Below are 72,089 nucleotides of genomic sequence, written 5' to 3' on the forward strand. Positions count from 1 at the left end.
TGAAAAAGTGTATTTTGCGTAATCTGTGACCTTTAACCTATAGCAGATTGTTTTCAATCTGGTAAAACCTAGAGGAGCAAAACAAACAGCCTTTTCTGCCCTAAAAAGCTTATAATGCATCAACCCTGCTTTAAACATCCGTTTTGGTTGACTGCTGAGGTCAGCCCTACAGATGCCTCTGTCTGTGTCTGAGTAAGTAACTGTCTGAGTGAGTGATGCTAATTTATACGCCATATAATACAGAGTTGCGTTTGCTTGGACTGAATGCTGGCAGTGATAGCTGCCTCCACTGTGTTAAATAGAGCCATACATACAGAGTTGCGCAGGGTTTACTTGTGCTGGTAGCCCTGTAATGACTGCCTCCACTGCTGTAAATACTCATACATAGCTTTAGCATGACCTCTACTTAACCAGAACTGGGCCACATTTTTGTATGACAAAGAGTAAAAACAACCCAATAAGCTTTTCTTGTTGGGAGAGATGTTAACTCTTCTGCTGACCTGCTTTGGCGTGACTATGTGATAGTTGGGTAGGGGTAGCTTCTTGTGTGAATGCATGTGCACGCTGGCTGCTCGTGGAGCAATTAGCTCTGAATCAATCACAGCAGCACTTTAGTCAAAACTGGACATTTATTTATTAAAACAAGACAGCAACACTTGAAGCTTTCTGTAACAGAAAGGGTGTTTTTGCTCTTCTGCCAAACTGCTTCAGCATGAGTGTGTGATAGTTAAAGGGGAAAGGGTTACTTGTTGTGCTCGTATACAACGGCTGCTAGCCGAATGTTAGCATGGCCTTAGCCAGACCAGCACATTTCTTCATCATAGTTAGCGCTGAGAGCAACACGGAAAGCTTTCTGTGACAGAAAATGATGTTGTCGCTCTTGCTGCCCTGTTTTGGCATTAGTGTGTGATAGTTACGGGCAAAGGGTTAGTTGTTGTATCCAACTAATGAGTTGTTGTGTCCCAGCTAATGACTTTAGCAGGCCTGCTAGTGGAGTCATTAGCTGGGACTGAGCCGCAGCGGAGCTTTTGTCTGAACCAGATGAGTCTTATCCAAACAAGCGCAGAGAGCAGCACTGAAAGGTTTCTGTGACAGAAAAAATGTTCTTGCTCCACTCCCGGTCTGTTACGGCATGGCTCTCCAATCATGGCGGTGGACTTATCCCGTATTGTCCACCAATACTGTTAACTGTTAGCTTAGATGTCGCAGGAGGACCGCTGCAGCTTACTCCTAGCTCGACTGCTCTTCTTGTTAGCACCAGAGCAGAGAGCCACACCGACAGCTCGTCTTATGCAGAAGAGAGGTTTTTGCCCATTTCTTGTTGTGTTGTGTCCCCTTCACACACTAATAGCAAAGAATACAGAGAGCGTATTTTCCCCTCCGCTTTCTAACTGCTCAGGGTTCATCACACACACAGAAGGAGACAGAGAGAGGGAAACATGTAGCTTTTTACATGTCAGTAACCACTTACTATAACTTTGGCTAAAAATAATAAACTACTAACAATCATAACAGAATCACTCTGCCAGAACACACATTTCAGTCAGTTAGTTGCAGTCAGCCTTATACAAGGTTTTAACCTAGTCTTGTTCTGAGGACCACCTGGGGTTTAAGAATGTGTGTTATGCAATAATGTCACTTCAATTAAAAAAAGAAATAGGACTATAAAGACAAAAGAAAAACTGGATTAATTCTGGAGTCATTAATTTGCATTTACACATGTAACCTTTTTGGACAATGTGGCATAATTTTCAAGGGTGTAGTGCATGTGTAAAAGGGGCTACTGATGCAGATACGTGCAGCACTAAATGCTCAGCAAACATTGTAACAGCTGCACTTTGATGGACAGCTCCTTCTCACAGAGATAAGGCAGGTGACCTTGAGGTCTACTGGAGTGTGTTGGTGTGTATGGCTTTATTGCCGGGTGCTGCAGGTTACTGTCAGGGTTTTAAGTGCCCATTGTCCTGCAGCCTGCCTCAGGCTGAAGAAGTACAGGAGCATGCAGGGGGCTGAGAGGTGGCTGGCTGTATAACTCTGGGCTTTCCTCACCACCTGTCTAGACATCAGCAAGATAACATCCTCACTTTTAATCCATAATGGAGAGCCTGGAGGAGCAATTTTTAGCAGCCGAGCCTGACTGTTTATCTGTACACATGTCCGCCTCCCCCTTACGACAAAATGTGCACTTTCAACTCTACAAGATACGACACATTGCGAGACAAACGGTACACAATGTGTGACTTCTTTACTTGGCAGTGGCTTTAAGGCTTTAGAGAAGAAAACCTCCATCTGTCCAGGGCGATATGTCTCATAGTTGCTGCATTATTTTCAATCACAAGCAGCGATTTAATGCAGAATCACTTCCCTGGGGTATGAGAGGCGTGCTCATACATAGATAAGTCTTTCTTTCAGTCATTCCAATTCGCTGGAGGATGTTGAATTGTTAGTGTGAGTCAAAGTGTTGCCACCGGTTAATTCCACACACTGTCAGCCTTAGACTCTCACAGGTCGACTCAAACAGCAGCTATATTTATTCATTTCATTTCAAGAGCTGTCGCGGCAATTACTGCCGGCACTTTAAAATGCCGCTGGATTTAGGCGGGAATAATGATTGGCATGAGAAATTTGTTAGCCCTGCGCTCTACCTGACGGGTTAGTAATTAAAGAGGGCAGGAGATTATTGTGTGCGACTCCAGAAGAAGACATCAGGAGACAAGTCTTTCATATAACACAGCAGGAGAGAGAGTCGACCAACCACTTGGTTAAACTTCATCCTGATAATACCAAATGTTCCTGAGGGTTTTATTTTATCTTATTAAAAATAAGTAAAGCCTTTTTTAGTCCATACAGGAAGTCCAGATGTCATCATCCTCCAGTGTTCAGATCTGCCATGAGATTTTTCACTGCAGCTTTTATTCACATTCCCCCAATAACCCTGTTCTCCTGCACATCTAGACTCACTTTATTATTGATTTAAAGGTGTGAGCAGATACACTTCAGGAATTTCTTATAGCAGCCATTTCAGAGTGCAATGTGTAATTTCCAAACAAAGATTAAATATCATTCAGACTGCTACAAATACAATATGGACAAAAGTATTTGGCCACACCTGTTAGTTATTTAATTCAGGTGACTTAATCAGACCCCTTGCCACCTGTAAACATAATCAAGCACCATGCAGTCTCTGTCTACAAACATTTATGATACTGTGGAATGGAATGGGTCAGGACCTCAAGAAAACAAGAAGGCACTGCTGTCCTGCTTTGCTTTCGATCACACGTCCAGCTCAGCCCAATGATTCGAGGAATTTTTCTGGAATACACATAAAAGTCTCAAATCATCCCAACATGCGATGCAATGAATAAATCATTTTTTAAAAGCTGCTGACACACCAGGCATTTTTTGTTTGAACACTTTCTGAAAAAGTCTGCAGAATCCTGGAGGAACTGCTTCTTTACTATATTCTGTCGTTAGAATTTACTCTCTTTCTTCTGGCTCCTGCCATGAATGAGACATCTGCTGTCCAAAGTGATAAATAATTCATTTGAGCAATATCAATAATATTTATCCAAGATCTCACTTTCAGTACAAGTGGAACTAATCAGCAGATCCATGCTTGCCCACACAGTTTGGATCGAGCGCCTCGAGTCGAGCTGCTCAGACTGTGTGAAGTCTCTGATGGAGAGTTTCACCACCTGTTTGGCCCCCGTCTCTTCTCTGCTCAGTGAGGCACAAGATGAAGCATTTTACATCTTAGTGATCCTCCTACCCCTGCTCATCACTCTTCATAATACTTTCAACCCCCCCTCAGTAATCTGCTAGGCAAAATGAGCCAGGCATGATCTTTCTGCCACCTCCCCAAACAGCAGACATGCTTCATCTTGATCTGAGGGTGACAGTGACGAGACGAGAGACGGCCCTCCCCCATCTTTACCGTGAGACTGTGATCAAACAGGCTGACACACTGCTCTGTTTAAACTTCAGATTTATCGCAGATGCAGCAGATGGCCATGATGTCCACCACTGATCTAAAGATTCCTTCTGCTTCAAGTACTTATCTTTTTAAATCCTGCTATTTTTAAAAGCTTTGTTTCATTAAAACTGCTTTCTCCCAACTATACATTGTTTGTTTATAAGGGTTATTCTACCTAATAAAAGCATTACTTCACATTATTTTTGGTAGAACTACCTATTCAATATTTCTTGTACTTGTAATCGGATTGTTATATGACTAGACATGCCTTTTTTATGCATTTTGAGAGAAATATATTTAGAAATGAAATTTTAAAAGTTTTGAAATATCTGAATAAACTGAAATATCATTTTTATATAATTATTCAGACAGGGAATTTAGGTGCCTCCCATTTCTCTGTCTTTGCTGAGATGTTCCTACACCTTCATCGGAGTCCATCTGTGGTATATGATTGGACATGTTTTAGAAAGCACCTCTCTATAGAAGGCCTCACAGCTGGCAGTGCATATCGAAGAAAAAATCAAGCCATGAGGTCAAAGGAACTGTCTGCAGAGCTCAGACAGAGTTGTTGCAAGCACAGATCTGGGGATGGCTGCAAAAATGTTTACTGCAATGAAGGTTCTCAACTGGAACTTCAAGAAACAAGATTCTCTGGTCTTATTAAACCAAGACTTAACAGTTAGGCCTCAAGTCTAAATGTTATGACTGTAGGAAACCAGGCACCGCGCATCACCTGCCCAACACCATCCTATCAGTAAAACATGGTGGTGGCAGCATCATGCTGTGGGGGTGTTTTTCAGCAGCAGGGACTGGGAGACAAGGTTGCTGAATGGAGCAAAGTACAGAGATATTCCTTAATGAAAACCCATTCTGCAGCCCTCTGGACTTTAGTATGGGCTCATGGTTCACCTTCCAACTTGACAACGCCTCTAAGCATGTAGCCAACTCTGTGAATGTGTGTGAGAAGCCCAGCCAGACTGACTTGACTTCTATCGGACATCTCTGTAGAGCCCTGACAATGTTAATGTGGTATGTGAGTTTTTATTTTGAGGAAATTTTCATAAATTTCCAGAGTTCTGTTTTGTCATTATGGAGTACTGAGTGGATTAATTAGAGAAATTTAATTTAAATGACTGTAGCATCAGGCTGCAACATGACAAAATTGATAAAAAGGTGAAGTGGATCAGAATGCACTCAGGGCCGCATCTGGCCAAGGTGAGGCCCTTTTCAGACTCTGGTATGAGCCCCTGACTCTCATCACCCCAATATACTCAGCATAACAAGAAGTCCCTGTTGGTGTTACGGTCAGGCATCTGAATACTTCTGTCTGTATAGTGTATGTTTCTGTGAGGTATGCAATTGGCAGACGGTGAAAGTTTAGTGGTCGTCAGGTGTGGGGTGTGGGGTCGTCTATGGTAGTGTGTTACGTAGAAATTGTAGATGTATTGAATGAACATGTGACCCAATGACCTTGGCTTTTGACCTCCAAAATCTAATCATTTAATCCTTGTGTCAGAATGTCAGAAAAGTTGAAAGAAAATCCCTCAAAGGGTTTTTGAGATACATCTTGTCAACTTCCTGTTTTACCCACAGATTTACTTGTTGTCGTCCTCAATTTTTTTCTTTTAAGTAGACATAAATACATCAACTCTCATTGTGAGAAAGCTCAATCAGAGGCTGAAAAACTGACTAATTATATTCTGATGCTGCATCTCTTCATGAGGAGACTTCCAGGACTTTTTCTCCCTGAGTGTAATCTAACCTCATTCTCATGTCTCAGAATTTCTAGGAGTGGTTGTAGTGGCTCCATGTTTTTATGACATGTAATTTGGTAGATTCCATTTAGACCTGTGAAGAGCCCTGAGGATTTGCATTTTAATTATAAATTTTGATTCACTGGGGTTGATTACTTTCATTCTCTGGCAGCAGGTTAATTGTATGAGCTCAGCTCTGTAACACTGTGGACTTACTTGTGTCATTACTGGTGTGCATAATATAATAAGGATCTGTTTCCTTGGCCAGTCTAATAATGTGGCACTTGTCGCTATCTATATATGCTTAAATAATTCAATACCATAGCGGAGTTTGTGGATTTTTTAAAAGGAGATGGACTGGTTGAAGAAATGGTCAGCTATGTAGCATTAGCTCGATTGTTCTTTCTCAATGATTTCCATCTATTGACTCCCATGCTTGGCCAGTCAGCTCAGCTGTAACACCGCTCTGCACGGACCCGGTCCGTTGGGAGCCCTGCTTAGCTCTGTGTGCACAGGGAAGGGGAATTAGTGTGGGCTTTCAAAGGAGGGAAGCTGGAGGGATCTGTTATGCATCGAAAATCATTGCTGCTAGCGTTTCCCAGTGGATGGGAGAGGGGCTGATTTGTAAGCACAGTAGGTGGGGAAGGGCATGGATGGTGCATGTCATGAATGTTTGTCTTGTGGTTTTCTCCCATTAAAAATGTCCTCTTTGTGTTAATCACATCACTATCTGTGCGTTATCTTTGGTCACAAGGGAGACAGGGCTAGTTTTGATATCAATTAAACTGTAATTTCCTATATAGAGGGCATACTGCATCTTGAAATGTGGCTAACCTTCAAGTGGTATGCTGCAGCTGAAAGTACGTTTTGATCCAGAAGGGAGAAATCAAATCCCTTCCAAACAAGACATTGATTTACAGCGAGAGCTTTAGAGTTGTTTTCTGAAAATAGATTTTTTTTTCCAGCACTTTACTCTTGCAGCTGCTGAGGTGAGGATTCAGACATCTATATGTATGAATCTGAAAATGATGCAGGGAAACACAGCATCTGTGAAATTTGATTTCAATTACTCTGACTGGTCAAAGCATTTCCATATCCATAATTGCTTTTTTCCCATAATGTATATAATGTATTCTGCAATGATAGTATCCAGGGAGAGGGGATGTTTCGCCTGTATTGTGAGTGAAGAAAACTCAATTTGATAAACTGTTAGCAAACGCCATTGTTTGGCAATGTTATCAAGTGCAAAATAGGCGCCAAGTCTGAGGAGGGACTTACAAATGAGATTTGAAAGTATTTCTTTTTGGAGGTTTATTATTCTCCAGTCAGATGAGGAAAATGGTTTGCTTCTGGCTATAGTCGGGAAATTCCATCTACTTTTTCCTAACATTTAAGCGCGGCCCCCAGCTTTAGGATTTAAGAGCTACCGATAAGGAACCTGACATATTCAGTGCAAGGAAGAGAAAAGAAAATCCCATTAGCATCTTGCTGTCCTCCTACAATATCACTTTTCATTGCTTCTTATAAATCATTTTTTGTTTTCCCCTTTGTTATTGGTCCATTGATATTCACCAATTTATATTCTGTTAACCCGTCCCCTCCCTGCTGTGCAGTTCAGCATCAAACATCTAAAATCTAACCTTTCCATCTCCGGCCATCAGACGAACTCTAAATGTCAGTGGAGGATCGTTCTCAGAGATCCCGTGCAATCAGGGAGACTTTTGATGTCCCAAACACGTCTCATCTTCATTTGCTGTTCATTTGAGAAAGAGGATCCGTCCCATTGTGTGAGGCGGTCCGTAGAGGGGAGGAAAATGCAAGGGCCAGATGAGACCCCATCTGGATGGACCCTGCTTCCTGCCAACTCTCACCCCAGTGGCCCGGGACGCTCCCCACTCATCAGCAGTCATCAAAGAGTGTCTGCCCACCAGCCAGAGCACCCTGAGTGGGCCTGCCAGCCCAACAAGCCCCTTGCCTCATTACTGACAAAAAGAGGTGGAAGCAGGGAGCTCCTCAATCATTCAGCCACCCGCGGGTCTCTGGGTAGTCCACTCTCTAACAAATGCACTGTATTCATACAAAGTAGGTGATTTTGTAGTTCTCAGATTTGGTTAGTGATAAAAAAAATAAGTAGAGACACTTCTCTGCAGTGGCAGTCAGCATCCTCCCTAATCCCATTGTTCAGTAATAAGTTTAAAAAATGAACAACACTTCTTCCCTACTGAGACAATTACAAAGGGTAGAAAACCATTGTGTACTTTCAAAGACCAATATATTGGGGTTAAGACTCTGTTTTGGAAACAAGAATCTGAAGTTTTACCTTAAAATGATCCATCTATTATCTTTACTGTTTGCCCCATACAGAGTAATGGCAGCTGAATGCTATGATTGAGTGAGAGGTGGGTTTAACCCTGGGCTGGTTGCAGACCAATCACAGGGCTGACATATATGCTAACACTCACAGGCAATTATTGGTCCCCACTTAACCTAACAAGCATGTCTTTAGACTGTGGGAGGAAGCTGAAAGCCCAAAGGGAACCCACTTACACAGTGGGAGGATATGCCTAAACATCCTAAACCACTACTCCTCCATAAACTGTCACAAAATATTACACATATTTTTTCAAGTTACAAACATATGAAAGGTATGGTGATAGTGCGTCAGCCCAGTGGGGGTGATTTATTATGAGTCATGCTAGGTTAGGTAGAAGGGGGAGGTAGAGCAGCCTCGTCTGAGTGCTAGCCTCAGTCAGGGCAGCTTACCTTGGCTCTGCTTCTCCCACCTCCTTGCTAAGTCTCGGTCTGTTGAAGATGGTAATGCTGTTCAGCCATGTTGGAGTAGGTAAGATAGAGCAAGTGTGTGTTAGCATGGTGGGCAGTGAAAGCTAGCATGGAGCTGGCTATGGGACACTGGAGATCACTGTTCAGACCTCTTGAGGTGTTGTGGGACTAGTTTGAGGAAACACCAATGAAGGGGGTTCCCACTTGACAACCTTGGTGAGGTGTTGGCTTCTTGCTGCCCATCATTTGGCACAGATGACTTGTAGAGGCAAATTGTAAGGATGTTATTTAGGTACTTCTTCGCTGACGAGCACAAGTATCTTATGTTTGCTCTAAATCCTAGGCAACAGTTTTTTTACAGTGGTAGTATTTTTACTACTTGTAAAATTCATACGTTGCTTGAGCAGCCATGTTGCCAATAATTCACAAGGTTTTCTGCCATAAGACCCAATTTAGAACGTGCATCTGGAAAATATTTGTGTAAAGAGTTGCCACTGCCCTGTACCCCTCCATTCCAACAATAACCAGGACTCTCTATCCCTTAAGAAAACAAACTACATGTAGGGATAGTAGTGGAAGGGATAGGGGCTGTACTGGGACTGAGCTGTGATACCTATAGTCTTTGTTAAAAATGCTTTTCTTTTGGTTGAGATGGAGCAAAAATGTCTCCTGTTCATGAAAACGCCTCAGGAGGGTTAACAGAAAAGACTGTTCTGTTCGTCTCCTGATTAAGGACAAAACTTTTCATGCAAAAAATAATCAGACACATTTTATTTATTACAATAGAGAGCCCGCCAACACTCCAGAGGAGGAGAAGAAAGCCAAACGGGGCATATTCATCACAGTCTTCTGAATAGAGAGGCATGTTAGGCATGACAGCGCTGCTCAGCGTGAGCTGCTGTATTAGTTTGTGACAGAGGTTTTCTTTGTGGGCACGCTTCATAACTCATTCATTTTCTACAAAGTTACACGACAGTAATCTGAGACAACAGAAATACCCTGACATCACTATTATCTCCCTGATGTATGACTCTTTTACAGAGAAAACCTGACTCCTGCCTTTGTTCTCTTCCTTTCTTTACCTTTTCTCTTACTGCCAAAGTAGACAAGGAAGGATACTGAATCATGCCAAAGCGGGACACCTGAGATCCAGAGTGAGGCTTTGTCTCTCAGATGAAAAATAAAAACGAGCTTCAGGTCAGAATGCACAGCTGGAAGTGGCTGGCTTTGTCCCTCTCTTAAATTACAGAGCAGAAACATACATTTATTTTAAACCTGCTTAACCTTTACAGCAGAAATCAATGTAAAACAGCTGTGACTAAAAAGACATAGTCCTCCTGAAATATTAAAATAAACCTCCTTTTTTAGCAGTGACATCAGTAAAAAGATATTAACCTCCCCAGCATCTGCTTTAGTGTCATTTCTCTCTTCAGACTAATTCTACTGTCATCAAGTCACAGCTCTGTTTTTAGCCATAATTGGGCTCATCTCCTTTACTCCAAGCTCTTACCAAAATAGTTTGTGTTTTATTCATTCAGTCAGGCAAAATGAAGACTCTAAATGGAGTCATTAGAGTCCATTAAATCTCAAGTGTGATGCTTTGCCTTTCACCCATTATCTCTCTATCATTATCATTTTTTTCCATTCTCATCGCTGATCTGATCTTGAGTGAAGAGTATGTCTGGGTTTGGTTTTCTATGATAGATGTCTGGTACAGTCCTTATATTAGAACAGGGGTAGGATGAAGCTGAAGTATCAGTGTCATGTAATTGTTATTCAGCCTAAAGGTAGAAATATGGTAGCCTTGAATCCTCCACTGCATTCCAGCCTTCATCGTTTCTGCTGATTGACAGAGTTCAAGTGAAGTTCAAGTCATATGAAAAGCACACCATCCTAGAATTTTTAGGGAGCTTGCCTCAAGTATTATCCATCAATACAGACTTTCTTCCATTATCAGTCTAGGTTTCAGGTCATAGATCATTGTGATCTCATCTGAGGTCACCCTGGTTGTGTTTCTGTTCTACAGGATAATGTAAAGTACAGTCATCATGTTTCATGACACTCTTCTCAAGAGGCATGATACCAGCATGTGTTTCAGCAACAAAACGTGTGTTTGCATATAAGCTACAGCACAAAGACGCTGGCACAATGGTAAGTAAAAGAGTAACTCAGGTGAAGTAAAACATGGATGGATGTTTGACCCATTTATTAATTTTATAAATCAATCATGGTCAGTATAATTTGGCTTTATTGACTAAAGAAATAAAAAAACCTCTTTAATGTCTTAAAATGAAAGCAGATTTCTAAAAAGTAACATAAATTAAATAAAAAATATTTAACGTAAAATCATTTACTGCATATTCACCCCCTTCGAGTCAGTATTAGTAGATGCAACTATGGCTGCAATCACAGCACTGAGTCTGTGCAGAAAGAGCTCAATCAGGCTTGCGCATCTGGACACTTTTACTCCATTCTTCTTTGTAAAACTGCTCAAGCTCTGTCAGGTTGCACAGGCACGAACAGCCCTCTTCAAGTCCAGCCACAGATTCTCTATTAGATTAAGGTCTGGGCTTTGACTCGGCCACTCCAGAACATTCACCTTGTTGTCTTGAAATCTTTTCTGTGTAGCTGTCACGTTATGCTTCAGGTCATTGTCTTGCTGGAAAACAAATCTTCTCCCAAGCCATAGTTCTCTTGCAGACTGTTAAGATTTTACCCCAGGTTTTCCTTTATTTCACCGCTTTCACTTTACCCTCAACCTTTACAAGCTATCCAGGGCCAGCTGCCAAGAAGCATCGATATGATGCTGCCACCACCATGGCATATCATATCTTTAAATCACCACTTAAAAAAAAATATTTTTCAAATAATTCAACACTGAATGGTCATAGTCAGCATCTTTTGACACTTTTTATTGCTTTGAAATTTGTTGAAATCCACTAACAGATATAAAAGTTGACCAATAGCACTGGTTTAAAAAAAAATGCCATTCTTGATAAGTTTAGCTAACAGGAGTTTGTTTTGCCCAGTGCCACCACTCTGGACAGAACACATACATCATTAAATCATCAAATGTTAATATGACACACAGAGTGAATAAGATGAAAAATATTAATTTATATTTTATTTTTTACCCAACTTGGTGCCTTGTAGCTTTGTATAAAGCACTGCTCCTACTTCTAGACAGACCTAAAGTAAGGTGGACTCGGTATTCCTAGTTTAACAACTAGCAATGGTTGGCGTTATTATTTTTCTCCAGAAACCACTGTGTGGCATGTCGGACTTTGTCTGCTTTTATACAATGCCAGTGGGTAAAAAGAGCATTACTTACAGGGAAACAGTTGGAGTTTGGTGAAATTTAGGAACATAAAACTGGAAGTTTGGAGCAAAGATCATTGTTTGGTTTAATTAAACTGAGTAAGTGGTTAAGTTGAAAAATTTTAGGTGAACAAACTTAAAGAAAATCCAAGTCACTTTTGTTTCAGTTTCTCCCTTGAACAGCAGCTTTTGTTGTCAAAGTTTTTTGTTTACCTGTTCAATAATGACCTTCTGCCCACTCAAACTTTCTCTTTTCTTCTTCAATGTTTGATGTTTTTTTTCTCTGACATTTTCAAGTTAAAGGACATTCTGCCTCTAAGAAAATTGCCTGTGATTATGGCATTCTTGTGTATTTCTCATATATATATATATATATATATATATATATATATATATATATATATATATATAACTCACAGCCTTTTATGAGACCAGGTTTACAGAGGGTGGTAGTCTTAAGAGGGAGGGGGTTGGGGTTGTTTGCACTGGCAACAAAACACTGGATGTTTTCTGAAATTTGATTCTGCTTGAATATAACTATGGCTCCTCTTCTTGACAGCTTGTGGAAGGCAATGGCCACTTTAATTTTTATCCCCCAAGGCTGGTTCCCTTTTTTTTGTTTGTTTTTTTGTTTGTTTGTTTTTTTTTGTTTTTTTAAGGATAAATGTAACGGTACTTCTCTGTCTGAAACATTTAACCCAGCACTTTTTGAAGGGTCTTAGACATTACATGTTAGAAAGGAGAACCGAGGAGAGGCCAGGTATCCTCACCTCATAATTTAGCTCTGAGTCTGTGCCTTGGAGCCAGTTCATGAGGAGTTGCTCAAAGAGACACAGGGATGCTCAAACCTCCACCATTTCAGCGTTTTCCTCCGAGGTTCTGGCTCAGTGCACGTTATTACTCTACAGAGGAGGAGGTGTTCATCAGCCACAGACTCCATCTTAGATTGTTGTCAGCTCTATGGAGGGATATGGCCCATATCATTGTTCAGCGTGTCCCATGTTATCTCTGTCACCATCAGTAAATGATGGAAAAAGAGCTGCTCAGCTACTAAAACCAGGGAGTGCTGTGGAGTTGGATGGTCAAAAAAACCCTATTTCCTACGGGTCTTTCAGAAAATATTTTATAATTTGGTAAATATGCGTTTTTTTTTTCTTTCCAGAATTTGCTGTACAATTCAAACCTCTTACATGATGGTAGAGCAAATTTAAACCTACAGGAATCAGCAGATTCACTCATCTTAGTTTGAAGACTTGAAACAGCCAGCTTGGCTTTTAACTTAGCAAGTTATTTTGGTAATACTTAAAAAAAAAAAACAATAAGTAATATCCTCTCTGGATTTGTTGTTCTCAGCTCTTTGATCACATTATAATAGGGCAGTGCTACTCTCAGAGGCTCAAGCATGTATCATACATGTTGATTCAATGTGAACACCTCTCTTTTCCATTGCCAGAGCTGCCACCACATTGGATGGATAGTGTGTGAAGAGGCATAATGGCAGAGCTTTGTTTGCTTTTTCTATCAACAATTCATGAGGAAGCAACGAACACCAAAATGAAAGAAAACACTTTATTTACTGGAGTTGAAAGTGATTAAGAGAAATTCTAAATGAATCATCTTTGAGCTGCATGTAAAGATCAATCTAATGGCCTCACCTGGTCAGTGCACTGAAGGAGGGGTGAAGAGGAAGCAGCACAGTTTGTTTTGGTCTCAGAGACTAGTGCTGAAGTGCATCATCTACCTGTCATGTACTAGGCTAGTAAACAAGCAAAGAAATCTTGGTCAACTGAAACTTCATCCATGCATTCACAAATGTATCGGTCATTGGGTTCATAACAGAAAAAAAAACATGTACCTTATCTCAAGACCAGTTTAATCTTTGACAGGTTCCTCATTGCATCTTCCGTTTTTAAGCATTATTGTTTTTAACTTCATGTCATACTGAAATACCAGCTGACTCAGAGACAACCAGCATGTGCCTGCCTTCAGACAGCATTAAGTGTTTATTTACTGAGGTGAAGTTAAAAAAAAAGTCAGCAGCTCAGGACGTACAACGCCATGAGACATTGCTGTCCCCTACTCTCTTTCTGTTCTCAAACAGACTCACGCTAATGTGTACATTTAATGAGATGATAAAGGGACTTAGGCTTGAGATGGGGCTGTGACAGAAGGCAGAGCAATGACACTCTGGTACCACTTCAATACAAACATCCTGCATCTTTGTGTTGAGTTGAAGATATGTTGGTACTGAGTTATTTAAGGTATGAAACAATCACAAAGTTACTGTGTTTGTGACTTTGTTTCTGTCTCTCTACCAGGATAGCACAGCCATGGAAAATCCTCTCACTCTCCTGCCTGCAGTCCCGTGCGCCCCAATCTCCTACCCAGGTGTGCTTGTGGGGGCGGTTGTCCAACCAATGGCTTCTTGGTCAGATAAAAGCACATTGACCAACCAGCTGGAGGGTGTCAGCCTCTAACATCTACTCTGTAAGTCACATAATTTACCTGTATGGAAAAACGTACAAAGGAGAATGACCAAAGCTGGCAAAGAAAAGAAAAGAGCAGACAAAACAAAGAGTAGATGAAAAACAGGGAGAAGTATACGGACAAATGATACGACAGAATATGTTATGACAGAATAAGTTACACTTTAGACCTCCGCCATTAGCCCTATCACCCAATAGTGAAGAATCCTTTAAAAACATTCCTGGATCCAGACGGTGATCCGGATCACTCCCAAAATCTAATTTGCCGACTATTCCCTCCCCCAGTGGGATGGAGACACAGTGAGACAAAGCATTGGCTTCGCTACGTGTGGAAGTCATGGCAGAGGGTGAATATTCCTCTATTCCTCCCAGCATTGTGATTATTTTTGCTACAATTCACTGTCTTTCTCTCTGTTATGCTTGTCTCCTCGACCGGGCGTGCGTCTTTCAAACTCTATTAACTCCAAAACGTTGAATGAGTTACTCATGTCCGCCATCTCCTGGTGTGATTTTGTGATTACTACAGCTAAAACCAAATAATAACAAAAAAAATTCACAAGCCAGCACCATTAAAGGTAACTTATTTGTACACCGCATCTTATTTGTTTAATAGAACCATGTTAAAAGACTTCAAATATTTATTATCAGCCTTTTAATACCTTTATTGATACTGAGAGGTTCAGCAGACCATAGCTCTCTGACACCCCGTTTCACAAACCATTACTGTGAGACACCACGTCCGTCAGAACGGAACTACACGTTAAAACTTAAAAATACATTGGTATGAATTTTTGGTTAGGTAAGAGTTAAGGTAAGAATTAGGTTACCAAAAGTTAAAAGTTAACAACCTGACCTGCAAAACCTGAAAAGACAAAGTTTAATTAAGCCCAAACAGTCAACTTAAAGGAAAAAAGCTCATCCTCCATGAAAACATTCTAACTTAGCTTTATTAGCTGTAAGCTACATAGATAACGGAGCAATGTAGCTAACCCAGCTGAAGTTCTCAAGGCTAATGGATATCTATACCAACAATGCTATGAAGTTAACATTTGCTACGTACTCTATGAAGCTATATAATCTACGTATCTTAGGTCTCTACACCAGCATAAGCTATGATTGCAAAAGCTCATGTTGCTTAAGCTAACCTAGCTACACTAACTTATGTAGTAACATTTACCACGTAGCTAGTGCAGCTTTAGCTAAAGCTAATGAAGCTCAGGCAAGTCACCATTTGCGTATCTACTTCTTAACAAGTCTACACGTAATTTACCCCAAGGTTAGACCTCTGACCTTTACTCTGCATTATTTATGAAATGTTGCTTAGTCTTTAATGTTTTCAATGTTGGTATTACCTCCACCATGGAGGTTATGTGATCGGGTCCGTTTGTTCGTTTGTTAGCAACATTACTCAAAAAGTCATGGACGGATTTTCATGAAATTTTCAGGAAATGTCAGAAATGGCATAAGGAAGAACTGATTAGATTTAGGGAATAATCTGGATCACCGTCTGGATCCAGGAATGTTTTTAAGGATTCTGTATTATTGGGAGATAGGGCTAATGGTGGAGCTCTGCGCTGTTACAGACATGAGTAACTCCAATCCCAGCATAATTTTGGCTGTTTCCATTCAAAGTTTTGGAGTTTATAAAGTTTGAAATACGCACACCCGGTCGAGGAGACGAGTTGGAGCGTAACAGAGAGAAAGACAGCGAATTGTAGCGAGAATACTCACAATGCTGGGAGGAATAGAGGAATATTCACTCTCTGCCATGACTTCCAGTCGTCCAGTGAGACCATGGGTAAGACTGTCAGTGCATCTGTTGGCACTGGCAGGCAATGCTTCTGCCATGGCAGTCACCTGTAGCAAAGCCAATGCTTTGCCTCACTGTGTTTCCACCCCACCGGGAAGGGAGTAATCGGCGAATGCAACATATTGTTTTCATTTCCATGTGGACAGGGCCTAGGACATCAGCACCCAACAACTGGCTTTTTTAATGCAGAAAAGTCTGTCTTTTTTGGGAACAGAAATGTGAGGTCTCTGCTGTTTGCTGAGACACTTATCCTGAAACTACACTTAGAGTTTATAAGGCACCAGTCACCAATAAAAATGGACATTTGTCATCGTCACACTTTGGTTTTGCATGAATTAATCAAACATGGAACAATTTTTCCCACTGGTTAGCATAGGACTTGGGTTGTCAAATAACCAGAATTTACTCTTTGATGTGATACTATGTAAAATCTGACATTTAGGAATTCAGTAGTAGTTAAATTTTTTCCTTCAACAATGAAAATTTCAAGCTAAACTCTTGCACACTCTCCAAATTTAAAGTGCTGATCAGCTGATTTTTCATTTCTTCAGTTTTAAACAATCAAGCATGAAAGGTTTTAAGCTCTATTTATTATGTAACTCTTAACATAAAGCCAGGATGATGGTTTACAAAAATGTCTGAATTTCCTTCAGCATACCTAAAATGCTTCCTGCAGCTATTTCTTATGGATCAGCTGCCGTCTGGAACAGCCCTGATCAGTCAAGTTCAACCCTTCATTCACTGTGAAGTCAGACTGTTGACGGACGACCTAGGTGACTTTTCCGTGGGCCGTTATCAATCACCTTCATCTAAAGTGAATTAATTCCAGATTAGTGAGTGTGGCTGTAATTAGATTTCATGAGCGGGGAGTTAAGAGGCGAGAGCGAAGCTTTGTGGCGCTGCAGAGTGCTAAGAAGGCGACGATGGTGAATAAGAGAGTAGATAAGCATGAGTGGGACCTTCAGTTCTTGGGATGCTGAAGATGGGAGAAGGAGGTTGTTTGGAGAAATTTGTATCGATCCCTCAGGGGAGGAAAAACGGAGCCAGGTGATAAACTTGGCCTGCTTAAGTTGACAATCAATATAGATTTCAACCTTTCCTGCAGGAAATAAGCATCAATTACGTGCAATGCAGCAGAAGAAGTGCAACAGATAATTACATCTCACACAACAGGTCAGTGGGTGGACGAACTGTCTCCATTCTGACAAGCTGGCTAATGCAATTCAGCATGCTCAGAAGGAAGCCTGATGTGCTTGTTACTGCAGACTCCTAGCATTGAAACAGGACATTTTCCCTCCAATCAGCTTGACCTTTTCCTGTGACTCTAAGTGGCTTTGTGACTTCACAGCATCAGGAGAACAAGAAACAACGCTGTGAGCTTGATTTGTTGGAGAGTGTATGCCGGCTTGATTACGAGGTTTATGATGATGGCCTTGTTCAGGCTTACACTGCAGTCTGATGTTGTCCACAGTTTTCTGAGGAAATAAATGAAATTAACAGTGATTAAATAAATGTGATCAGTGGAGTAGAGGTGAGCAGAGATCTTTGCTGAGTCTGATTCAGAGACCAATTCATCCATGATACAAGACAAGGGGCCAGATCCACAAAGAATGGATTGCTCCTGCTAATGCGCAGAATTAGCTCACACAATCTGCCCTGTTTTAGCGCCTTATCCTCAAAAGAATTTGCTCTAATCATATGCAGGTGCTAACACGCCCACACAGTTTGGCAGCTGAGCGCTATTTGCGCCTCTGATTACAATAAGCCGCATGGCATCTAGTAGCGCAAGGATCATGCGGCCTGGCAACTGGCATCTGCAGATGATTTCATTGTTGCTTAGATCAAAAAGTGATACTCTCCTCCGATAAATCCTTTCTTGTGCGCGCCTGCCATCTTGCCTGCCACGGTGCCTTCGCCTAGCTACAATCACTGCTGTCATGATTACCGCAGAGTCCTGGCATGACAGCCCTTATATAGGCTATGCTCCATAGTTACCACCAAGTGAGAGCAATTTGCAATCATTTTGAGCGAGAGAGAGAGTGAGAGAGGGAGAAAGAGATATTGCGGGGATTTAATACACGGGTCTCACCGGTGGTAAATAGCACCGCTTTACTGCCTGTAGCAATTAGCGCTGGTCTTTGAGGATTAGGTGGTATTTGCATTGAGGCTCATTTGCATAGGAAGGGGGCAATTTTGCGCTGAATTTATGAATATTCCCTAATTTACATGCATGCAAATTGGACCGGCGCAGCGAGGAGTGGCAGTGCAGTTTGGGTTCAGTTTGCATGCATTTCACCCTTTGCGTATGCTTTGAGGATTGCACGCTATTTTTTTCTGTCATTTGCACAGGTTTAGCGGTCGCAAAAACAGTGCAATCCTTTTGAGGATCTGGCTCACGGTGTATAATTGAACTCATGTTAAAAACAAAAACAACAGGGAATTAGTAACCTTCAGATTACATAATATTTCATCAGATTTCAAACAAAAAACCCAGGATAAACATGTTTCTTCTTTGAATTAGACCTTTGCTTCTGTGCTCTCTGCTCTTCTGACATAACGTAGCTTTTCTCTCTTTGACACAAAACGTCTTATTCATCCAAACTATTTTCTTAAACCACTTCAAATATTTGTTTTGTAATAGCTTCATACTGTGAAATACCACACTATTCTATACCTACTGACAGTGTCCCATATACTCTGAGTCCTTGAAGTAATATGATGCAACACTGAGTGAATATGACAAATTTCTGAACTGAATTAGAATGAGAAAAAAACATTTCAAATGGCATATTTAATATTTTTATGTCTTCCTGTAGAGTTTATAGATAAGACTTTTTGTCATATTGTTTGTTCTAAATCATTAAAATATTTAAAGGTATAGTATGTGACTTTATATTGAGTAGATATCACAAAGCAGCCCCTCAGTGAATGCTTCCACCTTCCCCCATTACTCCCATCAGATCTGACGGGGTGCAGCTCTGTGTAAGACTGATCTCCAGTCAGCACAAAGAAAATTCAGGCCTTATTTCTTCACAGAGTCTGTTAGTTCTCTTTGAGTTATTATTTTTATTTGAAAAGGGAGGTGTACATCAGGGTTGTAAATTAACTTTTTGCCTACCTGCCACTTTGGCTGCTGGATTCAAAAGTCTGCCACTGACCCTGGTTCACATTAATCAATATTCTGGCAAATGGAGATATTCTTTGGCAAGAAAGATTCAAATACAACATATGAACATGCATGTCCAACAGTAAACGAAGAATTCATGATCATAAAAAAAAATAGTAAACAACAAAAACAACAACAATCATTAGTGTCCCTTTTGGAGCCAGGTTGTTGTATTACCTGGATTCCTATGGAAACCCAAGATTTCTTAAGCCATGTTCAAGCATCATCTCATGATGTTCCCCATGTATCATTTCTGCCGATTGCTAACGGTTTTCAGACCAATAATACCCAAACATACGCCAAAGAGAAGTTGCCACAAAAGAGTCCAGCCAGCGCCTCTGGCCATCACTCAATGCCCAGACCTCACAAGAGCGTAGTAAGGCTGGAAGGATGAAGGACCAAAGGACCTCTGACTTTTGTCTGCATGCTCAGATACTGGGAACGCCACGTCTTGTCTTGCTAAGCGAACCCATCGCCCTATGGGCAAGTCCAAGTCTGCGCTTTATATCAGCCTTGCAGTTAATGGATCAGTGGATTATGGTGCCAAGGTAGGTGAACTGCTCTACAACTTTCTGCATTCAACTTCCAAGGCATCCCCAAAGCATTGATCTTTGTTTTGGCCCAAGAGGCGTGCATTCCCAACACTTCAGCCTCCTCACCCAGAAAGTTAAGAGCCCCAACAAGGACATCTGCAGTCGGTGCAAGGATCAAAACATCAGCAGCAAAGTCCAGATCAGTGATCTGGGAATCACCAAATGACACTCCACAGTTCACTGCCCCTGTTGACGTCCCATTATCCAGTCCATAAAGGTACTGACGAGGCTAAGATGCACCCTTGCCTCACCCCAGAATGAGCTGCGAAGAAGTCAGAGGTGGAGCCACCACATTTCACAGCACTAAAATTCCAACATAGACAGTAAATCATGTGACAGCCCAGTTGATGTGACGCTGCCTATTTCGAAAAAGAAAATCAACAGCAGTTCCTAAATACTTCAATTATTACTCTTCTGTTTTTTATTTCTTATATATAAATTCAATTATATTTCTAAACAATTAGTTATGTACATGTCACTTTATTAGTGTGAGGTTTATGCAGATATATGTAGTCATAATTACATATGTGTATATTGGTAGATGCATATGACTACTCATGTATGTTAATGAACTGATATTTTTTGGGTAGGATTTATAAGTGTAAACTGTATGTTTTCTTTTATAGAGTTGTTTTACTTGTATCAACACATCAGAGTAAGCCCATCCCAAAGTGGCTCTGTTTTCTTTTGCATCTGTTGATTGCTTATTATCTTGAAACAGTGGCAGTAGGGTAAAAAAAATATTATTTTAGTGAGAGCAAATTATGAATTGTTTACCTAGAAGCATGTTAGTGTTCATACCCATAATTGTATTTTTTCCTGTAATAACTGAACTTGACCCGTTGATCGCAGCACCTGACAGAATGTGTGACAGTGTTAACAGGTTTTAAGTGGGCTCTTCAGAACCATTAGCAGGTTACACTGTAACTGCTGGCTGATTGTTGGCCTTTAATGCAGATGACTCCAGCCTCAGAGGGGTAAACACAACCGCCAGAGCCTCATTCTTTTTTCTAAAAGCACCTGCCCGGCTTCTGTAGAACATTTTCGAGTGATCTAATTAGCCTCTCTGACAACAGCATTAGAGAGAAACAGACAAAGGAATTCTTTTCATACATACAGGTCTAATTGTAAAGCAAATGAACATGTGAGTGCACCACTTAAGCACCGCTGCACGGCAAAATAGCTCCATTGAAGCCATCTGGTTACATCGTTGTTGCCACAGAGACCAGTGTCAACCACCGCCTGCATATCTGAAGTCTTCTCAGATAAACAAAAAAGATTTATTTTCTTGCTAGAAACACCTAGAGGATTTTTCAGTTTATGATTTAAAGAGTTAAGTCTAGGTTGGAGACCTTGGTGAATCTATTTGTAGGAAATATTTCATGTATGTTTGACATTACTTCTGCATATGAAACACTATCCCAGATCTGTGCCTTGCTTATTTTATTTATCTTTAACATTCATAAACATGGATCAAAATGTGGTCTTATCAATGAAGAGGAAGGAAAAGTAAATTCATATGCACACGACAGTCCACAGACTTGTAAACCTGCTAAGCGCTAAAGTCTCAAATCAGTCTCACACTCCTGAACTCTTTATATCACATAATCTTCCACATTTTAAAAATAAGCATCACAGGCACTGTGTATCATTGTACTGTATAGGAATTATGTGAGTCTATATGCAGTGAGTCATCACAGCCATATGGGCTACGGCCCCCGTCACCCCTCAAACAATCCTGTGATGTTACTTAACTCATGCGTGTGCATGAGATAAAGAAAGATCAGTCGCTGTTTATGAAGTACTCAGTAGCTGAATCTGTGTCGCATGAAAAATCATCTCTCCTGCATCCCTGCTGATATTGTCAGACATGATGCTGTATGTTTTATAATAAAAGACTTCTCATAAATAACAAACTTTTACAGTGCAGAATTTGTTGGAAGTCAAATGAAAGGTAATAAATTAAGCTTTAGAGGATTTTTTCAACATTTTATTGATGCTTATGTAACAAGAACAAGGTATGAGATTGTTGACAGCACCAAACATTTCTTTTTAAACAATATGAACACCCCCCGCCCATATCTGTTCTAAATCCTACAAAAAAGAGTAAATAAAGGAAAAAATAAAATAAGATAAATAAATGAAATACATTTTAAAAAAGGAGAATAATAATGATACTAAAATATAATTCAAATAAATTGGTTTATATCACCTTAACATCAGAAATAACGGTTACAGATATACAAGGACATGCTGTAGAAAGGAAATCTGACAATCCAAAAGTCCAAAATACAATGCACAGCTGTAGAGAGTCTTGTCAGTCCAGGCAGTTGGTTAAAGCTCAACGTCAAACTGTATTGTTGATTTTAATCTGGTGGCAGTACAGGTAGGTTCCAAAGGTATGTCAGAAACAGTTACCACCTCTTAAACTTTAGAGGATTTGAAGTGAAGTTTATCGATAACCCAGTGGGGAGTTTCAGTGTTTACAGCTCATTTGACCATGAGCCACAGTTACAGCTAACTCCTGAGCTGAGTCAACGCTGTATAGCTGTTTTTTGTTTTTGTTTTTTTTTTTTTTGTTTTTTTTTTGTTTTTTTCTTAAGCTGAAGATCAATTTTAAACTTCTGTTGAAGTTAAATTGGTCATAATATTGGTTTTACCTACCTTGGTTTTATTGGAGGAAAAACAGTTTAAAAAAAGTCTGGGTGCTGTGTAAAATGTAAATAACAATGGATGATTTACAAATTTCTTAAACCCGTATTTTATTCACAACAGAACATAAACAAAATATCAGATGTTGAAAAGTAATTGGTACCAATAAGCAGCTCAAGGAGCATTTTGAATCTAATAAGAATAATTGGCGACAGGTCAGTAACATGACTGGGTATAAAAGGAGCATTTATGAGAGGCAGAGTCCTGTCAAGGTAGTTCACATATCCACAAAACTGTCTAAAAAATGTGGAACAATTTCAGAAAAATGTTCCTCATCATGAAACTGTAAAGAAGGATTATCCCACCATCTACAGTCCATAATATCATCAAAGAATCTGAGGAAGTCTCTGTACACACGAGACAAGGCAGAAGGTCAGTATTGGATGCTTGTGATCTCAGGCGGCACTGCATTAAAAACAGACATGATTCTATACTGGAAATCACTGCATGGGCTAAGGAAAACTTTTAGCAATCACAGACTGTTAACACAGTTCAGACAAATGCAAGTTAAAGCTGTATCATGCAAAGAAGAAGCCATATGGAAACAGGATCCAGAACCTTGCCGTCTTCTCTGGGCCAAAGCTTATTCAAAATGGACTGACAAGATAGAAAACTGTTCTGTGGTCAGATGAATCAAAATTTGGAAATCTTTCAAAAACACAGACACCGTATCCTGAGGACTTAGAGGACAGGGACCATCCAGCTTATTAACATCACAGTTCAAAACCTGCGTCTGTGATTGTATGGGGTTGCATTAGTGCCTATGGCAGAGGCAGCATCACATCTGGAAAGGCTCTATCAATGCTGAAAAGTGTAGAGGTTTTAGAGCAACATATGCTGCCATCCAGGCAATGTCTCTTTCAGGGAAGGCCTTGAACATTTCATTAAGACAATGCTAAACCATGCACCGCTTCCTTCACAACGGCATGCCTGCAGTCCAGACCTTTCACCAACAGAAAACATTTGGAGAATCATAAAATGAAAAATATGACAAAGACAAGCCAGGTCTGATTAGCAGCAAGAATCCTGCATCAGACAAGAATGGGACAACAATACTCTCCCAAAACTCCAGCAACTGCATTGCATTCTGTTTTATTTACATTTTTTTACAGTGCCCCAACTTTTTTGGAATTTTGGTTGTAAAAATATACCAAACTGCTCAGATTCTGCTCAATTTTCTCTGCCGATTTGAGAGCTGATGGAGCAGGAGATGGAAACAGAGGAGAATGACGAAGAAGGACCCCAGAATGACAGGAAGAGCAAGACATACATTGGGAGAGAGAGAGAGAGAGAGAGAGAGAGAGAGACCAGGAAATAAAAGAGGAGTTTGTAGCCCCGTGCGGCTCTCCTCTTCAGCCCCAGCTGCTTTCTACTCTGAATCTTTTCATGTACAAGTGCCTGAGTTCTCTGCTGAGAGCCGGACCTACAAAGAGCCCACACAGCCTGCAGCTTGAGGAAAAGGTGACACAATCAATGGCCTCTCTCTCCCTCAGCTGAGACATGCCGGTGATATATTATGGATGGCTGAATGCCCTCATCTCACAACTCAATGCAACTTTGAACATATTCAGACAAAAAAACAACTAAAATAATAGGGGGAAAGGACAGAGCATATTGTTTTGTTTTGTCTGCAGGAATCCATCTCTAAGAGTTCACACTTCACAGAATCCCCCAAATTAGAAAGCAGACCAAAAAATCCAATTCAACACGTACTCTTGTTATCCCTTTATATGGAGGTACTGAATCTCGGTTCAGCTCTTCTATATTTGTTTGTGCAGATCGATTTCTCACTGATATGACTACAAAGAAACATCCGAGTAAACATGTCAGACTTAGTTCACAGATTGTTTACACTCTATATTTACCACTGGGATGAGGCTGTGAAGAGCATTGCAGGTTTACCCAATAATAAGTCCAGAACACTAACCCTACGTCCCTCAGATTCTAGACTATGACGAGAGGTGCTTGGTGACAGACAGAACACTGTAGCAATGATTAAAATGGGCTGTGTCTGAAATGGCATCTATACTATTCACACTGATGTCAAATTGAGTATGTAGTACATTCCAGAGTCATAGGATGCAGATTGTGAGAAAGGCCTGAGTGTATGCTGGATTAGCCTTGATTTTAAGTATGATACAGTAGCTCAGTTGTCATATTCAGTCATCCACAAAGCATCATAGGTCTTCAGACAACCAAAAGGCAGAATTTGCCATCAAGTAGTGAATGAGTAAAAGTAGCAATACTGTAATGTGTTGTTTAAAATCGATCTTTGGCTGCTTGGTAGGTGTTGGCATCATGCAGTTATCCTTAGCATCACTTGGGCTTCAGGTTTTTTTTTTACCAGCTTCGTGTTGGTACACTTCATTTGCAGGTGCTTGGAGAGATTTGATGCAGAGTTCAGGGTGATGGAGAATAAGGTTCATATCTCCACACATCTGAAGATGTCCTTATTTGACCTGCTCTGCTGGTAACAAGATTATTATTTTATAGTAACTGTAATGTGATTGCCAATTTAGCAGCAGTAGGTCTTTACACGACTGCATTACAGACAAATGTAATGAGATTACAGTACCGCGTTACTTTTACCATGTTACACCCATCACTGGGCTCCACACCTCAAATCTATGCATTTACAAAAGGGAAATACCGGCGGGAAATATCTTCGGGTGACCCACTAGAGTTTTGTTAAGTGTATGGAAAAACTGAAAGCCTCTGCACATGCTATTACTTGGAGAGGATGTGTGTTAGAATGTCACTGATGGTAAACGAAACATCCAGTTTAAGCAGCATTGTTATCAGGGAATGTGATAGCTAGCAGTTTGTAGTTTCAGAAACACAGTTATTTTCCAAACTAGTAGAATATAGCAGCTTGGTCTGCGGCACTTACCCTCAAAATAAGAGGATGATGATTGTTGAGCATAAGCAGGAGTCTGCTGTTTATGTCCAATAATGAATAGTTAAACTTTATAATAGGCACAGTCAGAATAGTGAGGCTGATGGTGACTAAGGACAATAGTGTTGATGCATTAGTGCTGTTTTTGGTGTCTTGCTACTAATTGTTTCACACAATATAATATTGCCTGGTAGTTAAAAAAAAATACTGGACATGAAGACAAAAGAGAGGCAGGCAGACCCTCCAGTTCTATTTCATATTTTGTTCAGAAAAGGTCCAACCAACCAACCAACCACAAGAGCAACCAACCAACTAACTATAAGGTTTTTTTATTTGTTTCACAATTGAATTTATGATGGTTTAAAACAAACAAACAAAAAAACAATAAACTAAGAATCTAAGAACAGTAAAACCAACCAACCAAAATGCCAACCAACCAACCAAATTTAAAAGACCACCAAAAGTCCAACCAAATGACCAACCAACCAAAACTACAAGAAAACAACAACCAAACTACAGACCAGCCAACATACCAACTAACCAACGTACCTTCCAACCAACCAAATGACACCAAACAGTTAACCACCTTATGAAAAATTATCCTATGAAAGTTTTTATAAAGTACTTTAGTTTTGATAATTCAAGAACTGACAGCCCCCTTTTATGTATGATATTTTGCTGTAACCCAGTCTTTACAATAGTTCCCAATTTGGGAATGTCTTTTCTAGTGGCTTATTTCTATAAATTATCCCCTGATATTTCTGTAATAGATGGAAAGGCACATCCATTTCCATTTTTCATTTCAAGATTAAAGGAAATAGTCTTAAAAAAACTGAAGCTCATTTTGTACAGAAATATGTCTTGTGATAGACAAATTCTAAAGCTGCACAAGTTGACATTGCCGTTTTGCCAGGATGGATCTTTCAAACTTTAATTTACTTTGGATTACCATGGCACTTCCATCATTGCTGCAAAGATATTCAATATCACACTAGAGATTGTGATCTGTGTCTGGTTATTGTAGCTCAGATGACAAGGTGCTAGAGTTAATCTGAAGTTGATAAAAAATAAAAACTGTAAAACAGAAAATGTCTCCTAGCAGTAACTAACTAATACATACTCCTCAGTGAAGCCTATGATAGGTCTAATTGGAATCATAAACCATTGGACTGTACACTGACAGGAGTCATTTAATGGAGCTACATCCTCATTAATAACAGTTTAAACTGGGATCCAGCTCTTACAGGAGGCTTCGACCTTCTGTACATGTGCCAGACAGAATAGATCAGTCCAGCAGAGCTCGATATAAAATCAAGAACATCCCCCAACTGCAAAATTCCTATTTAACTCCTGGCTGCTCTTTGTGCGTTTCTGACCACAGGCTATTTGTCTGCACCCAGTTCTGCTCCACACAAAAGTCAAACTATGAATGAGATTACCTTATCTCCAGCCTGGAGCACAAAAGCAAAATCTTTTCAGCTTTCCCCTTCTTCCCTGCATTCACTATGAACCAGATACACAAGTTTCCTTATACTCCTAGTCACAGTCATACATTATTTCACATTTCAAACAGTTTTCATCTCTATATGCACTGCAACCTTCCTCTGCTCTGTGTGAACATGCAAAGTCATTCCTCTCAGCATTACTCCTTACGTTCTGGTGTTCTCACTTTTGATTTGTGCATTAGCTTCACTTTGGTTATCAGTTGATACAAAGGCTCACAATATTTGTTCAAAAAGAGATACTGATTCATTGTAGAGAATGTTTTACACTGCTGGACTGTGAAGAAGAGATAATGTTTCTGTAACCATGATCATTTTTCATTAAGTAGGCACACACGGTGGATGCTAAATGAATTGCCAGTCTCTGCTAAGAGTTTTTTTTTTAAGCCCTGGAGGGGATATAAATGATGCATAGATGTGTGAAAATCTGTTTGTGTGCATAATAGCTATAACTACAATATCTACCTGCCTAAAATACAGCAGCAAGGTGGATTGCATAGAAGTGAGGATCACTAAACAAAAATATGCAATGCAAAATGAGTGACTGCATAATTATCCATCCCCTTTAAAGAGACTGACCTAATTCAGTAGAGATCCAGCCAAGTGGTAGTCTCAAAATTCGTAAAATGGTGATCACCTGGGTGCAGTGAATCTGGCACACCTGTGTCTGGAAGGTTCAGTCACTGGTTAATCTGTATTTCTTGCTACTATTACACCATGAAGACAAAAGAACACTCAAGCAACTCAGAGAAAAGATTATTGAAAAGTTAAAGTCAGAAGATGAATACAAAAAAATTCAAGGGTACTGAAATCCCCTGAAGTTCAGTGAACATGGAAGACATGGAAAGAATGTGGTACATGAGTAAAGCTACCTAGATCAGGCTGTCCTCACAAACCGACTGTGCAAACAAGGAGACCAGTGAGGGAATCTACCAAGACACCTTTGACTACTCTGAAGGAATTACAAGCTTCAGCAGCTGAGATGGGAGAGACGCTGCGTACAACAACTGTTGAAGAAAACTCATTAAACTTGAGTTTGCCAAACAGCATGCAGGAGAGAGACTCTACGGTCAAGAGGAAGAAAGTTCTGTGGTCTGTTGAGACCAAAATGGTGCTTTCTGGTCATCAGATGGGAGGCTATGTTTGGCAGACACCAAACACTGCACATCTCCACAAACAGACCATCCCCACTGTGAAACATGACAGTGGCAGCATCATGCTGTGGGGATGCTTCTCATATCTGGCCCTGGTAGGATTGTAAAGGTAGAGGGTAAAATAAATGTGGAAAAATATAGGAAAAGGATGTTCAGTCTGCAAGAGAACTACAGCTTGGGTGAAGATTTATTATTTAGCAAGATGATGACCTAAAGTAAGGGTCATTTCTTTACTTGAAATGTTTGTCCAACTATAAACCCCAGACTGAGGTAGACACCCACACGTTTATCTGAATGGCATCTTTATTATCATCTAACATCTTTCTTTATTTTTCTATTCATTTATTACCTGCGGGAATTTGGAGAATATTTTTTAAACTGTAACTGTTACATGCTGACCCAGGAGTGTCAGTCATTCTGATAGAGTTATAGTATATGTCTTGCAGGGATTTAACCCTTTAAAACCTATGGTCACATATTTGATACGTACTTTTATGAGACTTCGATCTAATCAACATGATCAATAATTTCCTTAAAACTCTTTTGAAAACATTCTGATAAATGATAAAAAAGGCCTTCCAGTGGATTATCAGTTGCCCCAAAAAACCCAGTGTATCAAATGCAATATAAAAAAATATATGTGAAATTTTATGGCAATTTTTCTTTTTTTTTTATTGTTGGTAGAAGTTTAAATAAACATTTCATTTCCAAAATATCAGAATTTACTGGCTACTATTTGAGTAATCAGGCTTTAAGGGGTTAAATATTTAATTTATTTTTAAGTTAAGAAATAATAATATATGTACACGATGAAAATGAAAATGAAAATGAAGCAGCAGATTTTCCAAATGAATCTGTCAAATGTCATTTATAAACCTTACACTGCTGAAGTACAGTGGGGCATTATGGTCAAATTTGGCTGAAAAACAATGAAAAGTTCTAAAATGTTGACTGAACTGTGTAAAAACACATACTGTATGTTAGGTCAAACCAAAATACCAAAAAACAACAACAACAAAAAATCTAATCTGTGTCAGGTTCAAATAGATAAAACATTCATACAACTATCTAACTGGAACAATTGTCTGAGGATAACGTTTGTTTGCTCGTTTTTATCAGATGATTTCTCCAGATCTTGGTAAAACATCTTAAAACTATTTAACACGTAGGGATTTTATCACAAGATAACAATGCAAATAAGATAAGATCGCATGGGTGAAAAACAAAATTTGCTCCTTTTCATGGAGAGAATCAAGTCCTGCATGTCCTTTTAGGGCTTCTGTGATTATCTGCATGTTAATGACTTTATTATTTATTCCACCGCAATTGACTGTAATTTTACAGTTTAGATTTCCCTTTTATATCTATTTACTGATAATGTTTAAGATCTCAACAAGTAGTCTAAACAGAGGACAGATCCATAGTAATTTACAAATTTGATCAGCCATATCACAGCCAGTTTTTTATTTTCAAAAGTGTAATTACTATAGCAGAAAATCAGACACATGATGCCAAAATACACACAAAAAAACACTTTTAAGGCTAATCTCTGTTAATCAAGGGTAATCAAATCACTCTACCTTTAGATTTGGATCCAAATAACCCACAAACACAATTTTTCTGATCAGCCATGCTGGCCAAGTGGTCATTATGACCTCGTGCCCCTCGCACAAAGCTGTGTAAGGTCATGAGATATTGCTTTGTCATGTGGATTTTCATCCTTCACCATAATCTAATTGTTTGTGTGCCTCCCTGCCTTAGGTACAGTCATGCTTTTTTCAAAAAGGACAGACCCTGTAGCTGTGTCCCAATTCAGGGGCACCCTTCAGAGGGCACATTACAAAACCAGCTGCGTCACACCAGAGTGTTAAAGGCTGTCCCATGTGGAAGGCTTTAACACATGGAGCAGACAAACGGAGGCCAACAGAGGATCCATCTAGGGCATCCGATGTGGGCCAGGTTTTTCCATGATCCATTGCACACCAGACCAAAGAAGTTGAAAGACTCCCAAACAGCTGATAAAAACAATCAAAGACCAAAAAAAAAAAAAAAAAACCCTTGAAACTGACACCAGCTATGTCATCATGTTCTGACGCAGCTGTTGGTTGTAAGGTGACGAATTAAACACCATACAGGCAAGAAGGCTGGGTCCTTTGACGGATACTTCCCCTGAATTGAGACACAGCTAGTGTAAGAGATTAGGAAGACTATCAAAAGGTCAAAAAGTATTGAAAAAAAAGGAAAAAAAAACTTAGTATACTACGTCCTGAAGGCAAAGTCCTGCTCCCCACTCATCATTGTCCCTGGGTGTTTTACTGGGGGGGGGGGGCATTACAGAAACTTGGCATTGAGGATCTAATAACAGACTGGCACTTGGCTTCCTGTATAACATCTGTCTTTAAAAGCTGGTTTTTGCTCGGGGACAACTTTCTCTCCAGTCTATGACTCAGCAGACAGAATTTCACGCTCATTTAAGTTCCTTGTTCTTGCAGCAGCGATTCTGGCAGCATCCATGAGACCTTAGTTTAGTCACTGGCAGTAACACACTGACGGCAGCAGCCCTTTGTCTCCGGCGAGCTCCAGCTAACAAGGACAGCGTTATTCACGTGTGTGACCTCATCTCTGATCCTGCATGTTTTTTCCTCCCAGCATGTAGCCTGTACAGCAAACCCATCATACCCCCTCTACAACAATGCCCTCCCCCACAGACACAGACAACAGGTCGCAGAGCCCCCTTCTCGATTTATGAAAAGAGCAAGATGAGAGGAGATGAGTGTCTTTAACAAATGTCAGCCTGCTGCAGGCCCGGCTGCTTCCTTTCTCTCCCGTGGTAAGCCCATGATCCACCGTCCAGAGGAGATATTGGAAAAATACAAATGCAAATCCTCCGCCTTCCTACAATTCCACCTGGGAGAATGTCGAGCTGTCAGTTAATGAATGGCACAGAGAGAGAGAGAGAGAAGCAAAACAAAGAAACAGTGAGACAGAGACTGTGTATGTGTGCAGGGGTTATAGTTTGTATGTGTGACCCATGAGGACTAGAGGTTTGATTGACCATAACCTTTGTGCTGTGTCTGCCTCTATGTTTGTGTGTTTGTGTGTGTGCTCGCTGCCTGAGAATTGAATGCTATTTGAATTGGTCCATCTGGGACCCTGATCCTACCCGACTCCCCTGGCCAGCTCAGGTGTTCTATGAATGTGATTTATTTCCAAACAGGGAGATCCAAATGAAGATGAGGCAGGGGCCACAGTGACTGTCACAAGAGAGCGGGACTGAGAGAGAAAAGGAGGGAGATAAGGCCGTAAATGTTGAGGGCAGCTAGTCTGTGTTTGCTTAAGCAGAAAGCAGCTCAATTTGCTCTTCCACTGCAACTGCACAGAGAAAAGGAGGAGGATTTATCTTAATTTAACACTATCAATTAAACCTAAAATGTCACGTCAGTTATTTTTTGTCTTGACTTGCTCTACAAAAATCTTCAAGGAAAATGCAAATTACACAACCCAAACATCAGTGCCATTCCTTAAATTAATCTTTGCTTCACTAGAAAACCATCAGAGTAATAAGGAGTGCATTTACATAGAATTATTTTGACCATAACTCCAGTTTTATCATATTTGGGTTATGGAGTTTAAATGAAGAGAAACCTGGCTAATCATATCCGTATTATCACCCTTATTACACCCATATTATTCTCTATCTGTATTGTGACTTATTGCAGATTAAACACTATTAAATGCCCCTATTGTGTTGTGGAAAGAGGGTATCCACCTCATTAACAGCAACAAGAGAAAAGAGCAACAGCAAATATAGTGCCTATAAGAAGTATTTATCCCCTTGGATGTTTTACCCTTTGTATTGATTGCAGAATAGATGATAAATACTCCATTCCTCTTTGCAAAACTGCTCAAGCTCTGTCGGATTGGACAGAGATCAGGCATGGAAAGTCATTTTTCAAGTCCAGCCATAAATTCTCTATTTGACTAAGGTCTCCAGATCATTCACCTTGTTGTATTTAGACCATTTCTGTGTAGCTTTTACTGTATGCTTTGTGTCATTATCTTGCTAGAAAATAAATCTTCTCCCAACATGCCACCCTCCCATAAAGCTTTGACTGGTGAAAACCAGGGAAACAGTTGTTGCAACATTTGGCCAAACCCATGCCTGCACATGTAGCTGGCAGCTGGCAAACAATGAGGTAGGGAGTTTTCCAGGTGGCAAAATCGGGTTTCCCAAAATTGATGTAAGGGCTAATCTTAGTTTTTGAAAGCAAGAAATCGGTGTTTATGCCCAAACAAAAAGGGATAATGAAGCCCATGTAAACATACCCGTTGGCAGTGAAGACTTAAATGCAATCTGAGGATATTGTCACACTTTGCTACAGTAGAAACTTTAAATTGGCAGTTTTTTTTCCAGAGGCTATTTCAAAAGATGATATTGAAACGACTTTGAGATCACCAAAACGCAAAAGTTATGTACATAACATAACAATCTACTCAACAATTGATACATCCTAGCTACCTAATTAACCTGCATATTCACTAATGCTACCTTGTGCATTATAGTTAATCATGTAATTCTATGAGACACTGAAATCAATTCACTGAAGTAAAGGAATTTTCTGGAAGAGAAAAATTTTTTACTTCAGGTCCTGTTCTCTTAGACTTCTAGCCTGTCAGGTTATTAATAAATAGTTTTGGGCAGAGTTACTTTAAAATCAACTCATTCCTTTACTGTTTTACAGAATAAGAAAAGTAGTGTTTGAGTACTTTTGCGTTACCAAAGATCGGGATACGGTATTACACACAGTCTGCTTGTAATGCAACATGTCCAGCTACAACTGCTGTTGTAATGAAATCAAGACAATCCAAGCTTTTGAACTAAAGTTTGACTTTTTTGTCCAAAAATGTAACATAATGGGGATAGTTCCACAGTGCTTCCTATCTCCTTACCAACTCAATCAGCTGGCTAAGTACAGTTCTTTGGGGATTTCTTTTTTCTTTTTTGTGGGTAAAAAGGTAACGTGCAGTAGGGCGGATTACTTTTATGCATGAAAAATATTATTTTAACTGCAAAACTGAAGTGTTACACAGTAATCTCAGTACCCTTTCATAGACTCCTTTGTAACACAGCACTGTTAATACAGCTATAACTCTGGGTTATCCCCATAGTCTCTCAAACTGTCATGTTAAGTGAAAGAAGATAACCACTAGAAAAGTTGTTGTCATACCTGTATGCACTCAGTTTCATCCAGCAATCTCCCCTCTGTTTGCAAGTAGGTTAGCTAGCTATTTAGCTAGCTCATGAGCCCACATAATGATCACTTTTTTTCAGAAAAAAACTTTAAAACATCAACTGCCATCCACAACAAGTCTATTAAAGTGTTTGTTTCCTCATTTGGGTATTCTCCTGTGAGTTAATTGCTTAAAGCAGATAGATGATTACCTTTGATTCAAGTTAGCCTGCTAGCATTGGTTAGCATGCATGGCACATATGTCCATTAATCTTTTTGCAGACCTTTTCCAATGCAGTAAATATCAGCCCTGCCACTCACATTCAGTTTATCTTCCTGAATATATCTGGTGCATTCATGCATGGGCTCACCCTGACTTCAGGCCATCATTTAACACAAAATTCAAGGGAATAATGTCCCGGCATTTATGCCTAAAGCTCGCCCCAAAACTTTGTGAAATTTCAGGATTTTTGTGTATGTGTGAAAACTCCACAACATTGGTGACAAACACACTTTTTGCTTTTTAACTTTCATATTGGCAATTTTCTTCAACCAGGAATAACTTAACATAATCCAGGCAGCCCGTGCCATTCCTCCTCATATTTTGAAAAAGCAAAAGCTCCATATAGGCAATGAGGTTGCATATGGCTGGATACCCAACGGTAAAGCTCTCGCTTTGATTATGCAATGAATGGCATTTCCATTATATGCTTGAGCTGACATATATGTCAGAGGCAGCTCTCAGGACTGCATGGTGATGTGAAGGCTATAAAGTCAGGGGCTGTATGAGATTCTCAGGGGTTGAAACCTGAAACTCTTCCTCCTTCTTCCTTTCTTTCACTTTCTCTCTCAAGCAGCTCTCCATCCTAACACGGCTGACCTCGAGCTTCCATGGGGAATCAGGCAGGGCTGAGGGGGAAAATGAGAAAGAGAAGAGCAAGGCTGGAAGCGCTGTATGAGACCCGGGCATGTTTGTGTGGTTGGAATGTGAATGAGCATGACACAGACGGTGAGAAATGAGGATGTTTCACACAATGACTACAAATGTGCTCATTCATTACTGCTCCAATTGTTCCATTTGCTCGGTGAGCGCTGTTTCTACGTGGACCTGTTTACCTCTGTGATGCCTCCACAGCATTAACATCTGAGGCATAGATGGGTCTGCAGGGCGATCGATGAGCTCCTCGGCCTATACAACCCAACCTTTCAAACATGCTGATGTCAACACGATATGAGTGGCATGACATGAATTTTGATGAAATGTAAAAAAAAAATAATAATAAAATAACAGATCATCAAGTGTAAATGCTCCAACACAACCAGACACAAGCACAGAATTTCACACACACATAAAAAAACAAACTAACAAACAAAAAGCCTGCAAGAAACACCAGTGAGGCCCAAGAGGATCTCTTAAAGCTCCAGTGGGGAGTTTTTAAGATTATAAAACTGGCTAAAATTAACTAGAATGCCTCTATATGACCCTCAAAGCAAATTGCACCATTAGCAGTAATGTCTGTTCAACCACTACAATGGGTTAGGTCTAAAGAGTTACAGCTCACTGCTGGAACTAATTTAGTCTACTTTTACTCTGCAAAAAAGCATCCCTTAAGAGCTTTAACTGAAAAAAAAAAAATACAAGAAGTCTGCTGGTGCCAACAGATGCACTGACAGTCTCACCCATGGTCTCACTGGACGACTGGAAGCCATGGCAGAGGGTGAATATTCCTCTATTCCTCCCAGCATTGTGAGTATTCTCGCTACAATTTGCTGTCTTTCTCTCTGTTACGCTTTGACTCGTGTCCTCAATCCGGCGTGTGTATTTCAAACTTTATAAACTCCAAATCTTTGAATGGAAACACAGCCAAAATGCTGCTGGGATTGAAGTTACTCATGTCTGCCATCTCCTGGTGTAAAGTGGTAACGGCACAGAGCTCCGCCATTAGCCCTATCTCCCGATAGTACAGAATCCTTAAAAAAAAAAATCCTGGATCCAGACGGTGATCCGGATCACTCCCAAAATCTAATCAGTTCTTCCTTATGCCATTTCTGGCATTTCCTGAAAATGTCATCAAAATCCATCAACAACTTTTTGAATTATGTTGCTAACAAACTAACAAACAAACAAACAAACAAACGGACCCGATCACATAACCTCCTTGACGGAGGAAATTATCTCTGCCTCTTCTGTAAAGGGTCATCACAAAGTTAGTTAATATGCTGATTTACTTCCAAGTGTCTATTTTTGGACACTTTTTGTTTTGGTTGGTTATATGATTCAAAAACAAGCAGATGTAACATGAGTATTGACAGCCCTGTTGACAACTGTTGCTTTGTACAACATTCTGAGCTGCACTAACAGAGTAGAGTGGTTAGAGGCAAGAGAAAACAAAAAATATAACAAAACTACCCTGGTACACCAGAGAGACTGCTTCATATAGCCATTGCATGATTTATTCCCATTCATCTGGGAAACCTCCCATGCAAAGTATTTGGGAAGGGCAGGATCTTTTAAAAAATCCTCAGAATGTGATTGGACTGGCATTGTGTCTGTCACATTCATTACAGGCCAGTCAGAGCAACAAGAAAGAATGAGGCAGTAAAAGAATCCTCTCTGTCAAGAGAAGCTTTCAGTATGGCTCTTTACTCTTGTTTTAATAAAGAAATGGTCCAGATCTGTTCGAACTACCACTACACTATAGCTACGTCTAATAACCACAACAGAGGCAGCAACAGTATACAGTGGGTATACTCTATGGAGACTAAAAAATAAGTGGCTATGCTCCGTATATTTGCATATAGCATGGACTACACCTCTGAGTGCAACCCACCCATAATGATTGCAACCACATGCCAAAGCAGGTTGGGAGAAAAGCAAAAACATCTTTTCAAGCATGAAAAGCTTTCATTGTGTTTCTTTGCACTTGTTTTAATAAAGAAATGTGGTCCAGTTCTGATAAAACTGTCACTGTACGATAGCTACATCCAAGCTAATCAGTACACCAGTGGCAGCCATTGCTACCACCTTATTCTTCTCAGAGGATGCTGATTGGCCAGAACCACTTTCAGACCTGGCAAAAATGTTGTCCATTGAAGCTTTGCGGGATGGATTTACCTGATTGCAGACTTGCAGTCTGGCCAACCCATCTGCTTTGGAAGGTTATTACAAGGTAGTCACTTAACTTTTCAAAAGTGTCTGCTCCAAACCAGCACAAGTATGTTTCCTGTTGTAGACTCCACTGACCAGAGGGTTCACTGACGTTTCATTGACACTGTGGTTCTCAATCTCTTATCATTTTTTTGTTTGTTTGTTTTTTTCAAGACAACCTGGGCTTTAAAAATATGTATGCTACAGTAATGTCACCTGAACTTTAAAAAGCTATGGGAATAAAAAGACAAGAGAAAAAACTAAATTAAAAGCAAAACTTGATTTTTATTTTGCTTTACATAACCTGTGTCTCCTCTTGTCGTATACGACAATGAAGGTTGCAGTTAAACTTAATTAAGTATTTCCATTTGATGCACAAAACCTGATTTATGTTAAAGATGCAGTTCCCTGGCAGAGCACAATCACAGTAAAATGTCACAGTTATTAAACTTTGCACAGAAAACTGTACTATAGAATACATAACAGCAGCACTCAAAAACCAGCACATAGCAGACCATATCAGCATTGTGGGGATGCTTTAGCTTCACTTTCGTACAGTGAAGTGTTATCCATAATAATATACAGTTGATGATCCATGTGTATTTAAGTGATTTGTTTTATAGTGTGTTGTTCTGTATAGATGCTGATATGTTTTGTCATTTATGTTTTAAGGTTTTGGTGCAAGACAAATTCCCCAAGAGGCATTTAAGGTTTAATTGATTTATTTATTTTTGAAGTGGGGTTGGTTGTGTGAGGTTCTTGTCAATAGCAAATATACTATAGCAACAGGAGATCTTGCTTGCCCCAACCCCTCTACTGAAAAATCGACAGGAGTGCAGGCCTTGGGAGCTTGGCTATACATGGAAGCAGACTGGGAGTAAGAGGACCAGCATCTCCAGCAGCAAATAAACCTACTCTTGACAAGTACCTTATAAAACCCTATTTTAAAAAGACTTAATATAATTTTCATTTAATTGCAGGAAGGTCATGAAAAACAGGCCTCACACAGGGCACCAATTTATTGCAATGTCAACTCCTTTTGACAATGATATTTGTGCTTACTTTGAAAGTGGCATAACTTTCAATCTGAAGGAAGTGATCAAATCAAAATTTTTTAAATGATCAGTCTAATCAACACTATCAGTGTGCCAGTGAATATACAAATTAGTGATGAAATATTCCTAAAACAAGAGCGACTGTCAGTGGTTAGTTCCTAGGCCCAGAAAGCAGTCATGCTCAAAGGGTTTGCTCAGGTCTGACTCTGATGTATGTGTCATGTTTGTCATAACCAGCTGTCCCTCTTTTCTAAGTTTGTCTTCTGCCTTTGTCTTTCCACTCTACTGACTAAAATAAAAGTGTAAAAGCCTCTCACTCCGAAACCCCTCCATAAAACTTGGAAGAAATCATTCATAAAAGCCAAAATGTGTGAGAAAATCACTGAGGATTCACTGTGGAAGTTGCTGTTAAGTTGCATAACCCAGCATCAGCTCCCTGCAGGCGCTGGGTTTATACCTGACCTTTAAACACAAACACCTCAGAGCTGCTGAATGTACACCTCGCTCGCCTGTGTCGCATGTAATTACAATGCCTTAATAATGTGATTAATGGTTCATTGCTCAACATGAGTAATGGAAAATAAAGTGCTAAGAGTTTTATGATTAATTTGAATATACATTATGAATTCACATCCACTGTATGGCTGTTTAATTAAATGCCAGACTGTGTATACTGGGGCTCAGGTGAAAAGTCAAGAGTGTGGAATGGGCAGAGGGACGGGATTGAATCAAGACAGAAATTAATTCTCTCAGCTGCAGTAAATGAGACATAGTCTATCACAGATATGACAGAGGAATTATGGGAAATTAATTCTATGTCATCCTGATGGTCCTCCTTTCACACAGCATACTAAGATAGAGATGAAGAAGTTGAACTGTGTAAAAATTTCATCCTTTTCACTCTCCCTCATGAGAACAACTTTTGACCTTGGAAGTGTCTGTTAAAAGCTGACAGCAGACATCACGGTTTCACTTTGATTTTATTTCCCGTCAGACACACAGGAACCCTTTTTTTCCTTGTTTCTTGAGTCTAGTGATGTCAGACAAGGCATGACCTGTCTCCATTTGCAAACATTTATTATACAAAAAATGGATCGCTCTTTTCACCATAACTTTGCATCATAACAGCAAGATGCAAAATTTAGAATATGAAATGAAAACAGAAATGTATTTCCTCACATTCCTGAACTTTTAATTTAAATATTTTAACTTTATATTTTTTCTCATTTTTATGACTAAACAAGGATATTTTAAATCATCAAAGTTAAGTTTATGTTTTTAAACTGGAGGCAATCTGCAGAACTCAAACCAGTGGGCCAGTTATAATTAAAAAAAATGATATAATCTGGTGGGCTGGGTATAACTGTACCATGGGCTGAATTTGGCCCCCTGGTCTTGAGTTTGACACCCCTGAGTATATAATAAGTCCATGCTGCATGGATGCTTCACTTTTAGAGTGCGTTCACGTAAGCACTTTTTTTTTTTTTTTTTTTTTTTAGCTGTGCCCTGGCATAATTGTTACCCCCTCCCCTCTCCCCAGTGGGTTTGCTTTCACATTAGTGACATCCTTTGGTGCCTGAGCAAACAGTTTGATATAGCAGGTGGCGTAATACACTTAGGTCAACCACACACTAGACGATTGTTTTAATTTGAAACGATTTTAAATCCATGGGAGCCCACAGGTATGAGGACAATATCAACAGATTTTTCATCTTTAATCCTCTGAACGCACACACTAGATGACTGAGTTAGATCACTGGAGATCACACACCTGCCGACCTGCCAGCGACCTCGGTGATCACATGACTTCAGAAAAAAAAAAAAACACGGATGTCTGTCAATATTCTCTTGATCTGGCTGTGACTACTCCGTCTGCTTTATTTACGATTTGGGATTTTGTAGGCTACGATGCGATTTGGAGCAGTAAAACAATCGTGTTGACACCACACACAAGGATTATTCAGGCAAACAGTCCTTTGCGATGAGGTTCCTCTCAGGATACGCCCCCATGATCATCGGGGGAGGCAAATCTTGCCCAAAATCAGGCTTAAAATCCTTTAGTGTGTGGCTTGCCTTAGCTGGTTTGCAAATCCACCAGGAATTAGTAAGAAGAAGCAAGCATATCAACTACTTGTGACATCAACTGAAAGATGATTGTCTACATTGTCGGTCCTGATACCATGTTTTCTTTCTTTCATTGCAACTAAGAGAATAAAATGGGCCCATGCTGTGTGGAGAAAGAAGAAGAAAGAGACGCTTGGAGTTACCTTTGCAACTTTACTCACTGACTGCAACTTGAGGTCACTGGTAACGTAAGTCATAACAGACCATTTGTTGACTGAATTCCAGTGATTTCCACCATCCATTTACAAAAGTGTGGACAAACTGTTGAACTGGTAAAAGAAGTTTTGTTGTTATAATGATGTACCTCCCCAGAGCCCACACACATATACCATATGTTTGCATTCATGCTAACCAAATGGAGCTAGACTTTGTTTTTCAGTTTTCTCAGATCAAGGCTTGGGCTCCTAATGTTACAGCTCTTCTTGCTTATGAATACCCTGTTCCCTAGCATGATTGCTTTCACATCATGTGGCTGAGGTACACCACTGGTGTCCAAGAGGTCCAGGTCTGGGTCCCTAATGTGAAACCCCTCTCTGCTATACTGCCGAGCTGAGCTAAGGAGAACCACTATCAGCAATAATATTAGCAACAGTTTAAGCTACTGTAAAAAAGAATATAGGATTTTTGTATTCTGGGCTCAATTACTGCAATTAAATGATTAAAACATTCATGTCTATTCAAAAAGGTGGTATAACCCTCCTTGTGCTTTTTTTAACATACTTCCAACTATTATAAAGCAATTTGTGAAGGTGGTTAAAAACATCAGGTCCCTATTAGCTGCTTTCACAGTAATGAAGTGCTGGGTGGGCAGCTCTGTGTCTTGCTGAGTTAAGATAAAGAGGCTGTGGAGCAGAGGATGTAATTAGCTATATTTACCGTCGCCAGCACACGGCCTGAAGCACAGAAAGACTAAGTGTGTCACAACTCAGTAATTACACCTGCCTCCTCACTATACGCTCATCTGACCACGGGCCATTCTCTGGATGGAGGGAAGATACAGAAATGTGCAGAGGGATGTTCACTGTTAGGTCTGAGCTCTCTGGTATTATTGCACTGCTTCTTATAACAGAATCAAAGAACTAGAGTCCCCTGCTGCCATTGTCTGAACTACTTATAGAAAAAAGCAATCAACTTCCATAAAAGCTGCCTTAAAAGAGGGGTTGCCACGATACCAAAATGTTTAATTTTGATAAGATTCTGGTAATCAAACAATAAAAATATGTTTAAATTAACCATTTCACACAAATTTTCCCTTGGCACTGATTGTCCAAACCTTACCGTAAATAAACCATGAGCATTGATGTACCTCATATACGCTAATTTGTAATGGCAGAACTGATATGAAAAAAAAAACAAATACAATATGAGTGAACACTCCCCAAACACTGTGTACAAATCCTTTGGCCCTGAAGAAATGTTTGTTTCAAGAAGTTTCCTTAATTAGTTTGAATTAAAACTTTAATCCATGTGTAATTATGTTTCTCTCTAAAATCATATTAGCTGTTGTAGAATTAGAAGTCCATAAACTTATTAATATCTTGGAGACAGGATGGGTTTCTGCTTGGGTCATGAGCAAGAATGAGTAAGAGGAGGCGTTCTCAGCCAGAACATTTAGCAGAAATATGACGGTTTGGAACGGAGAGAGCTCACAGATGGACGCTGAAGGAGTGGATCATGCTGCAGGAGTTGTTTTAGAAGTTTCTGTGCACATTTTAAGACTTTATTTCACAGTGGAATCCGATTTACAACCGCCTGACCGCAGACTCTGCACAGGAAAAGAACAAATATTTTTATACAGAGACCTTTAAAGTGAACCTGCAAAACTCAGTGTCTACTTTTGGGTTTAGCTGTGACTATTGATTCATTGGAAGAATAAAGGAATGGAGACGCTGGAATGTGATCAGAGATGGGAGAAAGCATTCAGTGAATTCAACAAATAGTGGTTAGAAGCAATGTTTGGCTAAATTACAGTATGAAGTGAAATAATATAATCTCTATACATAACTTGTAGATATATTTTTTTACACAGAATCAATTCAGCCAGATAGACATTCCTGTATCCATCATTAGTTGAGAAGGATGCACCATGTTGTAACAGCTAACACATCTTAAGGAAATGCTTCAGTTTTCCATAGAAAATGATTGTTTTCACTATGTATCTGAGTTTAAACCAGGGTGAGCACTGAGTGGTCTTCTAAGCTTTAATGTAGATGCCAACAAAAACATGCAGAGCAGCATCTTTATCAAAATGAGTTCATGTTCGCTCACTCTAATGAAGGAGTTTTACAGCCTAATGTCAGACATTATAACGATAGAAATACAGTAAAAATAGAATTTCATAGCAAACAAATAGTAAACTGTCAGACTAGGGCTGAATGATATTTTGGTTTTAATCATTTTGTGCTCTTTATGGCTGGGCCAACCAGTCAGATTGTGAAAAAACCTATGTTAAGCTTCCTTCGTGTTCGGTTGATATAAAGACTGATATGATATTCTGATTGTTTGTGCATATTTACAGTAAACCTTACCTCAACCACATGATTCCAGCCCCTGTTGGAGTCCTGTGAGTGGTTTCCTCCTGGATGTGTTCCTTTTCCATCCTCAGCTGCGCTCTGTTTTCTAGAGAAAAATCTTTTGAGGCTAACTTGTTAAAATTGTTGAGAAGAAAGTAAAAGTAACAGGTGAGCCGCTTAGTTCTCTGAAACTCCTCTGGAGTAGCGACATGTCATTCCATCGTAAGGACTGCAGTAAGAAGAACTTCATTCACATTAACAGTAGTTTTAAAAGAGTTGTGCTTTCTAATAAGGTACTGGCCAATGTCTTTACTAACCTTCATAACCTTCATAACCTTGTAACACCCACACATGAACGGAGCCTAATTTATGAATTCAATCTGAATCTATCAGGGCTTACAGCTTCCATTCGATTGGACGATTAATTGATTGAAAAGCTTTTGTTCAACCAAGATCCCCCTGGTTGGCCAATCTTTACTAACCTTCATAACCTTTTAACACCTTTACAGAATTTTTGCCCTGTTTTTTCCTCTTATCCCACAGTCATCTTCATGTTTGGTTATAAATTAAGGATATCAAGATCTCACCTTGGCTTCAGCTAGAATGTGGTCATGTTTCATATCGCAGCCAAGTGCCTCCCTTCTTGGTAATGGGGACCCTGAGGGTCAGTCTTATTCTGAGAGGTCATTCCAGTCCAAGCAAATACAGCCTACAAACAGATGGACAGACAAAACAACAGCTAAGCAAAAAGACAGACAAAGATAGATAATGTGCCTCTTAAACATGCCTGAGAAGAGAAAATTGAGGCATGTTTATCTGCCATGTATTATTTAAAGGGCATATGGTGTTCCAAGTGAAGGAATATTGGTTTCCAGTTTTGTAATCAGTTTTTCTAGTTCCTCCACAGTATCTGACAGGTTTTGTCACTAAAGTTTTGTTGTTGTTGACCAGTGATTTCATCATTCACATTTGGTACATCAGGTTGAGATCAAGCCAAGATGTTTAAGACCTAATTCCATTTTTTTTATTGCTTAAAATGGCTATAACATTAATTTTCCACAAATAGAGTTGCCAGACTGACGGAACTAAAGATGTTACTCTTGAGGACCTTTAAATGAAATGCAGCTTTCGTGACACTAAAAACATCCAGGCACACGAGGCCATGACGTTAGCGAGGACTGGTCAGTGGACACTGAAATGGTCAGTTTGTGAAAAACTAATGACAAGTATTCATGGCCATTGGTAATACTCCAACATACCAACCTATATCAATTGAGAGTTTCTTAGCTTTATTGATATTGGACTAACCAGGCAGATACTCTTATTACACACTTGTTTTGGATGAGAATGGTGAACTCATTACTCACTAGTGCCCTGGTACTTAAACCACGCTAGCAGAAGCATAGAAAGGCATTCATTTAAACATTTCAAATGACATGCAGAATCCTGAGAGCCATGATGCTACTTACCTTGCTGCAGGATTATCCTGCAAAAACAGGAAGTTGACAGGTATTTACGTCTCATTGTCGTAGTGACAGTCGCTGAGACTTATGGGAGGTGTAGATTACTGTATTTACTATAAAATGGAAAGCTCAAAATTGCGAATTGAGACAATTTCTCTGGAAAACTGTCTACAGATGACACAAGATGACAGGAAAAAAGCAGAGAGGGTTTCAATGTAATCTTACAGTACGATCAACCATTAACATGTTTTTAAAAAATGTACACCGTTTTCAAACTCATAACAATGAATGATTTTCTGACGACGTAATCAAAGCAAAATTAAAAATAAAAGTTACTGGATGAATTCTTGTCATTATATTCCAGGTTATTACGCTTTATGGGTTGATTAAAAACACGATATTCTTCCTGCTCTTGAAGACGCGTTGTCAGCAGACAGGTGCGGCCTATGATCCTATGGGTTGTATTTTGGGGTCTACATAGACAACCTATGTTGTAACAGTTGGAGGACTGTTGGACTGCTGTCACAGATGCATTGGCATTATGCACAAACTAGATGTTCAGTTACATGTAGCATATCTTAAAGGGATATTTAGGGATATTTTGGGATTTTTGAATATTTACTTGGCCCATTTTACGTAATACTCGTTAAACTATGTGGATAAAACATTCCCATCTACAGCCATTATGTCGCGGGTCTCTCTGAGGTTGTAATAACCTCTCTGAGGTTGTAATAACCACAGGATCAGCTTTCACAGAAATCACTGGAGGCTAATGCCACTACTATAGCCAAGTACCATACATGACCCAACTTCAATAATCCCGAAATAGCCCTTTAAACAAGTGTATTCCTGCTGCCAGCAGCACCTCGTCCTGGTGCTTTTTAATGCATATACTGTCTGTTAATAGCAAGAACATGCTGTTGATGTTTTCATCACAGCTGTGCTACAGTGTGCTGCAGTCTGTGAGTCACAGGCTGTAGTGTTGGCTCAGGTCATAGGTCTTATACAGTATATGGGGTCTAGGCAGGGATAACTGCAGGTAATGAGTCAGGTTTGATATTGTGCTTCAAGGGTGTTGGTGGATGTGGTTTTGTAAAATTGGACCAATGCAGGACTATGCCCCCCCCAACACACACACACTTGACCTCAGTTCAAACGAGGATTAAAGACTGTGCCAAAGTCAAAGAAATCTCTGCTATGTGCTTCTCTGTTCTCTAAATATACCCATCAATGTTGCATTTTTCAACATTTGAACTTCTTGAAGCGATAATATCCATCTATCTATCTTCCTGCCGCTAAATAACCACTTCTTGTCCAGGTTATGCTAATTATCCACTAAAGACAAAGGAATACGGAGCCGCAGTGATGAATGGCTTTGTAGGAGCAGGTGGGCTTGCTCTTTCAAAGATAACCCCTTTGTATGTAGAGGAGAATGTGTGATCCATTCAAATGGCCTTATCTAGATACACAGGAGGTGTTCACAGCTCCGTACTGTTGTAATGAGGAGACAGAGAAAGATGAAATAATAAAATGAGGCATGCAGCCCTGCATTATCATATAGATAACCAATATAGTACAAAGGAGTTTGAGATCAATACGTGGGAGTGTTTACTCTCTTTTCAGGGTAACAGAGAGAATTCAGTGTGAGGTGTTGTGCAAAAAATTTGAGGATGACACAGAAGTGATCAGGAATATCTGAAGGCAAGATTTCCAGCAGTGTTGAAGCCACTGATCGAAGAGCGCTCCATGTTTTCTGCTACTCCAGTATGACTGTGTGGAGCAGCATTCAGTCATTTTGAGAGGCACTTTGAGAAGGGGGATTGGATAACCTTTGCAGTGCACACCTTGGGCTAAATTGTAGTGCATGTTTATAGGAGCAGATCTGCTGCTTAGACCAGGCCCCATAAAACACATCATCCTTTATTCTGACACATCCGACTGCAGAGAGCCTGTCAAACGTTTCGCCAATCCATAAAATGTGCTCAGAGGGGTTTTTACTCTGGAGTCAGCATAGATGTATGACTACTATTTACAGTATGCTGACCTCCCAGAGAAACAGTCAGACTCTAGCAGCACAAAGGCATTTTTTTTTATCCAACAAAGTCAGAAATGGATCCATATTTTACCTTCTGTGAGCCTTTTTTTCTCCTTAAAATGCTCCTTCATGGGCACTTGGTGGAGAAAAAATGGGCTGAGAGATCTATATCACAGAATGTAAGATATACACTGGCAGGGCTCCACATATATTCTGCAATCCTGCATTTATTTAAATAGCACAAATGATAATAAAATCCAGAGAAAGGTCCCTTTTACTTTACATTCTTTTCTCATATTTACCAATTATCTGTGGTGGAGGGCACCTCCTGCCAGGTGGACATGTTTTTTGGGGCCAATAATGTGATCGATTTGACTTTCATAGCTATAGAGACAAAGTCACAATGGGAAATCGTTTGTTACAAAAAGATCATTGTAAGGAGATGGAGCATAATAAGCAAGGGGCATTTTTTCTGTCTTTTTGTGTAACTAGCTTTGAAAATACAGAGCAGTCAGACAAGCTGACTCATTCCTTGACAGTCATGTTTGCGCTCCATCATTGACAAATAGTTTTTAAGAAATATGATGAATCTACAGCAGGTTGTCCATTATCCACAGGGAGGTGACCAGAGCCATCTTACAAAGCTTAAAGCTGACACCATTGTTTCCAGTCAAAAAATGACCAATCAGCTTTGTTTCAGGAGAAAAAGGCAGCAACTTGAACATGGTTTAGCTGTAGTGCAAGGCTGTCAACATGGAAGCAGGCAAAGCGATTAGCATGGATGCCACCAGAGTGGTAGGTTTTTAGAAGTGGATATTTCTTTATTAAAAGAAGAGCAAAGAACCACACTGAAATCTTTTCTTGGAAAATATGTTTTTGCTCTTCTCTCTACCTGCTCTGGGAAGAATATAACTTTTACCTAGTGACTCCACTGATAGCGAACAATGATAATGGCTGCCTGTCATGCTCATGTTCTGTAGTTTACACCCTGGACTGTGCTCACCTACTTTGTCATATGTACTGTTGCTCTGATTGGTGTTGAATGTGTTAGATGGAGTGTTTGTCCAGTCACCCTCTGAGATAACTTTATGAAAGATCTTTATGACACCATGTATATGGGGTGTTGCCCAGATGGATATGAAATATATCCCATGCCATGGATAAGTGAAACAGTGTGGAGAGTCAGGTTTATCCGCACCATACACTATTACCAATATACCAATATTCTCCTCTAGGTATCTGAACACCTCTAAAAATCTGCACCATTTAGCCTGGGCATACTATAACTGCAGGGTGGGGTGTCATGTCATAGTGGAGAATTGTTGATGAAGCACAACTAAATCTCATGGTTTATGTCATACTGAAGGGTCCTACTGTCAAGAACAACCTGAAGGCTCACACATTTGCACAGAGCATTGACAATTGTCAATAAAGTTTCCTTTGAAAACTCCCACAGATGGGAGTTAAAGTTTGATCTATGAGTATTTCAGTTGCCTCACAGTCACAGCTCAAACACCATCAAAAACACTCTCACTCTCAAACACACACACTTTAACAGCAGCTCCAACAAACACAAGCTAACCAGAGAGCTAAATTATAACAAATAATCCCTGTCAGCTGGAGGTCCACAGGTATTTCCTGCCAGTGTTCATATCCTTCATAATAGGAGGGGAAGGACACATCAAACAAGCAGGCCTGGTGTCACTATGGAGCTTCAGACACTGCCTGCCTGTTTGCTCAGGTCCAATCAGGACAAAAGAGCTGAAGTCAGGGAATCAGCTCATCGCTCTGCTCTCACTGTACAAGTATAAAGCCAAAATTTCATGCAACGAATTCATCTGGCTGCTCGTGAGCCACTGATCAGGCCATGATGGACACTGCAAGGCTAACTGTGCAATCAAGCTAAAATTTGGCCCGGCCATAAAATCAAAAACCAAGTCAGAATCAGCCTGAAATCACACAGCATAACCCATGTCTGGCTTTAAGGATTTTATTTTACACAGACAAGAGCGATTTGAAGTATGAAGTTTTACTTTCAGTATGCAGCATTTGTATCTGCTGATGAATTCCTACATCCAGAGCTCAATAAAGCTAGACAGCACAAAGAAAGCCATAGAAAACAAACAGATGTCTGCAGAAATGTGAATGTTTGAAAGCCCAGCCAGCCTCTATCCTCAGTTATTTATCTATCCAATCCAGTATGCTGATTAGTAGACAATGGGATGCAGCTCAATTTACTTCTAATTAGGGCTCTAATGTGTGTTATTAAATACATCGCCATGTCCCAATTAGAAAACACTGGGGCCATACATCATTTTAATTGATATCCACCTCGAGCCACATGGGCTCCCCGTGTTCCATTGGTGTTCCCAAAATGATCTTTGCTTGGAGAGGCGAGAAGTAAAAATGGAGTCTTTTTATCGCTGTGCACCCATTGACTTTATATTGTGTGTACGTGTGTGTTTGTGTGTGTACTCTGCCTGATTGTATATATCTGGAATTTGTTCATTTTGTGAGCTGTGGGACGCTTGAGAATAGCAATGTGGCTGCTCATTATAAAGCCCACTTCTCCCATGATACCCATGCTTTCTGTTTATTGAATGGTAATGTGCTGGAGGATGCAAATGCAATCCGCTCCGTGCATTTTGTTCAAGCAATCACATTTAATAAGCTATAGCTGACTGAGGCCAGGCAATGTGGATGTTTGTTATTCAGGTTTGATCAGGGAGACTAAACTAAAGTAAATCCTTGAATTAGTAATATGTGTGAAGGCTTTTTTAAGCTGGTGCTACATGAGCAACCAAGACAATAGTTTTGAGATATAAAATATTAAAGGCTTATCATCTTTATTTCCTATTAACAGTTACCACTACTCATCTATGGAGCTGAGAATTAGCCAGCACTGAAAAAAACATCCATAAAAAAGTTCAATATTAAACAGGAAGTTCAAGTTTTGATCTGGAACTTTTACTTAACCTGTTATTTTTCAAGCATTTTTTTCCTAGGGGGTTGGTGGGGACCAAAACTAAGCACAAAGGACAGTACAATGTACACCTAATCAAAAATTAAGAGAAAGAGCTCCAAATGAATACAAGTGTTGCTTTATGACTTCTGGATAATTAAACTAACATGGTTGCGGAAAGCTTAAGGCTGATGTGTTGAACCTGTTAGCAAACAGCTGTGTATATATAAGTCCAGTTTCTACTCTCTGGCCAGACCAACTCCCTAAGAAATTACACTAACTGATCACATTATTAGGTATACCTGCTCAGCTGCTCAGTAATACATTATCTAATCCGCCAATCACATGGCAGAAGCCAATGCATAAAGGTATTTAGACATAAACTTTATCAAATCATCTTGGCCATGACTGCATGTCTAAAAGCATTGTTTTCTGCCTTGTGATTGGCTGCTTTAGATATACTGGTGCATCTTAAGAATTATAAAACATACTAGTGCATTTCCATATATTCTAGATTTATCTTATACAAAGTGAAAAATTTCAGTACTTGTTCTTCCATTTTAATCTTGATGATTATGCTTACACCACACATAAATCTAAAATCCACCATCTCAAAATATTAGAATATTGTGGAAATTTCCAATATGCAAAGGTTTTCTGAGCTTTCAATCTACTGCTCTGGTTTGGTACACTCAATCACAATCACAATCACAGAGAAGGCTGCTGACTCAACAATAATCCAGAGCGCAATCCTTCATCCTTCACAAGGAGGGTAAGCCGCAGAAGGTCACTGCTGAAAGGGCAGGCTGTTCTCAGAGGCCGTACCAAAGCATTTCCATGGAAAGTTGACTGGAAGGGAAAGTGAGGTAAGAAAAGGAGCACAAACAACAGGGATGAGCTCAGCCTTCAGAGGATTGTAAAACAAACAGATTCAAGAACTCAGGAGAGCTTCACAAGGAGTGGACTGAGGCTGGAGTCAGGGGCTCAAGAGCCACCACACAAATGGGTCCAGGACATGGACTACAAGTGTTGTGTTCCAAGATTCTCAGTATGGTGAAAAAGTACTGGGCCACTGATCAGTGGTCCAAAGTCCTGTTTTCAGATTAAAGAAAATTTTTATTTAATTTTGAAACCAAGGTTCCAGAGTCTGGAGGAAGATCAGAGAGGTACATAATCCAAGATGCTTAAAGTTCACATATTATACAAATACACTTTTTCAGGCTTTTCTATCACAAATATGTGCCCCTGACCTGTCCACAATCCCCCCAAGAATCAGAAAAATTCACTGGGAGTGGATAGGAATGGCCTGCCAGTACTCCTGACCTCAACCCCATTGAACACTACTGGGATCATCTTGCTGTTCTGTTTTTGCCCGAGTGACCAAAACAACCACACTGGCTGACTTGCTGACTGGTTAAGAATGAAATACCATCCCACAGCAGTGTGTGTGACCAGGCTGGTGTAGCTGTGATTGGTTCTTCCACCACACTACTGAGGCTCCTGTTTGTTAAAGGAATAAATTGTTAACTTGTTAATATATATCTTGTTTCTTCAGACTTCAACCATCCACAAAACAAGAGGCAATGTCAGAATAAGCTGTTTGGCATTGGCAGGGATTTGGCAAATTTTAAATGAGTGCAACCCACATACTCAGCTGTGCTGCTCATCCCACAAATGCATGTTCCAAACAAATGCCGCACTATTTAAAGGGGAAATAAACAGAACAGTATAGGATTTATTACCAAGAAGCATTGTTACATCAAAGAAATAATCTACCACACACAAATTTCATTAGTTTTGTGCTAGGTGTAGTTACATATGTTGTTGGCTTGCTGAAGCTAACGTGGCTAGGCTAGCTAGCCAGACAGTTTGCTGCATAAATATAGCTTAGTTAGCTTTAGCAATATGAGCTTTAGCGAACAAGGCTAAAGGTAACATAGCTACGTTGCTAATGGAGCTATGTAAACAATGTTTGCTTGAGCTTTGAGCTAATTAGACTGTTTTCTTGGTTTCATTAAAGGTCTTGTAATCATTCTTCTAGACAGATTTTGTAACTTTTACTTTTTGGTATCCTTACCCTTAACTCAACCCTTACCCCAAATGCAAGTTTAATCTAATTTTACTAAGAAAGCTCTGGTGGCATCTCAGGCTAAAGGCCTGCAAGAGGGGCCACCAGAGATGTACAATCTGCTGCCAGACCCCTCTCGACCAGCCTGGGCCCGGTGGGGAATCCTGGCTCAACCCAGTTTTGGGCCATGGGCCACACAAGTCCAGCCTCAGGCTCTGACATCTAATCTGAAGAAGTTAAGTCCTCAGATGTAGCACTAAAACAATCTTGCCAACGATTTTTTTTCCAGGATTATAAATGCAATACTAACTGATGTTTCTATATGTAGATTTTATGTACTATAAATATTTTAAGTCTTCTTCAGTCTTAATTTATTGCAGTAAACAGTTTTAAATCTTAGGTCCATTAGCTGAATGCCTTTGAGGCTTGATAACAAACTGAGATGATATAAACAGTGTGATTGAGAATAAAGTGGTCTGAAAAGCCATCAGCACCTTTGCACCTTTCTGCACCGTCTTAGATTGCATTGTGTGGTCATCAGGGTTCAGGCTGATAAAGCGACCATCGATCAATAACCATTTCTTATCCCTATCCTTCATCTTCTCTCTATCAAAGGGCAAAAGCTCCTTTCACAAGTGATTCTGCTGCAGATAACCACCTGTTCAAGCCTCCGCTGGTTCAATCTTCCTCCTTAGAGTCTGCCAGTATTCCTGCTAACCTCCTCTGACTGTACATCATGTCTGCTAGGCTTCCACTTAACCAGGAGGAGCATACAGGGTTTGTTCTTGCTATGAACTCCCTGCCTCTGTCCCTCTTTTGAAACCGTGCAAGGTTCAAAGTCTACACGCTGGGTTCTTGTGCTTGTTGCTGGCGACATTTTAAAGAGATGTGAGAATCTGGATGCACACAAGCCTAGTTGGCAAAGTTATTTACATGGAAGATCACAGCGAGCCGAGGCAGAGCAAACATGTCGCTTTTGTTTGAAGAAGGACTGAGCAGCCAAAGAATAAATCATGTTCAGAATAACAAGTCATATTTCAGTTCCTCCTTGCAGGGTTCTGACTGTTAATGACTTTAGTCTGAAAACTTTCACTTAAAGGCCTCATTAGTACGACAAAATACCAAAACTCTCCAAGAGCAGCAGTAGAGTCAAATCAAGTGGCCACATGAGAACATCCGTTTTTTAGGCGTATTATCTTTTATTTACTTTAGACTGTTTATTTGTTTCATTACAGTTAGGATTCTGTTAATGACCCTTCCTCTCACCCGTGGTAAACTGTTTCAATGAGAGTAATTTTTTGCTTAATGAGGCCCTCAACACCTGGCCTTTTGCTTTTTAGTGAAAAGTAGAGATAAATAATTAAACCCACCAACCTCAACTACACAAACCTTTGGTCCAAGCATGGTGAGAGGAGTCAAAGTTAAATAATTCTCATGTAATCACTCGCACTGAAGTATTTACTGCACTGCATATTGTAAAAATCATTACTTTTACTCCCACATGTTTGTTTTTTTTCTTCTTGATAAGCTAAAATACCCTTGGTTTAGAAGAATTTTAAAAGCTAGTGTGATCTTTAGGTTTCTGTGCTAATATTAGCAACCTCTGTGGACATAGTAGTAGATCTTACTACTATGCTCATTCCTATAAACAAAATGTAAATGCAGGCGCTGGTATGTCTATGGCCTAAAATAATAAATGTCCCCTTGATAGTTCTCACTTAAAAGAAGTCAGTCAAATGACATTCACAGTTCACATGTTGGCTCTAAATGCAGGTGGCATTGACAGTAGCAGTGGGCCACATTCAGCTGTGACACAATCAGAGAACCAGTTCCATGTTGTGATCCCCCTCTGCCGGCACCATGGTGCTTTATGAAAACCAAGGTCCGCTTCGATGAGATGTGCTCAACTTTGAGCGTTTTTTCATTTTTTCTTACTTGAGACTAATCGACCAAAATACTTTTTGGGACATTTCAGAACATCCTCTTTCATGACCAGGAAGTAGCGGTGACATTAGAGTTTACTATATAGCAAGAGTCAAGTTTTGTTGCCTATGTTTTCATTTACTTTTTTAAGGTCATATAGATAATTTAACATTAATTTCAGTCGATTTCTAACCTGACATGCCAGATGGATTTGCTACACACTTCCATCTAGAAAACCTTCCATAGATGGCGTTTGGGAAAGGGCAGAACCTATTCTGTCTGTCACATCTTTATGAGCCAATCAGAATGACAAAACATATGACGTCGTAGCCGCAAACCGACAAGTAGGCTAAACTCTGTAGAGAGCTGCATAATGTGAACCATAGCGACTGTAGACATGTCAGTACACGACTTTTGTTGTTTTTGAAAAGAAGACAACTCAATGCTGTTCTCTGTTCTTCTTTTAACAAAAAAAATGTCGTCAAGTTCTGATAAAACTGGCGCTTTGGCAGCATCCACGCTTATGTCTTCCGCCATAATTGCACCAGCCGCTTGTTGCTGCATACGACACAACTCTGTCGTGCCTGAAAGTACTGCCCCTCATCGCTGATTGGTCCTGTCACTTTCTAACCGGGCCGAAACAGTTCAGATGGGAGCTTTGCAAGATGGATTTGCCGTTAAAACCCGGCAACGGGGGCATCCATCTCCTTTGCAAGGTTAGTCGATTTCATAATCAGCTAAAAACTGCTCAAAGTAAATTTAAAAGGTAAAGCTGGGACAAACAAGCAATGCATAACAGGAAAAGTGATATCAGGACCATAGCTTCAAATACTACACATTAGAATACTTCTAGATTCATATGCATTATTCTCTGTATAAACATCTAGATTCAACTTTTGCTGAACTTATATAGAAAGAATGTTAATATTCTGGGGTAACATTATGTAAACTCAACAAGTGAATAACTTTAGGGTCAACTGAGGCTCGGTTTAACAAGAATGCAAACTTAAGACTCATCCATCCAGCCAGCCAACCAGCAATCAATCTGTTGGTCCGTCCGTCCATCCGTCTGTCCATCAACCACAGGGTGATGGCAGAAATCAAGCTTTTATAATAATATTTGCAGGGGGTTTTAGATACAGTATACAGTGTATTTTGTTTCTTTGTGGCATTTTCTCCACACAGATAATTAGCAGAAAACATCTGTGTTATCAGTCATTGTCAAAATATTGGTACATAACCAGTATAATGAGGAATCAGCTTACAGCTGAAGTGAGCTATACATGAATATTTTATCAGATGTGCAGCCTGCAAAGAAATAGCCTATTTGAGATTAAAACATCACATTACGGTGACTTAAATTTGAATCCCCAGAAATATTCTTCCTCGACATCAAGCTGAACAAATATTTCCTTGATTTTTCATCCACTGGATCAATAGTTGGTATCTGGAAATCTTGTGTCCCAGAGGAGCAGGCACAGGGACTGCTGGTATGTCTGAAATATGAAGGAAACCCTGCTATCAATCTCATGTCACCCCCACCTTTCACGCTTTACTGTAAGATTGGAAAAGCACACAGAACATTTTTACTCATAGCAGGATTATTTACTCAGAAATATCAAAGTGGATATCAGACTCCATTTATCTCTATATCCCATGGCAGTATCATACATGGTGATTTTCCTCTCTGGTGATGAGAAAGCAAATAGTAATTGAAAGAGAGAATAAATGTTTTAACAGGTAATTCCCCCAGTGAGATATGTGTTTTGATAATATTTTCTGCTTTGACTTTTGGGACATGGATGAATCCTGTTCTCTGTGGATTCACGTTCGGACGGCACATTAATCCATCCCTCTGCAGCGTCGTCATACCTGCAAGCCGACGGCTGCTGAAATGGGAATTTAAAGGGTGGGGGGTGTGCTGCTCAAAGCTGGGGCCCCCTGAGCTATAAGGAGAGAGGACTCATGCGTTAGATTACTAATGCCCCCGGTCTGTCAAAAAAAAGAGGGGGGGGATGCACCTGCTTTCTGTTTGACATTAATTTGTTTGGACATGGTTTAAAATTTAATTCCATGGCAGAATTAACTTCTAATACACGAAGCTATTTGCTGCAGAGACGGCGATTGGCCAGGTATCCCTCTGTGCTGCTGCGGCCATCCCAGGTGAATGGTAAAACTTTGATGCTCACCCATAAAATCCAGAATGCCTATAGATTTTGTGCACTGCAGTAACCATAATAAAAATCCAATCTAGACTTTTGAGGAGAATCCATCACAATACATCTGAGTACAATTCCTACTCCCTTTGTGCCTCGTGCTTTACAGCCTTTGCCGCTAATAGTGTGAAGACTTTAAATAGCTAAGAGTGAGACTTAAACTCTCCTAGCTTAAAAATGTCTCATTGACTTTTCACTGCAGACACTCAGACTTGAAGCAGGAAAAGCACCTGTGTCACATTAGTGATGGCTCACTTCCATTTCAGTGGCCCAGTAATTCATGCCAGAGAGCCGGTCTGGACAATGCTGGGGCCCTGGCACCGGCCTTTTTAAATGGATTGCAGTCATTATTAATGCTCTCTGCTACACCTGTGTTTGCTGAGACAAAATATCTGCCAGGAGAAAGGTCTGCAGAGAAACGTAACCCATAAAAACATGTGTCAGAAATTGTTGAGGAAAGTCATTTAGGCCTGGGGTGAATGGTCCACCAAATTTAGTCACAGGTTGTGTGAATGTGCGTATTTAATAGTCCCTTTTTGTTCTCTCCAAATGTTAGAGGTAGATTTGTATACATGGACAGCTTTTCCATTTTTCCGTGGCATCACCACTGATAGCAGATGTATTTTAATTGGATGTGATGGTTTGGATGGATGGGCTCAAACATACAGAGAGATGAGAGATGGGAAATGAAGAGTTACACAAAATACACTATATAGTGAAAAGTGTTCCTCTGCCTGACCATTACACCAACAGAGACTTTAATGCCATTATATTAAAAAATATGGAGTTAGCCCCCTTTTGCAGCAGCAGCCTCCACTCTTTTAGGAAGGCCTCAACAACGTTTAGAGTGTTGTTGTGAGTATTTGTGCCCATTCATTCTGTAGAGCATGTATGAGTTCAGGCACCGATGTTTGACAAGAAGACCAAGCTTGCAATCTCCATTCCAGTTCATCCAAAAGTTCTCGATGGAGTTGAGGTCAGGAATCTGTGCGGACCAGTCAAGTTCTTCCACACCAAACTCATCAAACCATGTTGTTTTAGTCCTTGCTTTGTGCACTGAAGCACAGTGATGTTGGAATAGAAAACAGCCTTCCCTAAACTGTTGCCACAAAGTTGGAAGTATAGCATTGTCCAAAATGTCTTGGTTTGCTGAAGGATTAAGATTGGCCTTCACTGGAGATAAGGGTCCCCATACCATTATTCCTCCTCCATCAAACTTCAGATTTTGTCGCATTCTTTACTTTCTTAACCAGATACACCAGATGGATTTGTTTTACACTTCCATCTGGAAAACCTTGTCAGTACACAACGTTTGTCGTTTTTTTAGAAGATAACAACTCACTGCTGTTCTTTGTTCTTATAATGAAGAAATGTGGTCAACTTCTGATAAAACTGGCACTTTAGCGGTATCCACGTTAATGTCTTCCGCCATACTTGCACCGGCCTCTTGTTGCTGTCTGCATACGTCACTACTCTGCTGCACCCGAAAGTACTGCCCCTTGACGCTGATTTGTCCTTTCACTTTCTAACCGGACCCAAACGGTTGAAAAAACGGAAACGGGCAAATCCATCTGGTAAGAAAGGTTATTACTTTGTACCTTTACAAGGCTTCCCAGGCCAGCTGCCAAGAATCATCCCCACAGCATGATGCTGCCACCACCATGCTTTACACTGGGGGTGGTGTGCTTGTGGTGATGTCCAGTGTTTGGTGTACGCCAAACATGGTGCCTTATCTGATAGTCAAAAAACACCATTTTGGTCTCATCAGACCAAGGAACTTTCTCCCTCTTGACCATGAAGTCTCCTACAAAACTTTTGGTGATGTCAAGAGTTTTCTTAAATGGTGGCTTTCTCTTTGCCACTCTTCCATAAAGCTTTGACTGGTGAAGAACCAGGACAACAGTTGTTGTATGCAGCGTCTCTCCCATCTCAGCTGCTGAAGCTTGTAACTCCTTCAGAGTAGTCACAGGTGTCTTGGTGGCCTCTCTCACTAGCCTCCTTCTTGCACGGTCACTCAGTCTGTGAGGACAGCCTGATCTAGGCAGGTTTACACATGTGCCATATTTCTTCCATATCTTGTTGATGGATTTAAAAGAACCCCAGGATTTTCAGTGCCTTGGAAATGTTTTGTTTCCATCACTTGACTTATGTTTTCCAATAACTTTTTCTCTGAGTTGCTTGAAATGTTCTTTCGTCATCATGATGTAATGGTAGCCAGGAATACTGATTAACCAGTGACTGGACCTTGCAGACACAGGTATCTTTATACTTAAATCACTTGAGGTGATCTGTATTTCATTCATTCTGAGACTTATTGTACCAATCGGCTGGACCTCTGTTGAATTAGGTCAGTTGCTTTAAAAATATTTATTCTGTCACTGATTTTACTTTTTTATTTATGTTTAATTCAAATTACTTTGTTGAAATATTTTTTCACTTTGACATTAGAGATGGAGTTTTGTTGTATAAAATTATTTTTACCATTATTGATTTATTAAATCATTTAAAGGGTCAAACATCCAAGGGGGTGATTACTTTTTATAGGCACTGTATTTTATTTAGACCCATTTTGTTACATTACTTTTATCTAACTGTTCACTTTTTCCTTACAGATTTTCAGAATAGCCATTAGTGACAGTCACACAGAAATGAATGTCCCCTCAGGATGGTTTATATAATTACTTTTGTGACACCTTGACTCTAATCTATCTCAAAAAGCAGTACTATGTTTTTTTCCAGCGGTCTTATTTGTGATTAAAAAATGGCGGTCCTATCAACCTGTCATGATCTTTGTCTTTATTGAAAATGGAAAATATCTCCCCTTCTTTCAATCTAAAATGAACAAGGTAAATATTGTACCTGCTGAGCACCATGTTCATTAAGAGTGTGTTAGCATCGCTGACATTAGCATTTAGCTTGAGGCAGTGCCCTACAGAGCTGCTAGCTTGTCTGTAGTCTGTTCATGTAGTCAATTTACATTTCATCAACCCTCCGGTAAGCCGTGATTTTAAGGAGCTTATTTATTACATTATCTCAAATTTATTGCTGTATTACTGTGAGGCAGCTGCTCTCAGACATATGCTAACAGAAGGATTTCCTAACTTTATACTGCAGGATGTGTGTTAACTGTGGCCTACAGCACAAAGCCAGAAATAGTGATTGAAACAAACACAGCAGCTTCCAATGTAAGGCTCCAGACTTACACAGGCAGGAGGGGGTGGAAAAAACACGTAAACACAGTGCTGTCAGCTCTGTGATCAAATTTTGTCTACTACGTCTGTTTCTTTGTAAACACAACAGTGGGACAGGTGGCTAGCTTTTTATTGGCAACAAAGTATTTGAGGGTGGAATAGGAAGGTTTTGCAGTCTTGTGTCAGATGTTGAATTTGCTGGAGGCTGTCGTGAGGTGAGATGACAGTCCCAGTCATAAGTGGGCCAAGCTATTAGGTCTCTGGGAAGAAATGAGAGCCTGAAGATGAGGACCGAACATGTCATTTTCTCTCCAACCACCTCAGCCAGATAGAGGACGAGACCACCTCAGGACAGGATTCATTGCCCAAATTCACACTACTTAAAGAAGAGGGGGATAGTGGAAGGAAACCTCTGACATATAATGTATTTCATGTCTTTATCCCACTGAGCACCAAGCCAGCAGGCATTCACTCAGCTTGCCTTTATCTGAGCCGTGTCCTCTGCAGCTCAGGGGTGCAGGGAAGGGTAAAATGATGACTCTTGCTGCAATATCCACAATATGGAAAATATGAGCCATTTAGAATAATTACTAGATACTTCCAGTCAAAAGCTCTAACCATAATCATGCCCTCACCCCCTGGAGATAGCCTAAATTACCTAACATGTGGCCCTTTGCTGCCATCACAACAAAAACAGCAATGCCACGTTCATCACACCCAGGCTCCATTTTTGGAGCAACACAGTTACAATACTGATACTGAAGTGCCAGGACAACATCTGGATTGTGAAATGGGAACTTCCTTTCACTGGTGGTTCATTCAGTCAAGTTCAGGAAGGCTGGACACTTAACTCTGGCATCCCAGAACCACTCCCTCCATGCTAGCTCTGCCTGCGCACCATGCCCACATGCAGGACTTACTAATTTCACTTTCACTGCCACATGGCCAGCCCTGCTTTCAACAGACCTAGACTCCAGATTAGCAAGTCCCAGGTAGTGACATACTAACTGACCAAACATATATATTTAGATTGTTGTGCCTCATCCAAATCAGCTGACCCAGAGTTAAGACTTAAACTTTACTCTTGTTTTTATTGTGTCACCAAACGTCTACAGAACCTCTCTGTGTCACGATGCTAAATTCTACACGATGCATGACTGAAAACATCTAAAAAATGTCAGTAATGAGTATCTGTCACACATTAAAATCAAATCCCACAACTCTGTTTGTTTCATCCATTTCCACAGATGGCTCTCAAAAATTTCCTGCATTTCATATTGACACTGACTTTAGCTTTCCGTCAGAACAATAGGCTATAAGGACAGCATCCAAAAATAAACCATATCCATACCTACAGCTTCATGTTTTGATGAGTTGGGATACTGACCAGAGTCCATCTTGATGACTTGGCAGTAAAAGCCGGCTGGGCATGCCCATGGACAATGGCTGGCTGAGAGTGGACATTTAGCTTTAATGTTATAGCAGACTGAACAAGATTCCAGATGCTGCCAGGAGGAAAATATTGTTGAGGTTGATAATTATTGTTTGCATATGTGAATGTAGATACTAGCTTCCATTGTCTTCAGTGTAATCTGACACAGGGCCCCAGTGCCTACAGCAGTCTCAGACCTGTGTGAAGACTTTACTGTGAACTTATGTATATCACAACACATACCTGCCCTCTTCAACCATGCCATCTCCACTGAAACAGATCAATAGACACATTTAAGTACGCTTTAGTAAAGTACATTTAAGCAAACCAAATCCACCAGTTGCTTCTCTTATTGTGCAATGAGACTTGTATCAACCTCTAAATCACTGATCATCAACTGGCGGGCTGAGGGCCACATTGGGCCTCTCAAAGCTTCCCATCCGGCCCCTATAGGTTAATTAAATTAATAAAATGTGAGAAAGACACATTATGTTGTGGTATTTGGGATTTCTTTTAACTTTGAAATCCCTACAGCTATTAGATCAACTCAAAAAACTACTGATATTGATTCAGTTTTATCAGGAATTACTCACCATTGATCTATTTTGCAGAAACCCTCCTGTCAGCCATCATTGACAAGTATGATGCATAGTAAATGCAAATTTTTTTTTAGTCCATTCTTGATTAAATTTGCAGTTTTCTGCATTGACTTTCAGCTTCAGATTTGCATTTTTCTAGGCCTGAGAATCAAAACGAAAGATCTTTTTCCGACAAGTTTTTTGACTAATCATGACACAGCATTTTGGTGACAAACCCAGTGACAGACCACCTGACAGCCCCAGAGATATGCAGCTAAAATTTCTCAATCGCCCCCTTGTGGCTTGCTGTAGTATAGACTATAGGAACTGATCTCAGACAATTAACTGCATACATTTCATAGATAGAAAAACATTTAAAAGACTGTAAATTGTTTATTAGACCAAAACAATTATCTTATTTTAGCTTGTTTGAAAGTCTGGCCCCTGCAGTGTCTTTCAAGATGAAAGCTGGCCCTTGCACAAATGTAGTTAATGACCCCTGCTCTAAATCAATCAGTCAGTCAATCTTTATGGATAAAGCTCCAATTTATAGCCAATTTTGTCTCAAGACACTTTATAAGGAGGGCAGTTCTAGACCATACTCTTTGTTGTATTATTTAGAAAGACCCAACAATAATCCACCATGAGCTCAACACTATTCAGCATTTAACAAAGTTACAGTGGTAAGGAAAAACTTCGCTTTATCAGGCAGAAACCAGACTCATATTAAGGAGCCATGTGCTGCAACTGTGCTGTGGTAGTTAAGGGAGGAAAAAAGCTGAGAGAGAGAGAGAAGAAGGAGATACAGAAACAACAAAGGGGGAGATGCAGAAGGAGAGAAGAGGGAGCTAAGGACAGTTGAGGGGTACGCAGAATAACAAAAGCAGGAGATGCAGAAGGAGAGAAGAGCTAGACGTAGCAAAAGAGAAGAGGGAGAAAGAGAAAAGGGAGGAGGCAGATGCAAAAAAGAGAGGATGAGGAGATGCAAAAAAGAACAAGGAGAGAGGTGTAGAAAAAGAGATGAGGAAGATGCCAAAGGAAAGAAGAGGGAGATGCAGAGACAGAGGACAGATATGCATATAAAGATAAGAAACAGTTGCAAAGAGAGAGAAGAGGAAGATGCAACCAGTGAGCATGAATGAGGGGGAGATGCAGAAAAAGAGAAAATGCAAATGCAAAGAGAGAGATGAAGGATGGGCAAAAATAACAAAGAGGGAGATCCAGGAGGAGAGAAGAGAGAAATACAAAACGATAGAAAAAATCGTTCCATGCCTTCCACTGCATTGATGTGTTGTTTTCTTTGAGTGTCTGAAACATCCATTATTTTCAAATTTTTCACCAGATTAAAGCTGCCAGGTCAGAGTGCCTCCTGTACCTGTGCTGCCATAGAGTCCTTGTGACTATACACACAGCATTGTTTTGATACAACAGCAAACAAGAAGACCAAAAAACAATTATATATTTGTCATGACATGGGTAGAAATGTACATATCCATCTTCGAACTTTCTTCAAACATAAACAAAAATACATTTCCAGTGTTGTTGACTATACTTATTTTGATCTGAGGACTCTTTGAAATGCAAAGGAAAAATAGCTGTGTAACATCTCTGCCATTTCTGCCACACATCTCATTCAACATTCATTAGAAGGAGCTTCGTCAACTCACTGTCACTATGAACCTGGATTAGAGCAACTTACTCTGAAGCTTTTTGCAATATGTTTTTTTGGAACCATTGAGGGACAAGTTTTTTTATCTCTTCTCTTGTAGTTTTGAGTGTTTTCATTCGTGTGTTGCCGTCTTTGACTATTTAAAAGGCCTCACTGTAACCACTCATTGAAAAATAACTTTCTATTAAAGCTCTTTGAAAATGAAAAGCTTTTCAAAATGTGAGGAATCCCATTTTACAAGATTTTCTCCATAGGTTTAAAAAAAGACTGACTGTGTTTCTATTACAGTATATTCTGTGCTGAACATGAGTTTATATTGTGATAATACCATCATCTGTGAAAATATCCTGTTGCCAGTTTCTCTTTGATTCCTTTCCCAGTCCAAACTGCCACTAGACCCCGGGTTTAAACAACTACTTTCTTTAGAACTAGAGACATCTCAAAGTTTTGCCAAGTTCGCCCAAAACATCACACCTTGGATATTTTTTTTAACAAGGTGAGAGAGACCACCCCCCTGCTGTGATGAGCTGAGGCTGAACAAAAGTGAGTCCAACTCCATCTAATTGGTAGTTTTCGACTGGCTGCACCAGCTCTGACTGGCTCTTTATTCCTCAGAGATGTTGCATTTCACGTATTTAGAGTTTGTTCCAATCAGACTTGTCTGGCTCTCTCTCTTACTGCAGTTTAGCTGGCAGCTTCTGAATCTCTCTGTGTTCACATGTACAGGGTCTATAAAAAGTATTCACCCCCTTGGATGTTTTCCCCTTTAACTGATTTTATAAATCAGTCATGGTCAATATAATCTGGCTTTTTGACTAAAGAGTTATGAAAACCTTTTTAAGTGTCGAAGTGGAAACAGATTTCTACAAAATAGTATCAATCAAATAAAAATGTGTAATGTAAAATAAGTGACTACATAAATATTCACCCCTTCAAATCAGTATTAGTGGATATACCTTTGGCTGTAATCACAGCACTGTCTGTGTGGATGGGTCTCTATCAGGCTTGCACATTATTCCGTTCTTCTTTGCAAAACTGCTCAAGCTCTGTCAGGTTGCATGGGGATCAGGCATGAACAGCTTTTTTCAAGTCCAGCCACAAATTCTCCTCTGGATTGAGGTCTTCATTTGTTATCTTTAAACAATTCCTGTGTAGCTTTAACTGTATGCTTCAGTTATTGTCTCTCTGGAAAATAAATCTTCTCCCAAGCCATAGTTCTCTTACAGATTGAATAAGATTGTCCTTCAGGATTTTCCTATATGTTACCTCATTAATTTTACCATGTACTTTTCCAAGCCTACCAGGGCTGGCTGCTGAGAAGCATCCCCACAGTATGATGCTGCTACAACCATGTTTCACAGTGGGCATGGTGTATTTGTGGTGAAATGCGGTGTTTGGTGTCTGCCCAACATAGCGTCTTCTCTGATGGTCGAAAGCACCATTTTGGTCTCATCAGACAAAAGAACTTTCTTCCACTTGACCATATAGTCTCCCACATGCCTTTTTTACGAACTCTAGTTAAGATTTAATATGGGTTTTCTTCAACAGTGACTTTGAGTTGTGTACAGTAGAAGGATGAAGAACATCTGTGCAGTGCTCTTTTATTCAGAGTAGGTGTGGCTTGAAGTGTTGTTCCTGCTCTGAAATAGCAGCGTGATATTTCTGGCTGGTTAAGCTGAACATGTGGCATTCTTCCTGGAAAGCTGACCTGTGTCTGTCTGTCTAAGAGTTAATGTTCAAGTCAACCGATGCCCATCTACAACTGCTCTTGTTTTCTCTCCATCTGTTCTCTCTGCTGCACACACACACAAATACACACACTAATTTCTTTGGAAGTAATGCTGCGGGGTAGCAGAGCTGAAAAGCATAAAATTCTCCATTCATCATTCTATCAAGTACCTGTGAAAATTAGAGCTAAGTGTGTTGATGGCAGTTTTGGCTGACGGTCCACTGCCTTCAAAGAACATGAAAAGAATAGTTGCAATGATCAGATCTCTGCTAAAAGTCCTGTTAGAGTCACTGAAAAGTTTAATCTCACACTCTCCCACCTACCAGCTGCTACACCGGCAGCTCACTATATTTGAAAGACAGTGGTTAGTAAGAGTTATCACACTAACTATGGCAGCTTTTCTCACTTCTCTGAACAGATTCTACAAATCCAGTAATGTATTTCACCACTTCATATTCTGTAAAAAACAAAAAACTGCTGGAACAAAAGATGACTAAAAGGTCATGGAGATTTATTCACTCATTCAGGATTGATGCTTGACCTCACCGTGTGTCATTGCTGTCTTGGTTTTATATGATTAACAAGTTGCAGATGTCGGCGCTTATCCTGCATATCAAGTGCAACCACAGCAGCTGACTCCTCAGTTTTCTTCTCCATCCAGGCACATGGAGTGAATGCAAATGGATTTGAGCTTTAGCTGCTTCTCAACATCACATTGTGACACACTGCAGGACCTACGGTGGCACGTTACAGACAAAAGAGTTGGCTTTGAATGGATCTGAGATTGACTGTAAAGAGAATCTCAAGAGGAATAAGTCAGTCCAAGAATGTGGATGATAAATAACACCGCCAAATACCTGCTTTTCAGCTGATTTGCCTTGATCTAAAAGTGCTTAAATATTTCTCAATTTACAAACAACCATAGACATGAAGGTTAGGATGGTGTATCCACAGAGACACAACCCAGTCAGACTGGGTGCATGGCGCCCACATAATGGCTGCATCATGGTTAGATTTTCATTTCACAACCATGGAGACATGGAGTTGGCTGCCATTTTGGTAGCTATAAAAGCCACCACCCTCGTTGGAAGGCTTACAACAAGATTTTGGAGTGTTTTATTTGGTAATTTGATTCCATTTATTCTGCAGATCATTTCTGAGGGCAGGCACTGATGTTGGCTTGCCCCATTGGTCATATCAAAGGTGACCAGTGGGGTTGAGGTCATGGCTCTGTGCAGGCCAGTCAAGGTCTTCCATACCAAACTCATCAAACCATGTCTTTATAGTCCTTGCTTTAAGCACAGGGGCACAAAGTGGCTATTCAGGTTCCCAGTGGCAAATATGGAGAACCGGGAGAATTCCCAGTGGGCCGGGCTGGTTTTAAGGTCGGAGGGCCATGGTGCAGTAACATTAAACAGGTTGCACTTGTAAGAAATGGACAGGGCAGGAGCGCTCATTGTTCAAGTCGCATTTCCTCTCATAAAACTCTCCCTCTTTGCTTGGTTAGACGGGGAGGAAATACTACCATTACACTGGTTCCACGTGTACCTTGTCAATGGTTAAGGTCTCCTACCCAAGACGGTCATGGTAATAATCAAGAGGGAAAGGTAGATAATAACTGTGACGAAGTTGGCAAAAAAGTTGGACTGAAAGGCTCGATGTAAATGTGCCAGGTGATGACACAGGCAAGGTAGCAGAGTCAGACGTGCAGCTAAACACAACATGAAGCCTGCAAACCAGTACCAGTTTATGAATCAAATCAATGAATTGTATGGTGTTATAGCCTATATAGGTACAGATAAGCTCTTTGCAAATAGTAGCTGTATAACAAGAAGGAGTAAGAGTAAAGCATCACTTCTTCTGCAGCTGCAGCCACTCAACCTACTGACTGAGTGAGGAAGAGCAATCAGCACTAACAAACACAAGCCATGAGGGTGAGAAGGCAGGATTCATTCAGTGTTCATGTTAAAAAGAGCACAGTATAGACATGCTCCAAATAAAATGTGCCCAGAAAAAAAGCCTTATGATTCATGGATATTTCATGAAATAAAAATGTTACATAGGTTTTTCTGCTTTTAATGGCTGACACTGGCTTTCATTGACTTGAAAAATAAATCTTAAAATTTTTGTACTTAATTTTTTTTTTTGAGCTTGGTGAAACACAAGGCCCAGGCTAGCTGTTATCCTATACTTAATCCATGCTAATATATTTTCAGTTGTGAACTAAAGTTGGCTGGTGGGAGCCATGAAACTCCAGGGCTGAAAATGAGTCCCACTCTGGCCCTGGTCTCATCCATCATAGCGTTATGAATTTGTAATAGTTTGGTCTAAATGTTTACAGTTCAAGTTGCCTTCTCCTTTTTGCCATTGAAACAAAAAGCCTATATTTGCTTTAGAAAAATACCAACATGCTGCCGATTAAAGTGGAAACATCTGGGGTGTGGAGAGCTAAATCCTGAGGGAAACTTGAGACAAACCAATGAGATTGAGGCTTCAGGTCACCTGACAGGAAAAGTGGTAAGGGCTGGCATTATCTTCCATTTGAAACCATTTCTCAATGAAAGCTGGCAGGTGTGAAAGACTATCAGGCACATTCAGCCATAATCTATTTAGTAATTGTAAGATAACTTTCTTCTCTCAATGTTAGGACTGGACAACTCCCAATATACCCATTATAACTAATCAGAGTTACTATGTTTGAGGATAAATCATATGCAACCCTGCCTTTATCACATAAACACTTGGTGAGAAATTGGTTCAGTTTCTACATTTTTGACGGTCTGTTGAGTACCAAAAGTGTTATTTGTCCCCTAACTTGCAACTTGTTACAAACACTACCCCACACTACAGTATATATCTTTGGTCCATGTTATTATGGCAACTCAAAATGAGAAAACAGACATAAAGAAGCCATCTACTAACTACAACTTCAGCATTTCAGCTCATTTTCAGAGACTATCATGGTTTATTGAGATTAATGGTGCTAGAATGCATATAGAGGGTTTTTATATTACCAAGTAATAAAAAATGAATGGTTAAGTGACTAAGCAGAACATCAACATTTGGTTGTGTTATTTTTTATTGTAAAACAGAAAGTGATTTAAGTTAGTGAGCCAACAGCAGCACTCTTGATGGCAGTGTTTACACCTGCTGCTCATACTGGCTGAATATACACCACTTTACTTCAGCAGTGCGCAGTTGTCCAAGTCAATATAGCCAGCCATTCGTCATGTTAACCTCCATACAAAGACCTTGAAACTAATTACCCTAAAATATAATGAAGCCTAATTGTTATTAAACAACTGAGCAGACAGCACTCCTTATCTATCGATGCATTTAAATCAATTTAGACATAAAACACCCGGACAGTTGGCACTCCTGCAGAACACAGAGCATATGCGCTCTGCAGATGATGAGGGTGACCAAAGGTCCGCGTGTGGGATTATGACTTCGTGGTTAGAATTAGGACTGATTGGCGTTCTCCATTCCCTCTGGACGTGACCCTTCTCCCTCTCCGTCCACAGCAGACAGGCCTGTTAAGATGCAGGGAGAGAGGAAGAGCAGCCTGAATGTCTGTTCAATCCATTTTCCAACAGACAGCCACAGCAATGATTGACAGGGGGAGAGGTTACATCCGTATTTACCCTTATAGAAATACATGAGGTTGTAAAAAAGGAATAAATAAGAAATACTGGAGAGCAAAATGGCTTGGCTCTGAATAGCCAAACAGGGAAGGAAAGAATTGGGAAGCATAATGCATGAAGTGATGGACTGATTCAAGAGGATGATGGAATATATAAATGCATCAATACAGAAATTCAATTTTGAGGCCAAATAGAATTTTCTGACACAGGCGAGAAAAAGAAACTTCCTCTTTAATCACCATAGACATTTACTGACACATAGAAATCAAGTCTGAAGCTCTCTGAATGGTAGCGATGTGTTATTTAACCTCTGATAAGAAAGTTTGCATGTTCTAACTACAGAAAACTGTCACATTTAATCACATTTTAAACTTTGAAATGAACTCTTGTCAACCTCTGATCAAATATTACTGTATGCTCTAATTTTACAAAAAAATTAACAAAACCGTTAAGTCCATTAGCTTATACATATTCAATATGAGTTTATAAAAAAGGTAATCAAATATGTGTTAATGCTCATTCATGTTATGCTAGCAGAAGTTATGCTATTCAAGTGTCTCTTTCATCTTTAAGACTTGACTTACAATATCTGGTTATTTTGCGTCATATCTAACGACTGTCTTGCTTCTTTTTTCTGATAATTATTTTTCCTTTTCTATCACTGAATTTATTGGCATCCTTAGTTTTCACAGGAATAATGAATGGGACACTAAGCAGCACAACAAGAGTGAGTGCTGTCAGATGGGGCCCCCATAGGGGGGCTTCCTACTGTCATTGCAAATTTTGCACATTCAGAGCCATGCTGTGGTTTAAACCTGGGGTCCTAGCTGTTAGCTGCCTTACCTGTTGGCAAGCAGTGACTCTGTTTCCAAAATGGTGTCAGTTTCTACATGATAACACTACTGTGAAGAAGCATCCTTTCTTTGAAAATGAACTTTTAGAATCTCCAGCCATTTTTTGTAAGCTTTCATTAAAATAAAAAGATTAAATTAGAAGACAGGGGGCATCTATTTTTAAGAAAAGACCTGCAGCCTGCCATTCCATTTGACTCTGTTTTCCTTTGGGAAAGAGTACATTTTAATTGGTTTTATAGGATCTCAACCTATTGATCTCATTTACGTCAGATCAGGTCAGGTATGGGAGTATAAGCTGGTTTGGCACTTCGCCGCACCTACCTTGGCCATCTCATCCAGCTGATCCAGCTGCCCCCTCCACGATGCATGCAGTGTGGGCCAGCCCACTGGGTCCTGAGCAGCCAGTATGTGGTAAGCTGGATCAGGCCTGGGAATGCGTGCCAGGTGCCCGTAAAAGCACTATCTTCGCTCTCCTGAGGACATCAGCATTCGCGAAACAGTCTTGCCAACAATACCCAAAGATAAGCCGAAGACAAGCTGTCACAAAGGAGTCCAGTCGGCACCTCTGGCCATCAGACAACAACCAGGCTTCACAAGAGTATAGTAAGATTGGCAGGACCAATTGACATGCTCAGATACCCAGAACACCAAATTGTCTTGCTCAGAAAACTCACTGCCCCATGTGCAAGCCAAAGTCTGTGGTTGATCTAGTGGATCAATGGATTAAGCTGTTAAGGTAGGCGAACTTCTCCACAACTTCCATGTTCTCACCATTCACAGACTCAGATTTGATGGTAGCATCCAAGGCATCTCCAAATCTTTGTTTTGGCCCAGGAGATGCTCAATCCTAAAGTTTCAGCCCCCTTACTCAGCAAGTTAAGAGCTCTACAAGGACATCCACTGTCTCTGCAAAGATCACAGCATCATCAGCAAAGTCCAGATCAGTGATCTGGACATCACTAAATGACACAGCACCGTTCACTGCCCCTGTTACCCGCTCCATTATCCAGTCTACACAGGTGCCTATAAGAGCGTAGGAGCTTAGACGGGAAGAAGTCAGAGGTGTAGCCACCACACTTCACAGCACTCTCTGTTTACTAGGGAAAACATCACTGATTTTCCAGCAATAATAATTTTTTTTTTTTTTTTTAAGATCTGGAGAAGTTCATTCATTAAAATGACAAAAACAGCCCTGTTATCTTGAGATAAAGATATACAAAAGTCAAAATCTGGAGATAACACCTGAAAATTACTCATTAATAAACTAAATCTGAATGTGTGGATGTATGACTGACAATGTTTTTTTTAAATACAAACAATATCAAATGTATCTGGGCCATTTAAAATCCATGAACATGCCAGTATTTGCCCAGGTAGTCTTAATGTAGACTCTTTTCTGTCCTCAGTTTTGAATTTTGAAAGCCACATTGGCCATGGAGCACAGTTTTTCACTCACTGCTGCTTAAAATGCATGAGATGAGTAATGCAAGGAAGAGACCCTCATTAATCGCCACACCTCCATTTATTTTCTTCTTTGGCTGACACTTTTGCACACATGACGCTGTGCGTGCATGAGAGAAGCTTCAGCACATCACTGTCAACTTCTAGTAAGACTCTACCACCAATTAGAATTCAACATCAAAATTTCAGGACGTTAGGCAATAATTACAGTGCAGTGGTCCTTCAAATGTGTTGTTTTCGGGATGTGATTCTAGTTGATATGTGGTCGTCACACTGTTTCAGAAATGACAACGGTGGGATGAAAATGGGGCTGACTATTCAGGGCTCTAATGGAGGATGGATCATTTAAATAAATGTGTAGTTTTTATAGATATGTTTCTCTCATTTCTGTCATATCTAAAGCTACAATATGTGGATATTATTACTCCTTTTTTTGTTGTTCTTCAGTTACATTACCTTAGATATTTTCAACAGTTTTCAAAACCAAAGAAACTCTTGATTTTTATAATTTTTAAAGGATATGTCTTTCAGTGTAGGGTGTTGCAAGAAAGACCATTACATAATGCAGCGGGAACTGCTACTGGGAGCTGCCTCTCTGTTGCTGTATCTCATATGTGTTTTGTGCTGCTACCTTGAGATGGGACGCAATTGTACTCTGTCATTGGTTGAGAACTCGATCACCCAAGCTCACCCTGATTTCTCTCATACTGGGGGAGAAAAGCTGCCAAAAGTGCCCTTCCTGGCTAAGTAGTCCCAGAAACCTTTGTAAGTAGCTTGCAGCATAAACAATGAAGGTCATTAGTAACAGCTTTTCTCCCTCGTTGTGTGATGATGTTGCAATGCATATCAGGAAGTAAACAGTGGAGGTGGGCAAAGCAGAGAAGTAATAGTCTTTACTCATCATATTTTGTTATTGTTTTGATTGAGAGCCCCCTGCTGGCAGAATTTGCAAACTGCAATTTTGAAAAAGAACTGCAAATTTGGCCTAATAGATGAACATGGAATAGAAATCTTAAATATCTTATATGCTTAAAACAAAAGATGCATTTCCTATATAGTGTAGTTCATTGTTATGTTTGATTTAAATAAACTCTGAGGGTGTAGCACAAAGTTCTTGTTTTTGAACTTTTTATGATACAAAAAATGTAGAAGTTTAATAAGACCATAATACGGACAACCCCGCCCCTCCCCAAAAATGAACATGAAGTTTAATTGTTTTTATTGACAAAATCCTAATGTAGGAGGCCTAAACACAATTGTTCTTGCTGGAAGACCTGTATCTAAACTATCCATTATTACATACCATAGTAGGGCCCCTTCTAAAATGTAACAATAAAGAGGATATGTGAACTTTTCAGGTAAAGTTAAATCTAAAAATAAACACTGCAGTTGAAAGCTTGATCAAATGATACTTCTTGCTGGTATGAGCAACAAGAAAAGTCTTTAATTTTAACCCAGAATCATCAAATTATCATCATCTGGACTTAGAAGAGGCATTTTTATGTTCTTGGGTTCAGTCAGGAACACTCTTGTCATACATTTAACCATTTTGTTCCAAAATGAATTTATAGTTTTAATTAGCAGAGAAGGCTTCGTTCAAAAGATGCCCCCTGGGTAAGTTTAGCAGCATGCGTTGACTCTCCAGGGAGTGCATGGCTAGAAACTCCCTAATGGAAAGATACATTTATGAAGATGTGTATTGGATACAATAAACTTAGTCCAAAAACATTTAATCCACAGTAGCATGAATCTAAATATGAGCGTGCAACAAGCTTGATGCTAGAAAGGAGGAGGCTGGGGTGGAGGAGGTTAAGCTTTGCCAGCGGCAGCAGAGTTATGCATCAGCATAATGCAAGCAGGGACTAGTGACAAGGACGTCATATTTGAATGGACCGCTGAGTTGAGAGAAAGAGCTGTGATTGGCTGTAAGAGCTGGGAGGTGATAATTGGGTTCAGCTGGCCGTCGTCTAATCACGGCTGGGCATGATTTCTGTGGCCTGCATGAATTAACGCTAAGCTTCATTTAACCAACCACTGTTTTTATTTTGATTTTGGTTTTTCAATAATTTTTGACTTCACAGTGTTGTAAAAGTGTGACTTTGAAAAAACTGAAAAGCATTGTTAGTTAATAAAGTCAAAATAAAAGAATTATTAAACAGAAATTCAGAGTTTGGTTTCTTGCAAATATACAACTTTATCTCAAGATATTTTTTTACTTTTTTCCCCCCAAAAATTACAGATCCCATTATTCTTATCTTTTAATACCCTCTTGTAAACTATGTTTTAAATCATGATTTAAAAAACATAGATGCACATATCATTTTGATAATGTCAGAGTAGACAGGGCCTTGTGCCTGAGATGTTTTTGAGCCTGAGGGTACCCAGACCCCAGGTTAGGGACTAATGATCTAGTAAAATTCAAATTTTATTGATTCCTGACCACACATATCACCAAGACTACAAAAATACAAGTCCAGACATACAAAGTTAAGGAATGTCTTGTTATTATTGCCAAAGATTGCAGAATGCACATGCACAATGTCAAACGTCTAAATTGCACAACCACAGTTAACCCTACAGCACCAAAACCTTTCCAATGTATGTGTGCAATTGAGACTGTTTTTAGTATTTGCTGCAATTTTTCATGG

This window comes from Cheilinus undulatus, linkage group 2, assembly GCF_018320785.1.
Source record: "Cheilinus undulatus linkage group 2, ASM1832078v1, whole genome shotgun sequence".
NCBI lineage: Eukaryota > Metazoa > Chordata > Actinopteri > Labriformes > Labridae > Cheilinus > Cheilinus undulatus.